The 72,089-nt window shown below is 35.7% G+C and overlaps 3 protein-coding genes and 2 long non-coding RNA genes across 7 annotated transcripts; 3 read left to right on the forward strand and 2 right to left on the reverse strand.

Annotated features, from left to right (window-relative positions):
* Window positions 1-688: 688 nt before the first annotated feature.
* On the reverse strand, window positions 689-2,854 carry LOC109189816. The gene has a single exon (XM_019340443.1). The coding sequence runs from the start codon at window positions 2,852-2,854 to the stop codon at window positions 689-691; it is 2,166 nt and encodes a 721-aa protein (XP_019195988.1).
* Window positions 2,855-25,550: 22,696 nt separating this feature from the next.
* Window positions 25,551-28,477, forward strand: LOC109189804. Of its 3 annotated transcripts, XM_019340432.1 has the most exons (9): window positions 25,551-25,781; window positions 26,180-26,273; window positions 26,393-26,462; window positions 26,579-26,669; window positions 26,759-26,809; window positions 27,146-27,254; window positions 27,526-27,557; window positions 27,652-27,709; window positions 28,276-28,477. In XM_019340432.1, exons 2-8 carry the CDS (start codon window positions 26,252-26,254, stop codon window positions 27,673-27,675), a joined length of 399 nt encoding a protein of 132 aa, XP_019195977.1. In that variant the 5' UTR covers window positions 25,551-25,781; window positions 26,180-26,251; the 3' UTR covers window positions 27,676-27,709; window positions 28,276-28,477. The 3 variants fall into 3 exon arrangements, with proteins under 3 accessions (XP_019195977.1, XP_019195975.1, XP_019195976.1); XM_019340430.1 differs by lacking the exon at window positions 27,526-27,557; XM_019340431.1 differs by lacking the exon at window positions 27,526-27,557 and having other exon boundaries at window positions 27,146-27,251.
* Window positions 28,478-30,844: 2,367 nt separating this feature from the next.
* LOC109189817 lies at window positions 30,845-32,242 on the forward strand. Its single transcript, XM_019340444.1, has one exon. The coding sequence runs from the start codon at window positions 30,845-30,847 to the stop codon at window positions 32,240-32,242; it is 1,398 nt and encodes a 465-aa protein (XP_019195989.1).
* Window positions 32,243-35,776: 3,534 nt separating this feature from the next.
* LOC109189805 lies at window positions 35,777-53,414 on the reverse strand. Its single transcript, XR_002055636.1, has 3 exons — window positions 53,403-53,414; window positions 37,715-37,717; window positions 35,777-35,868 (listed from the first exon to the last, which is right to left on the reverse strand). It is a non-coding gene; the product is annotated as an uncharacterized LOC109189805 (long non-coding RNA).
* Window positions 39,143-55,192, forward strand: LOC109189806. The gene is made up of 3 exons (XR_002055637.1): window positions 39,143-39,237; window positions 47,291-47,293; window positions 55,181-55,192. It is a non-coding gene; the product is annotated as an uncharacterized LOC109189806 (long non-coding RNA).
* The last annotated feature ends 16,897 nt before the right edge of the window (window positions 55,193-72,089 follow it).

Here is a 72,089-nt window from a genome sequence, read left to right on the forward strand (position 1 = left end):
GTTTTGCCAAAGAAGCTGGTAGCTAGAGTTATGTAATCGGGCTGTTGAGGTATGTACTACTCTATGATCTATAATTTTTTTTTAATTTAAAATAGTATTTAACTTTACTTTAAAAAAAAAAAACAATAATAATTGTTACTTATATTGAAATGAATAGTTAAAAGGAAAGTCCAAAATGACCTACAAAAAATCAACGTCGTATCATTTATTTAAAAAAAAATTAAAATTAAACGATACCACGTCAGTTTTTTTCTAAAAAATGGACGTGGTATCTTTTTTTAAAAAAATTGTACGACATCGATTTTTCCTAAAAGCTGACGTCATATCATTTAATTAAAAAAAAAAAAAAGATACAACATCAAATTTTAGGAAAAATCGATGTGGTATCATTTATATTTATAATTTTTTTAAATTAAATGATACGACAAAATTGACATTGTATCTCCTTATTAAAAAATTTAAAAATAATATTCAACGTCGTATCATTTAGTTACTACTATTGCCAGATCTACTATGCAAAATAATCGATATTGTAACTGTAAAATAATCGATGTTGAAAGCATTTATTGTGTAGTGAATATAGAACGACAATAAAGAATATCTAGCTCAAGTAAAACATGTGGATTAAGGTTTTAGTTTTCTCCAATTGTTCTCAAGCCAATCCTTGAACAACCACATGCTCATTGGACTAAACAGTTGAGAGTGTTCCATTGTGTGTTGCAGAAGTTGAAATTGTTGGGATTCGTCTCTCCATCCATCGACGCCAATCATCAATGTATAATGGATGGTCGGGACCAATGCGTGTAAGTTGGCGATATTTGAAATGCTTCAAGATATTCTCAGTTTCACCCAGAAGGATAGCTGCTTCACGAACATTTTTCTCCCTTTGCTCTATGACATTGCAACTGCACTTGGTAGCTATCAAATGCGACAAATTGGTAAGACAAGCCGCCAATATGTCTGCAATCATGCAAATTAACTTTCGAAAAACCTCTTCAGGTCGGCACTCATCATTTTCATAGCATAGCAGAATGGTATTGCTAACCCTGTACATTGAATTAGCCGCTAAGACATTTGCAGGCCAATAGAGAGGATTTTCCTCACACCAAAACTCCATGACAATCCTTTTAGCTTCAACAGAAAGAGCTTGAATAATCTCCTTTGTAGAATTTACTTGGCCAGTAGCTTTTCTCTCAAGATCAACGTCCAACCACATCTTGCGAAGCTCAACTCCCACCCACACTACATCTGCTGCACTTTTTATGCCTTTCAAGTAATGCTTCTCATCCAAGGCATCTATAAGGCGTGCATAGTGGAGGCCTTCGTCAACACTACTTACCAACCAATCAACATGCTGGCTTTCGATGTTTGGAAGTGTAATGGCGATGCTTGTTAATGTCACTATTGGAAGTGTCCAACAATTAGGAAGTTCGTCATATAATAGACTTAAAACTTGGTTACTATCAAATTCTCTCACCCCGTCAAAGGAGAAACTTTGATTGAGAAGATCGAAGAGTTTGTTTGGCTGCTTCATCTTACCCTTCTCAATATGTACATCCACCGAATCAACAATGTTTCTCAAGAATGTTGCTGGGAATTTTTCTTTTTCTTTTCCTTCAAGTAGTATAAGATAGCAGCTATAATCTATCATCTCATCTGATGATGAGCCCCTAAGGACGATACATTTTTCTAAATGATATATGATAAATAGAGATGGAAGCATGGTGTAATAAAAGACAACACAACTGAACTTGCACCACTTGACAACCACGGTCTGGAGTCTAATGCAGAGTGTCAAGATCGAAGCTTTTATGTCGTGGACAAATTTTCTAACCCTGCCTCTATTAATCCTCACAGGTATTGAACTCTGTCTCCATTCCACCAGCTTTTCAGTCCAATAGGATTCTATGATGAATTCTTTTATATTGATTTTGATCCCATTATTCTCATACTTAGAACACAAGATACGGAGCAGAATGTACCAATCTAGGTTTCCTAGAATGGGAAAATATTGAGAGAATAGAATCAATTTTACTGACCACTTATAATCAGATTCCTGATGACAGTGAGAAGTCCAATTATCAAATGCATCATCCATGAGAAGCCGTTCTAAATCATAAACAAAAGAACACAATAGACAGATGCACCCGACATAAATGAAGGTCGCCAACCTTGTCATCATAAATTGGGGGCTAGCAGAGGCTGCCATCACCCAATACTTTGTAATGCTCAATCTCATCTCTTCAACCGTGCGTTGTTGCCCTTCCAATAACTGTATATGATTATGAATAGTCTGATACTTAGATTCAGAGCGTTTCTTAATTGCTGGAACTGCTAGAGCGGAACACACAATTGTTATGAACGAGCAAACCAGCAAAACCATAATAAGTATGATTTTGGGAAATAATGAGAATTCGAGTACATGGGTACTTAGTTGGATGCATAGATTGACAAGAACAGTGGTTACCAATATGCCCAAAGCAGTGACATTGATTAGAATATCTTTATCAGTCATGGAAGCCAGTGTGGTGAAAAAATTACCCATCGCCATGGTTAAGAAAGCAGTGCTACTGATTTTTGTGAGGTTATCTCTGGGTGAGGGCATCTGGGTTGTGAGATCGCCTGTGAGCTTGGTTGCCACGGCTAATAGCGTGAGCCAAGTTGCATTGAGAGCGAAGTATTTGCTTGAGAAGTGGAAGGTCTTGCTGTGTTTGTAGAAAGATAATTGTTTGTAAATGGAGTTAAGGAGCATTGCAATGGAGCAGATGGTGGAGGCAGCTGCTGCGTAAAGGCCTACAAATGGCATCGCTTTCTGCCCTTGTATTCTCTTTGTATACATGGAACACTCACCCATTTTGATTAACGCTAGAAAGCCCACTTGCAACTAGCTTCAATATATTCTCACGTTTACCAGTGTGTGTGTATATACTTTCAAGACAGCTGCAGTCTTCAATTCCAAGAAAATTAAATATTGCAAGATTACGTAATTCTTGGGTTCTCAGCCTATCAAGAATTGACAAGCTTCTGCTGAATGAAGTTTTCCTTGGATGCCTGAACCAAAAACACAAGATCGATCAAGCTTATAGTCATGGGGGCAAATTATATCGTGCACCGCGGTGCATAATTGATTATGCACCGCGCATCAAAACGACGTCGTTTTGTTTAATGAAAAGAAGCGGCATCCGTTTCCCGCTGTTCCGTACCCTTTCGCAAAAAGTAACTCTGTTATTTAGTTTCATTTTGTATACTCTGCAGTTTCAGTTCAACACAACTATAGTTTCATTTCGATATAACTACAGTTTCATTCGATATTTATAGACTCAAATATGTGAAAATGTTACTTTATTTTATTTTATATACACTATAGTTTTATTAAAGCACAACTACATGATCATTTTAATAATTTGATATAATTACAACTTCATTGTACAATATACACTCAAATACGTGAAATGTTATTCAGTTTCATTTTATATACATTGCAGTTTCATTTTATCACAACTACAGTATCATTTTGATATAATTGCAGTTTCATTTGATAATATAAAAATAATACGTGAGGCAGTGTCGGTTTAAATATACTGTAGTGTCAGTTGGTAATTAACATACAAAAAATGCGCGTTCCGTTAACACTAACGGCGCGCCGTTTCTTTACTTAAAGAAACGGCGCCGTTTTGACCGCGGTGAACATGCACCACGGTCCACGATATAACGACCCGTCATGGGAGTTTCATCTATTGTTGTGAGGTCATTGGTGTGTATATATATATATATATATATATATATATATATATATATATATATATATATATATATATATATATATATATATATATAGAGAGAGAGAGAGAGGAGTTCACGTGCGGCAACGTTGTTAGATGCGGCGGTGCGGTCAATTGCATGCCATTAGATTTGATAAATCTAATGAATCACATTCATCAAGGCTTATCCAATATTTTCGCGCACGTTCTCACACTATGCGAACTGCAAGGCTAAAGTCATCATTGGGCACCAGAATATGGCAAGTCATAGTGTTGTGTGTTTTATGTTCGTTATTGGTGCATTAGTAACTTTACTCTGGTGTATTTGTGGATTCATGTTGGTGCCAAGTTTAGGTGCGGCCACGCCTTCTCGTGCGACTAGTGCGACCGCACTAATAGTTATACAAATATACACCGTCCATGTTAGAAAATGCACACAAAAACAACATGCACAAATTAAGTACACATCACCAGAACACACCATTAGGTATGAATAAAAGCACCACACAGTGTTGGAAATACATCATTGAGGTGGTGAGTTATATGGTGTATTTTTTGAAAAGTTAATTCTAGCAATGGTTCTCCGACTATATTGATTTTCTACAATTAGTCCCCGACTTTTAATTTGGACAATTTAGGTCCCTTGACTTTTGAATTCTTTCCAATGTTTTTTGAAAACAAATTCTTTCCACTTCTGCCAACTATTATGTGTCTTCCCTCCATTTTAAAACTGAATGCAATCCTTGGTCGCCTTTTCTAATAATCTCACTCTTTTTTGGATAAGCTGGTATGTCTCTCATATATGTATGTGTATGTATGTATGTATATCACTGCATTCTTTGAGACACTAAAGTTGCAGTTCTTTTATACACAACACACCTGTTTTTACCTCTAAGACTACAAATGGACCATGTGATCTGAAGATATATAGAAGTTAGAAACTATAAGAGAAAACAATGTATCCATCTGCGTAAGTTGCAATTTTTAAAAAACCCTGCTTCTGCCCACACATTACCACTAGACCTGCAAATATGCATGTGTAAAGGTTAAAACCAAGAGGACAATATGTTCAATATAAAGCAAATAGCATGCTATGATTTTCTAGTATACTTCTAATGCAACATAAATAAATTCTGCGAGTATGATCATAAATATTTGTACTCACCTGAAAGTAACTCAGTTTCATGTTCTTTCATCTATATGGTTTTTTTGATGAATGTTAAAATATGTAATATTCCTTTGTTGCAGGTTGTAATTCGTGATGCAATATATTATGATGTGTCTGACCCTAGCTCTGTTGCTTCACTGGTCAACTGGGCTCTAATATGCTCAGCGCTATATATACACCAATCATCCCAAAAGATTTTCTCAGCTCAAGCAATCTGGATTTGAAAACCTAAGAGGTCTAAAGATTTTTGTTGTATGTAGAAAAATTGTTCTACAAAAATATGATTAAAGGATATGAAATGCACTCCAAGAAAAGGTTCGAGTGCAACTCTCTTCTAAAGGTATCAATACTTGACAGTACATTCAGTATTGCGTTTGTTTGCTGTTCAAGTACTAAGTAATCAACAAAGGACATAAGTAGTTATTAATGTTGTTCATTTACTAAGTAACCAAAAAATGACACAGTTGTTAGGAGGAAAAAAAGTTCATTTCTGGGTTGTTTGTTAATTATAATAATCCCACAGATGCAATTTAAAAGGCTAAATAATTTTGTAACTTGCTGCTGCAATGTTGTTACTTTGTTCAGTAGGAGTTTCTTTTTTGTTATTTCTCTTAAATTCAGTTAACTTGCTGCACTAAAATGTTTTCCTCTTTCCTTTGCCTGAGTTTCTGTGATTAGAGTGAGTTTTATTGGAGGTGCTTGTGTACAGTCTGATAGTAATTTGCAATGTTAAAAAATGTACATATTTGATCTAAATTCCTAATGTTTTCTGTGGTGACTTACAGGACACTGTATTGTATGTTTCTCGAGAATTAGATTCACACTCTGTATTTATGGAACTTTCTCGCTTCATTGGTGGTAGAACCCCTGATCTCAACTTGGCCAATTTTCTTCACACGATCACAACCATGGCAGAATCAGGTTCAACTGAGGAGCATATTGAATTCTTCATTAATTTTTTTTTTTTGAAAGAATTGAATTCTTCATTATAAATAGCCAAAAAATGTGGAAACTCCTTGAAGGAGAACTTGTTTGGTCCCTTTCAAATAACACGTTTTCAATCGAAAATGAGGAGCCAGTGATGACTAGCTTTGAATCCGGAGCAACTAATGAACCAAATCCAGTCAAATTCAAGAAGAAACCAGGGATAAATTCTAATAATTGGCCACCTGCAGACCGGAAAACTGCACCTGGCTTTCATTCTTCCCGTGCATTTATTTAAATTAAAAACACAAGCAGGTGAAAGGACTACTTTACCCCTTCATTTAACTTCCACTTAACCTTCATTCGACAGAAGGACCAACCTTGGAAAGAATTTGAAAGTCAAGAGACTTAAATTGTCCAAATTAAAAGTCGGGGACCAATTATGGAAAATCAATATAGTCGGAAGACCATTACTGGAATTAATTCATTTTTTGGGTGTGTTGTGTGTTTTTTGGTGTATTTGTGTATTTCATTGTTGTGTTTTTTCCTCTAACACTATTGGTGTCTTTTGTTAACACTGTTGATGTATTCTGTCAAGCGACCGCTAAAAATGACCACTATAATTACCATAACACCTCCCACTTACCAGAACGCGCTTAAATCTTCAAATCTTCATTAATTAGCCATTGCCATTAGATTGAGAAGCTTTGACGATAGAGATAAGGCCGCACCGCCGCACCTAACAACACTGCCGCATATGAGCATTATAATAATAATAATAATAATAATAATAATAATAATAATATAATCTCATCTTAATAAGAGACAATAAAGTTAGGCCCTTAACAAGAATAAAAAAATGTCGGTATAATTATTTATTCAAATGAATAGTTGATATTATTTTTTTAAAAATATTTTAAACTAATTTTCCTAATTTACCCTTAATTATTAATACCTTTTCTCTTAAATAACCCCTTGCTCCGTAAATTTTTGTTTGCTTCCGTTAAGTCGTTAACTTCACCCTCCATATCTCTTAATTATATTATTAACCTAGGTTCTTGTTTGAGATGATTTCTCCTTTATTTCCTTCCTAAATTTGCTCGAGTATGGATGACGCTAGAAGAAAAGGTGCAAAGTTGTATGATTAAAGTTTATTAATGGGTAACCCAATAGAGTAGCTCAAGTGGCAAATGAGCTCTCTTTGTGGGGGAGAATTTTGAGATAACTCAGGTTCAATTTCTACAAGTGATGATTCCCTTTGGGCCAGTTTCTGTGCCTCTCAAAGCGAATCGGGTGGAAGACGCTGGTCACATTGTGGTTTCCACCAAAAAAAAGTTTATTAATGAGTCATATTCAATTATAATGTCTGACAAAAAAAAAATCAACTGAATTGTTGATTTTTTTTTGTTTTCACCAATAAGACTTTTTTGTTCGAATACTTTGGAGATTACAAGAAAGATCTATATTCATCCAATCATTATGCCATGGAACAGTGTTCACCATCCATGGTGAACACGGTCCCAACGGTAACGGTGCACCGTTATCTTTTTTTTTTTTTTTTTTTTTTTTTTTTTTTAATTAACTGCGCGACTTTTCTTCTTCATTTTCACATTTCGCGGTTTCACTTTTTCTTCGCGCAAGTTTCTTCAACATTCATAAATTATGAATGTGCAGGCATGGATTTATGAATGTGCAGTTATGAAATTATGAATTTTCTTTTATGAGATTATGAATTTTCTGTTATGAGATTATGAATTTTCTGGTATAAGATTATGAATTTTCTGTTATGAAATTATGAATTTTCTGTTATGAGATTATGAATTTATAGAAAATTCATAATTACATAACTGTAAATTCATAATCTCATAACAGAAAATTCTTAATTTAATAAATATTTTTCTTTTATGCGATTATGAATTTTCTGTTATGAGATTATGAATTTACAGTACATTTATAATCTCATAACAGAAAATTCATAATCTGAGCAAACGCGCCTCGTTAACAGAACGTTAACTAAATTTTTTGTTTCCGTAAAAATGGTGTCGTTTGGACCCGTGTTCACCATTCATGGTGAACACGTTTCCAGGGCATAATTTGCGATATTCATCTGGTCAGGCCGATCTGCCTCAAACAATTAGTTGTGCTGGCCTTTATAGAGTTTTAGGGCAAATTATACCATGGATCAGAGTCTATCTTGTACTGTACTAATTGTTATACCATGGACCAGGGTTTATATTGCATTGTGAACGCTGATACAAAAATTATGTACTTACAGTTAATCGTTTTTGTACATGTAAAAAAATAATTTAATACTCGTAATTGCTAACACATAATATGATAACTACATGTACAGAAACTATCAGCTGCAGGTACAAAATGGGTCAACTATAGATATATAATCTAATGGTTATTTTTGGATAATTGCTTATACATAATATGATAGCTACAGGTACAAAAACTATCAACTGCAGGTACAGAATGAGTCAAATATATATATATATATATATATATATATATATATATATATATATATATATATATATATATATATATATATATATAGAATCTGAAAGTTATTTTTGGACCAAGGTCTACAATGCAAGGTAGATCCTGGTCCATGGTATAATTTGCCGCATTGTAGACCTTGGTCCAAAAATAACCTAACGTTAATTATCAAGTCATTTGTTTAGATGTATATAAACTATTAACTGTAGTTACAGAATGTGTCAACTGAAAGTACAAAATTTTTGTATCATGATTCACACTACCCTACTATCATTTGAACCGCAACATTTGTAGTATTATAGATTTTAGCATTTTTATCTCTCTCATTATTATATGAATACTTTAACCAATTAAAGAATAGTAATTTAAAAATACACATTGAGCATTGGTTAATCTCGCAAAGCGCGTGTGGTAACTTGTACACTAATAAGAGCCAATAAAATTAGGGAGTCAATTTGACACTTTTTTCTAAAAAAATATATATTCATTATCAATAAATTAAATAAATGAAATAATTTATTAGTTATATTGTCTTTATTTTCTCGAATGCAAAGATTGTTTACATTCAAATTCATCAATTGATATTCATTACATTGTCCATTATCTTCTTTTTACACTATCTTGTAATTAAATATCAAAGTTATAATACAAAATAATGTTATATATTTATTTATCAAGTATTTTATTAATACCATGAAAAAAAAATTTAAAAAAATAATAGTTTGAAGCCAATCATATTAACTACTTGGAGGATTTGTTGACAAAGAGAGTATTTTCAAATAACCCAACAAATTGAAGCGGGAAACTATCTCGTAATATCTTTGAACTACATCATATTTAAAATGTTCAAATTTTTTACTAGTTTATATAATCTTATTCCTTAAACTATAAATTTCTTTATCCCCAATAACTCATTCAACAATAATGGTTGAACCAAATGAACCCCAAGCAGAATACCTAAATGACTGATATGCTTTTATGTTGATAATAATATGTAAATGTTAATTATATCATTATCTTACGTAGCTACATTTAAAACTCATTATTAAAACTGTCAATGTAGGGCAATTGAACATCGTAACAAACTTGATGAATTGGAAAGATGCGAGACTACAACACTGCAACAATCATTTGGCAAACCTAGAAAATGAAGAAATTTTAAAATAACCACCATTTATTCATTCATTTATCATGTATGTAAAATACTTATTGTGCATTCGTTAAATTAAATATATTAGAACTAATATAAATTTACAATTAATTTCATCTTCTAGACTCAACCTGCTTAGATTACAAGCAAAATCAATATCAACCTTCACAGCAAAAATACTTGGATATAGGATGTAGTCATTATTAAAAAAAAAGTTTATGCACAAAGTGGAAAACAATTTAACTCGAAGGTTAATATCAATTCAATAAAAAATTAAAAAAAAAAAAACACACACACACACACAGATACGCACACAAAATCAAGTACTACACTCATTCATACTAATTCTAAAAATATGAACTTGAAAATGAACATGTGCAAAATTGATGTGGAAATTATTGATGAAACTGAACACGTTGTAGCATCAATATTCGGACTACCTGCAGAGTTTTGTTTTTACTATCAAATAAACAAGTTATGAAAATAGAACAAGAAGTACTAATCATGAACCTTATACAATATAATAAATATTAATATTTTATTTAATACTTCCACATGAAGCATGTAGGGGAACAAACTACCACTGCAATATATCACTAGGCGCTTGCAAGATCAAGAGTTCATAGTACAATTAAGACCCTAATAATATACACAACAAGGAAAATTCACAGCTTCTTACACCATAATCTCATTGCATGACATTGTCATCTATGCTACCAACAATAACCCAATTACAAATAACACACTACCAACAAAAAGGAAGAGGACAAATAGTGAAGATGAAGACATGCAATGACAATGTTACTCAAAAGAGAATTAAGAATACTGATGTTATTACATTTGTGCATGCTTTTATAGCTATTCTGATTCATCTCAGTAACAAAGTTATTGAATCGTGACTATTTAATACTTGTTTTCCTTGCTTTCTCGTTAGAATATGGTTTTACACTTGTTTTGAATGTCTTACGGTGTTTGGTAGTGTTTTTTCACCATTACAGGCTAAGTGTAAAAGTAAGGGGAGAATTTCAAGTACGAAATGATCAAAAGAGGAAGAAGTCGAAGCATCAAAGCCTCGACGCGTCGAGCCTGCTTCTCGACGCGTCGAGAGTATCCAGTAGCAATAGTTCGTGCCGGATATATCACAAGCTCGACGCGTCGAGATCGCGGAATGCTGAACTTTTGGAACCTTCCTAAATTAATCACATTGGGTTGCTACTATAAAAGGATCATCTTCCATCAACCCTAGAGTTCTTCTTTTCCCAGATTTTGGTATTTGGAAGGCAATCAAGAGCAAGAACAAAGAGGACCAATTTGAAGATTTACAGTTAGCTTTGGAGTAGAGAACTGGCTAGGAAGATTCGGGAGAATTCTTTCACTCTTTCTCTTATTCCTTTTGTTATTTGTTTATCTTTAAAGATTGTATTGATTGTTATTATGGCCATGAGTGGCTAAAACCCTTAGGGATTTTTGGGTGAATTTGTTTATGAACCTATGTGTCTAGTTCGTTAATTTCTTAATATATTTTATGTTTGGTTTTATGCTTTGTGTTGCAATCTTGTTTTAACCTGTTGTTGTTGGTAATTAAAGGCCTAAATTACTTGCTTCATAGCCATGTTCATGTCATAACGAGAGTTAGGCATAAACTAGGGGCACACACGATTGCACCTAATGGTTGGACCTTGAGAAAGGGGAATTTATTAGTGGAATTTTATTCTAGATTGTTGCGCATCGAAAGATGGTAGTAATTAGGAATAATTGAATGCTGATCTTCGAACTTATCGGGTGTTTAAGCCACGAGAGTGGAAATTCACTAGGGGTAGAGATTATGAGAGTAATTCTGTTCCACTTTGCATTCCCACACAAATCTTAATTCCAAACTAAATATTACAAACGTTAATTGGCACTAGGTGATTAAACATTGTGATCCCAAAAATCCTGTTTTGCTCTATTGTTTACAAATTCTTGTTATTTATTTTATTCTGCTTGTTATTTTCTACAATTATCTAACCTTCAAGTTTCGTTCAGATAAGTTCCATATGAGTAACCTAGTACCTAGTGCTTAGTATCCCATCTCCCTGTGGTTCGACAACCCGAATACTCCGGGTATTATTTGTTTGCCCCAAATTACCGCAATCAAATTGGCGCCGCTGCCGGGGAGGTGGCGTTACGTACTGACATTAGCGAAAGTCTTACTTTAGGAGTCTAGTCTATTTTCTTTTTACTTTATTTTAATTTTCATTAACCGATAACGAGTTTCTTGTGTTGTGTTGTGTTTCTGTAATCAGCGGTCTTGGTGTTTTATGCGAACTCGTTCTTCGGGGAACAAAGGATTAGAACCTTTTAACCCGGAGATTGAAAAGCAGGCCAAGTTCTTAAGAAAACAGGTTAGGATGGCGTAGGATGGGAATCGGAACAATCTGGCTCTCAATGAAGAGGGAGTCAATCAACCACTACGCGTTGGGAGGCCCATGGCAGACTACATTGCTCCAGATGTGGGGGAACATGGAAGTATCAATGTGCCAGGGGTTGAAGCTAATAATTTCGAAATCAAACCGGCTATTATTCAGATGGCTGCTACAAACCCTTTTGGTGGGTCACCAACAGAAGACCCTAATGCTCACATTGCAAACTTTTATGAGGATGTGCAGTACCTTCAAAATTAATGGAGCCCTGAGTGATGCTATCAAGCTTCGCCTTTTTCCATTCACTGTAAGGGGTAAAGCTGACAATTGGCTTGCCTCTTATCCGGTGAACTATTTTGAAACTTGGGATCAGTTGCACAGAGAGTTTCTTAAGAGGTTTTATCCCATATCCAAAACTCAGAAAATGAGGAGATCGATTCAGAATTTTAGACAGTTGGGTGGTGAGTCTTTGGCAGAGTCATGGGAGAGATTCAAGGAGATGAAGAGACAATGCCCACATCATGGTATTCTGAGTTAGGACTTAATGATGGCTTTCTATGAAGGATTATTGGATAATTCAAAAATCCTAGTTGATGCTTCATAGGGGGGATCATTCACAGTTCTGGAGCCAGATCAAGCCGAATAACTATTGGAAAAAGGTTGCAATGAATGGAACAACTTGGTACTTAGAGAGATCTTCCCAGAAATTGGTGGGAGGTGTGAATGATGTTGATCAAATATCAGCGCTATCAGCTAAGTTTGATAATGTGGCCACTTTAGTTCAACAATTGGCTCAGATTGCTATCAAGAATCAAACTCCAAGTAATGTTTCTACATCTTCTACTCCTCCAAGACCTATAATGATGTGTGAGCTTTGTGGAGGAGATCACAATTCAGAGGAGTGTCTCAGTGTTGATTCTCAAGCCACAATGGAACAAGTTGATGTGATAGGGTATGGTAGGATACAACCAGCATTCCAACAACAAGGAACCTACAATACAAATGCACCAAGGAACCATCTTGGTTTCTCTTGGAGTAATCCAGTTGGGGCAGCTAATCCCCAACACTTGAGTAGTAAAATTCAACCACCAGGATTTCAGGGACAGCAAAATTTTAGAGGGGGTCCTCCGCAACAGTTCAGGCAAAACCAAGGATATCAAACTCCAGTAAATCAATATAAGCCTAATGTGGAAGCACCGGCCTCGTCAAATGTGGAAGTATTGTTGGAAAAATTGCTTAAAGGTCATGTAGAGATTACAAAGAGGATGGATCAGATGAGTGCTCACCAAAAGATGTTAGAAAATCAGTTAGCAAATCAAGCTTCTACATCGAGTACTAAAGTCACAGGGAAGTTGCCTGCTTCCACCGAAAATCCAAGAGAGCACATGAATGCCATCACTACTAGGAGTGGAAAACAACTACTAGATCCACCGTATCCCAACAGGAAACAAATTGCCAAGAGGAATCTAGAAGGTGAGAATGAGAAAGTGAATGAAGGTGTTGTTGCCCAAGACAAGGAAGATGAGATACAAGAAATTGAGCCCGTGAAGAAGCATACTCCAAGACAAGGAAGATGTGTGATGCAAGTGATTTTGCTGTAGGAGCCGTCCTTTGTCAAAAGAAGGGCAAGTGCCTACACCCAATTTACTATGCAAGTCGTACCCTTGATGATGCTCAGGTTAACTATGCCACAACAGAGAAGGAGATGTTGGCTGTAGTTTTTGCTATTGATAAGTTCCAGTCTTACCTGACTGGATACAAAGGTGATTGTCCATACCGATCACTCAGCATTGAGGTACTTGATGAGCAAAAAGGAATCCAAGCCAAGACTGATGAGGTGGACTCTTCTACTTCAAGAGTTTGACTTGGAAATCAGAGACAAAAAGGGGACAGAAAATCTTGTAGCTGATCATTTGTCCCAATTAGAGAACCAAAATGAAGTGGCTGAAGATGAAAAGATTCCAATCAATGATTACTTTGTGGGAGAGCAACTGATGGCCCTTCGTGCTTTTATCCCCTGCTATTCAGATTTGGTGAATTATGTAGTTTGCCAACAATTCCCACCAAATGCTTCTAGATCATTGAAGAAGAAGTTACAAACTGATGCAAAATTTTATCTTTGGGATGAACCGTTTTTGTACAAGAGGTGTGCAGATGGAATATTAAGAAGATGTTTGCCCGAAGATGAGTTAGAAAGTGTCCTAACCCATTGCCACTCATCACCTTATGGGGGGCATTTTGGACCTTCTAGAACTGCAAAAAAGGTTCTACAGTCAGGATTTTATTGGCCCAGTATATTCAAAGATGCACACTCTTTAGTAGCTCGTTGTGATAAATGTCAGAGAGTGGGCACAGTGGGAAGGAGAAACGAGATTCCTCAACAAAGCATTCTTGAAGTGGAGCTATTTGATGTTTGGGGTTTGGATTTCATGGGTCCATTCCCCAAGTCTTTTGGTAATGAATACATCCTAGTGGCAGTGGACTATGTTTCTAAATGGGTTAAAGCCATTGCTTGCCTTACTAATGATTCTAAGGTTGTCATCAATTTTATTAAGAAGAATATTTTTGCAAGGTTTGGGGTACCAAGGGCTTTGATCACTGATAATGGGACACACTTTTGCAACAAAGCGTTGGAAAAAGTCCTTGAGAAGTATGGAGTTCATCACCGACTCTCTACTCCTTACCATCCCCAAGCCAATGGTCTAGTGGAATTGTCAAACCGAGAAATCAAGTCCATTCTTGAGAAGGTGGTCAATCCGTCTCGGAAAGATTGGTCCACAAAGCTTGATGATGCATTATGGGCATATAGGAATGCTTACAAAAATCCCATTGGAACTTCACCATTAAGACTTGTTTATGGGAAACCATGTCATTTACCTGTGGAGTTGGAACACAAAACTCATTGGGCAGTCACGACGCTCAACATGGATTTGCAACTTGCAGGTGAGAAGAGGCTACTTCAATTAAATGAACTTGAAGAATTTAGGCTTGAAGCCTACGACAATTCAAAAATCTACAGGGAAAAGACCAAGAGGTGGCATGACAAGCACATTCTAAGGAAAGAATTTGTCCCAGGAGAAGATGTCCTTCTATTCAACTCAAGGATGAAATTGTTCCCAGGAAAATTGAAATCCAAATGGACAGAGCCATACAAAATTACGAAGTGATTAAGGTACATCCATCAGGTGCCGTGGTGATTCAAGAAACGCAAGAGGAATTCACAGTCAATGGGCAAAGGATGAAGCACTATTATTCAACCGAGGAAGTTAAGGCCAATGTGATACATCGCCTTAATCTCCCGACCTACATTTGACACCTGAAAAAGGAGGTACAGTCGAGCTAGCGACGTTAAACTTAGCGCTTCATGGGAGGCACCCCATGTTATCATTTAATTTCTTGCGTTTTTTTTCTTACTTAATATTTTGTTTTAGTTTTTGTTTTGCTAAATTTGAGTGGTTTTTGGTTTCAGTGTTAATTGGTGATGCAGGAGTTGTTTTCGGCTACAGAATAAGGCTAAAAATCGACCTGGGCGAAAAATTCCACATTGGAATTTTTCGACGCGTCGAGCCCAGGCCAAATCGAGGGAAACGCTTCTGGAAATTTTCGACGCGTCGAGCCATGTCGAGCCCATGGATCGACGCGTCGAGCCCAAGCAGTTTTGAAAAAAAGGCTACTGGAAATTTTCGACGCGTCGAACCCTTGGTTCGACGCGTCGAGCCGACATAGTACAGGTTATAAAAAATCGCGAACGTCCTTCTCTTTTCGCAATTTTCCAATTCTCTCTCTTGCATCTCTCTCGCCCTAAGCTTCTAAGGCCCGAATCTTCAATCTTCTTCACTCCAATCAATCCCTAAAGCTACAAGGTAACTTCAATACTCTTTTCTACTTTTAATTTCTTGATTTGGAGGTGCATTTTGCTATATTTTTGGGAAGGTTCCCTACCCACGAATTTTTCCTCAAATTTTCAAAATTTTGATTGATAGATTGCTTGGTGTTGATTGTTCTTGATTGATTGTTGCTATATATGTTGTTAATGCTTAATTATGAACCATTGCACTCAAATTTTGATTTAGTTTCCTAAGTTTTATTAGTTTGTTGTTTAAATTCTATTTAGCTTTGTTTTGTGATTTTTAATTCTTTATTTTAGTCTAGTATGACCGTAGAACTTGCTATTGATGATGGGTATCCTTGATTTGATTGTGTGGTGAACTTGTGGGATGAATTTGATATGTCAATTTTGCATAAACCTATTGTTCAATTTCATGCCCACAAGGTGTTTGATAAAATGCCTAAATGAGTTTCTTGTCTAATTTTGAATAATTTGGGAATCTTGATGCAATTATTATAGTTTAAATACGTTTGTATCCATGAATTGATTGTGTGGTGCACTTTTGGGATGATTTAGAAGTGTCAAATTTTTCATAAATATACATTGCAATTTTATGCCCACAAGGTGTTTGCTTAAATTCCTAAATGAATTTTGTGCCTATTATTGACAAGTTTGGGAACCTTAGACACAATTTTGATATCTTGCCTATGAATGATCAGTCAAATACTTGCGATTGTCATTTTATGTTGTATTTTGTATTTTGTAGGTTCTCCTCATGGCACCCAAAGCCCGCCAATCCTCCAAACGGCCAAGGGCCGAATCCTCTCAAGCCCGGGGACAACCTCAGAATATGGCACCTTATGAGCGTTTTGCTACCAATGCGGCAGCAGAACGATATCACCAGCTGATGTCTGCGAGGCCGATCCGGCAAGAAAGGGGTGCGCATATAGCGGTCCCAGTAGCATGGAATTGGGGACCCCGGTTCCTTGCTCAACCGGGGGAGGCATTTAGCACCCTAGTGCGGGAATTTTATGCTAATGTCAAGGATGGCCTCCAGAACAATATCTGCACTGTCCGGGGCATACCGGTGGACTTCTCGGAGGAAGCTATCAATGGGTACTACGGTACCACTAATTATAGGGGCGATGATTACTTTCATCGTGACATGGCCCGCGGCCGAGTGGAATATCAGGGGGGGTGTAGCCTCCCACATGGACTACAAGTACTTCAAACCAGCTGACCGGGACATATTGGACTTCATCAAGGCCAAGCTTGTCCCCAATTCTCACAAGGGGAATGTCCGAAAGGACTTGGTGCTCCTTACCTACTGCACCAGGCAGCGCGAGACCATAGATATTGGCTGTATCATTAACGGCAACATCCGTGAAGTTGCGGATGCAAAGGGACGAGTCTACCTCGGCCATTCCTACCTTATCACGAATCTTTGCCAGCTGGCTGGGGTTCCTATTGATGAGACCCAAGAGGTCTGGTTGGCTCCACATGACTTTATATCTAAGTGCTACATTGCCACCCGTTATAAGCCCGGACAACAGGTCGAGCAAGATGAGGACGATGAAGAAGAAGAAGAAGAAGATGAGGGGGATGATGAGATTGCCCCCCAGATTGAAGCACCTACACCTGCCTATCCTCATAATTGGCAGGATTTCATGCAGATCGGATGAGGTGAACTGGTTCATGGGCACATCCATCCACCAGCAGAATCAGGCTCATCTTGGCTTCCAGCCTAATTTTCCACCACTACCACCTTGGCTTCAAGATCCACAGTACATTCTGGAGTTCTATTGGGGGTACTACCCACCACCACCTCCGGATACCAATCAGTAGAAGGTCCTATGGCAATACTTCAAGTCATTTTTCCTTCACTTAATTTGTTACATTGGGGACAATGTAATTCTCTAAGTGTGAGGGGGGGAAGGATTGAAGTATTTCCCTTCTTTTCCTTTGTCTTCGCATTTTATTTTTATTTAGTCTTGTTTTCGTATTTTATGTCGCATTTTATTTTTATTTAGTCTTGTTTTCGTATTTTATGTTTACTGTTTTAGATTAGTCATTTACTTTTTCAACCAAAATTGTTATTCCTTTGGTTTTTGTAAAACTTGTGCTATTTGTGTTGCTTGTTCCCTCCACTTGAATACTCGCTTGAATGACTCATGTGCCTTGTTTCTAATGAACTGCTTGTCTTGATACTTAATTGCACTCGCTCTCTCGTGTCGGGTAGTGGTTTGTTTTGGTGGAACTTGCTGCATCTCATTATGCCATGGATGAAATCAAAGTGTAACACATTAGTAATCTATTTCCCTTGTTAATATCCTTGCCACCAACTCATAACCAGACTAATTTCTTAATCTAGTGGTTAGTGCGTGTACTAGTGAACGTTTATGTGGAATTCCGGCATTGGTTGGCTTACTAGAGCTTGTCCCATTACTCCTCAGGTTTAGGCTAATTTTTGCATGTATTGAAATGATTTAGGCCATTTTTTGTAACCCATAGCCTTTACCTATCCCTTCATATGTTTTACCCTTTGTGTCCCCCTTGTGCATTTTTTTTTTAAATAAGTGCTAAGCACTTATTCCCTCTTTGTGATTATTTTTCTTTGATTTACCCCCATTATTATATTGGCTTGGGAATGGACCGCGTGTGCCAAGCAGAGATGATTCTAGAAGCATGTGTCTTGCAGTGAGTTGGCTTGTGGTATGCAAAGTTGTGCACGAGAAAGTGGGAGTGATTTTAAGTGTTTTGACCCGTGGTTTTGCTTAGTTATTTTGCTTGAGGACAAGCAAAGTCTTAAGTGTGAGGGGGTGATGTTATCACATTTGTGCATGCTTTTATAGCTATTCTGATTCATCTCAGTAACAAAGTTATTGAATCGTGCCTATTTAATACTTGTTTTCCTTACTTTCTCATTTGAATATGGTTTTACACTTGTTTTGAATGTTTTACGGTGTTTGGTAGTGTTTTTTCACCATTACAGGCTATGTGTAAAAGCAAGGGGAGAATTTCAAGTACGAAATGATCAAAAGAGGAAGAAGTCGAAGCATCAAAGCCTCGACGCGTCGAGCCCGCTTCTCGACGCGTCGAGAGTATCCAGTAGCAATAGTTCGTGCCGGATATATCACAAGCTCGACGCGTCGAGATCGCGGAATGCTGAACTTTTGAAACCTTCCTAAATTAGTCCCATTGGGTTGCTACTATAAAAGGATCATCTTCCATCAACCCTAGAGTTCTTCTTTTCCCAGATTTTGGTATTCGGAAGGCAATCAAGAGCAAGAACAAAGAGGACCAATTTGAAGATTTACAGTTAGCTTTGGAGTAGAGAACTGGCTAGGAAGATTCGGGAGAATTCTTTCACTCTTTCTCTTATTCCTTTTGTTATTTGTTTATCTTTAAAGATTGTATTGATTGTTATTATGGCCATGAGTGGCTAAAACCCTTAGGGATTTTTGGGTGAATTTGTTTATGAACCTATGTGCCTAGTTCGTTAATTTCTTAATATATTTTATGTTTGGTTTTATGCTTTGTGTTGCAATCTTGTTTTAACATGTTGTTGTTGGTAATTAAAGGCGTAAATTACTTGCTTCATAGCCATGTTCATGTCATAACGAGAGTTAGGCATAAACTAGGGGCACACACGATTGCACCTAATGGTTGGACCTTGAGAAAGGGGAATTTATTAGGGGAATTTTATTCTAGATTGTTGCGCATCGAGAGATGGTAGTAATTAAAAATAATTGAATGCTGATCTTCAATCTTATCAGGTGTTTAAGCCACGAGAGTGGAAATTCACTAGGGGTAGAGATTATGAGAGTAATTCTGTTCCACTTTGCATTCCCACACAAATCTTAATTCCAAATTAAATATTACAAACGTTAATTGGCACTAGGTGATTAAACATTGTGATCCCAAGAATCCTGTTTTGCTCTATTGTTTACAAAATCTTGTTATTTATTTTATTCTGCTTGTTATTTTCTACAATTATCCAACCTTCAAGTTTCGTTCAGATTAGTTCCATATGAGTAACCTAGTACCTAGTGCTTAGTACCCCATCTCCCTGTGGTTCGACAACCCGAATACTCCGGGTATTATTTGTTTGCCCCAAATTACCGCAATCAAATACTTAGAAAAATTCAAACAAAAAATAGTATTTATTAAGACTATCGTTTTTAAACCAAATATTTAGACTATTGATTTTACAAAGTTGCAAACATTTATTTAGTGACAATTATAATTAATTTCCTATATTATCTTGCATTCATATACTTTGAGTTACATATTTAAATAAACAAATTCAACATTCAATTACCTATGTATGAACTTCTACTTTATAATCTTGCATTGATATACTTTCAAATATTTATTTAAATATAAACATTGGGCATTAACTCATTCGCTCAATGCGCATGTAAAACTGGTATATATATATATATATATATATATATATATATATATATATATATATATATATATATATATATATATAGTAGAAATAAAGGGAAAATTGTAAAAAATGTCCCTCTATAATATGCCAATTATCAATGTCACCCTGAATTATGAGTGGTGTAAATGTTGCCCTCAATTATAAAAACGGTGCACATATAGCCCCTCCGATCCTGTAACGGACATGTGGTTCCCCGTTATTGTATGACACCGTTAAGTCGGAGTAAATATGTAATTTAGTTGTTTTTTTCCTCCCTCGATTTAAAGTATCAGCGATGGACAGCGGTGGGGAACCACAGGTCCGTTACAGGAAGGGCTATATGTGCGCCATTTTGATAATTGAGGGGCAACATTTACACCACTCATAATTCAGGGGTGACATTGATAATTGACATATTATAGAGGGGCATATTTTACAATTTTCCCTTAATAAATTAGTAACTACAACAAAAAAAAAATACATATACATTTCTTTAATTTAGAATTCAATATCTACAATGCCTTTATTTAAAAAAAAATTATTCATTATTCAAAAAATTCGATATCTACAATGCATTTTCTCCCTTATAATTATTTGTTATATGTTAAACTTAATACTTTTTTTTATTTAAATATGATTAATAAAATTATTTATAATATTCTAGAAATATAAATAATTTATGTAAAAATATTAATTAGTTTGGTTGCTGTAATATGTAAAAGTAATTTATATACTGGTCTTTTGAGAAATTAATTTAAATTTTTTTAGTTGTATGAAGTAAAAATAAAAAATAAAAAAAATTATACACTATGCGATGAAAAGGGATATAATTTGCATATGTTTTATTTTTAAAATAATTATTGCGCCGACTTAAAAAAGTGGAGCGAGTTATATATGCTAAAGAGCAAATTTCACTTTTAGTTTTCGACTATTGTGACATTATAACATTTAGTACTATTCTTTAAATTTTGTCATATTACATCCCTGACTTTGAGCAACTTCCACTTTTAGTCCTCGACTATTGTGACATTGCCACATTTAGTCCGATTCTTTTAATTTTTCCATATTACATCATTGACTTTAACCAACTTCCACTTTTAGTCATCGACTATTGTGGCATTGTCATATATATTTAGTTATATTCTTTTAATTTGTCCATATCATTTTCATTTGATTGCCACCATTAGTCTTCCACTAATTTACTGTTAGAATTGACAAATAACAAGGGAAAAAGTCCTTACACATATCGTAATTCATATTTTGAACATATTTAAAATACTGTAAATATCAAAGGATGTAATATCGTAACTCATGCATGAAAATATGAGTTACGTTATGTGTAAGAATGTTTTCCTTTTTTATATGTCAATTAAAGTATATGAATGTGTTTCAATATTATAACTCATATTTCGAACATATTTCTATGAGTTACGATATTACATCCTTTGATATTTATGATATTTCTAACGTGTTCGAATTATGAATTACGATATTGAAAAACAATGATATCCTTAAATTGACATATAACAAAGGAAAAAATTCTTACACATCGTAATTCATATTTTTGTGAGTTAAGATATTACATCTTTTGATATTTATGGTATTTCTAATGTATTCGAAATATGAGTTACGATATGTATATGGATTTTTTTCCTTTATTATTTGTCAATTTTAACGGTAAAGACAAATGGTGACGATCAAATGAAAATGTAATATGACAAAATTAAAAGAATAGGATTAAATGTGACAATGCAACAATAGTTAAGGACTAAAAGTGAAAGTTACTCAAAGTCATAGATGTAATATGACAAAATTAAAAGAATAGGACTAAATGTGATAATGCCACAATAGTCCTAAAAGTGGAATTTGCTCATATGCTAAACTTTTTCTTTAGTTGAATATTGTAGTTGGATATAACTATCATAAGATACAGAGATTTGATATTATATTTCCAAAATTTAAAGATTTGAATATAACTTTTTCAATTTAACAATAAGCCATATTCTACTTATATATATATTTGCCTTCAAACTAATAATGTATCATTATTGTGTAGTGTTTGCTAATGATTATCCACTAAAAATTAGAGTATTCTTAATTTTGATCTGAGCTCCAACTGAACACAACATTTAGTTGTTGGGCATGATATTTGGAGGCTTGGAGCAACACTCGTGGCCATAACTAGTCTCTTTGATTTACGAAAAAGGTTATATGTCTGAATAATGTTCACTCTAGGTGAAGTTTGCCTTATGACCTTAACCAATAAAAGATCACAATGAAGTAAACTATCCTAGTTTGTTCATGGATAGTCAGCTGAATTAAATTTGAAATCTTGTGGTTACCAAGTCAATTGTTTGAGCAACTTGACTAAAGTTGCCCAACCTAATTCGGAAATAAATGACCAAATAGTCTTTACAAATGAAACTTAACCACTAGTCTTGAAATTTTTCTTGACAAGGTACACATACCTCTAAGAGGACCTGATTAAAACCAAAGTATGTTCAATTAACAAATAAAAAGGTACATTAAAAAAAAAAAAGGTTATAGACATCCTTCGTTGTTTTCATCAGTATAATCAACAATATACTGTAATGACACTATAAACAATTAACAAGCCCATTTCCAGGAAATTATGTAATGAATAAAAGAAGTGGATCGATGGAACTTTTCTTTATTTATTTATAGACATCCTTCATTGTTTTCATCGCACAAATGCTGTTTCTTTAACGTTGTTGGCATCACTGCATATATATATATACCATGAAGCTTCCAATGAATTTCAACTACCAATACCAATTCTCTGTAGGTCTGCCTTAATATATGTGCCTGCATATTCCATCTAATTAAACCACCTAATAGCATCACCAACCGTATACAAACAATGTCAAGTTTTTTGGACAAATAGAAGAGAGAAGGATGAGGATAATAGGAAGAAAACAAAAAAAAAAAAAAAAAAACAGAGAAAACAAGAAAAAAAAAAAAAAAATTTGGAGTGCAACGGGCCCACTATACACTCACGGCTGGAAATCAGCGATTTTCCGACCACTTTTCCGACCACCTCAAAATATGGTCAAAAAAGTGAATTTTTTCTTTTTCCGTCAAATGCTAGGGTCGTCGGAAAGTGGTCGGAAATTTCCGACCACTTTCCAAGAGTGGTAGGAAATTCCGACCACGTTTAAATAGTGGTCGGAAATATTTTCGGTAGTTTAAATTTTTACAACTATTTCCGACCACCTAGTTAAGGTGGTCGGAAATTCGTTTTTTTTTTTTTTAAAAAAATTTTGGTTGTGGTTTTGATGACCACATGATTTTTATTTTTTTATTATTGATTATTTCACTCATATTTTTTTTTCGATTTTAACCGACCATGATGCAGAGAGTTTACTAGTAGATACCTTCTCACCATTCTTGCTATGAAATATAAGGCTTTGCTACCCTTTCCATGTAGATACATAAAATAATTTTCTAACTTCAACTCTTTAAAACATTTATTCTTGTTAGGACTGTACAATTATAGTTATATTGAATTTCATAATCCTACATAATGTATTATATATCATCGTGTATTGTACTGTGTTTTATTTTTATTACATAATACAAACATTCATATTGTATCAGCAGTCTAGATTTTCTCATGGCGTCCATTCCAGATTGCTTTATCGTTGTTTCATCTGAGCGAACCATCTCTAACGCTGCTACGGTGTCTCCTATGCCAGTGGTCATGATTGCCCTTTGAAAAAATGTTAAGGCGATAAGCACATATGATCTATAGACATATAGTCTTCAACATCTTCAATAAAGGAATATTATTGAATGTCGTTTTAAGAGATTTTGTCCAGTGTGACAGTTCCGTTATACATTTTTAGAGATTCTATTCAATTTCAAAGTTCCAATTTTCATTTGGATCGTGACTCGTTAGAGCATATTCTTTAACATTATTTTAAGGGAAAATTACGAGTTTGGTCCCTGAGTTATAATAGTAGTGACGACTCAGTCCCTGAGTTATGATTGTATCAATTTTTAGTCCCTCAGTTATGAGCGAAGTGGCGCATTTGGTCCCCGACCGTTAAAACTGACAGAAAAATTTAAAAAATATTTAAAATTTTAGGGGTAAAGTAAGAAATTCACATTTTATTCACTTTCTTATATTGAAACCGCTTTTGCAACATTATTTTCAACTTTCTAACATTTTATTTCAAGGTTCTTCAATTTGAAAAGCAATTCAATAATCTTCGTATGACTTGTTAGTAACATGAGTCTCGTATAAGAAACTTTTGACTTAGTACAAATCATGCACCGTAAGAAGGAAAATCACACACCTTAAGAAGGAAAACCTCGCACCTTCACTTACATTTTGCCCCAAAGTTTTGCCTTCCTCCACTCCTTCACTCATATTTTGCCCCAAATTTGTGCCTTCCTCCCATTCGGCCTTCCTCCTTTACTCCTCCAACACCACATCAACGCAGGACAAGACGACGATGCATTCCATCGTCTTTACCGATAGTCGCATTCCAACCGACCGACACCTGTGTCTTCAGTAAGCAATGTTTTTTTTCTTTGGTTGTTTTGATCTGTAGACCTAATTTAATAGTGAAGGGCTAATTTGTCTCCTCGTGATTATTTCGGCAGCACGTAGCAGGAAGAAGCTTGCCAGCATGGTTTACGGTTCACTGGTTCGTACCCTAAACCCTAAATCCCTATTGTACCTTGGGCTTTATAGATACTATTTTGGGCCTAGCGTCCCAAGTAATAAAGCTACTATTTTCTTACCCCCGTTCTGTACCTATATACCCGATACTATTGTGGACCTAGTGTCCGAGGTAATAAAGCTACTATTTTCTTACCCCCGTTCTGTACCTATATACCCGGTACTATTTTGGACCTAGCGCCCCGAGTAATAAAGCTACTATTTTCTTAACCCCATTCTGTACCAATATATCCGATTTATGGTGAACCCTGATAAACCATCAATATACTTATTTAATTTGAAAAAAAATGAAGATTTATTATAAAATAAACCTAAAATTTTCGTTAGTTCGCGTATTATATTTGATATATATGTTATTATGTAAAAGAAATAAAAGTAAAAATAATTTTGACTTTAAATATATATTAGATTATATTATATGTTTTTTTTTTTAAAACCAGATATGTTATTCTTTTTTTTCTGAATGGAGATATGTTTTTTTTTTTTTTTTTTGAAAGGGTGTTATTCTTTAAAAGAATTAAAAGTCAAAATAATTAAACTTTTAGACTTTCAAAACTTACACACTTAGGCAAAAAATTTCATTTCCCTCTCAAAAAAAAAAATCCTCCCTCTCAAATAAAATACATCCCGCTCACAATATACGCATACACTTCTCGCCTTCTGCTGAACAAGAAAACAAAACATCGCAGCTCGCCTTCTGGCATCCGGTTCCGACGTTGCCGCCGTCTCACCTTCGAAGTCGTCGCCCTCGCCGTCAGTCCACCATCCGCCACCGTCTCCGTCGCTCCACCATCCGCCGCCGTCTCCGTCGCTCCAACCTCCGCCGCCGTCGCCTCTTCCCTCCTCTATTGCCGTCGTGCCTCTTCCCGGCCTCCTTTGCCGCCGTTAAGCTCCTACAGGTTAGTTCTCAATTTTTTTAACCCTAATCCCTAATTTTTTAATTGTATTGTTGAATTTTCCATATTTGAAGGCTATGAATGTTCTTAAACCCTAGGTTAGTTGTGGATTATTAGGTTAGTTTATGAGAGAGGAGCTAGGTATTTCTGGTTTACATTTCCTCTTCATCTATTGATTTACCGGAATGGAACCTACTGTATACTGCGTATATTATGTATGCCTTCTTCACAAGTATATTCTTCATGCTTGCTAAGTCAGTGTATACGGTGTATATTATGTATATTGTGTATACTGTGTATATTATTGTATATTACCAGTGTTTAGGATGGGATTGTGTATGCCATATTCCTTGCTGTGTGTGCTTAGATGTCCATTCACTAGTATATTGTGTATATTTCAGAGATGATGGCTTGGATTGAAAAAAGAACAGAACTTGACATCGCTCTGCTTGAGGATATTTCTCAGTTAAAAGATGACGTGTCCAACTGTTAAAAGTTTGCCCATCAGCTATCGTTTGGTGTTGATATTTTTGTTAATGATTCATTTTCTCAAGTGCATAAAGTTCTTGCTTCAATTGTTGGTATTGATTGCTTCTGTTCTGCCTGCATTGCAGGGTTCCATTTTCAGCTAGGCCTATCTCAACTAGAAAAGATCATCAGGACCGATAAAAAGCCCTATGTTGTGTATTCTTCTTCAGAGCTCTTCTCTCCAGAATCAATTTTTTTAATATTCTGTATTTCTTTCAAATGAGGTAGGATTTTTGTTTATGTGATTTAGTAACACATAAATTTTAATGCAGATTGGTGGTGGCAATCTCACAGACAAAGCTCCTTGCAAGTTTTAATGCAGATTGGTGCATAAATTATAGTAACCCTCATAAGGGTCATGAGGTTTGTGATTGATGACATAAGCTTTTAGCTATTCCTTTTTCAATTGTTGCAGTCTGGTTTACATTTCCTCTTCATCTATTGATTTACAGTTTGGGTATTTCTCTTTTGGTGGAAGTACAGTAATTTGTGTCTTCGAAAAGGTAAGTGCACTAACATCTGATTGAGTTGAAGACTTGTAGTTTCAGTCTTAGATTTGCATCCCGTGGCTGTCTTGAAAATGTGCAACCAGTGCTTTTATTCTTTGTGTATTATTATCTTGTTGATGCATTTGATTTCATCATTGGAAATTACTGTCATTGAGTGACATTCCCTCCCTGGCACAATGAATTTTTCAATCAACAGTCACATTATAAGTATCATTCTACTTCATTAAAAATGGTTGAAGTGCCCATATGCTTCTATATAGGCAATTAGGCATTCATTTTGGATGCAAAAGCATGACTAAAACTGATCACAGGATCTGGTTGGAACTACAGGTTTATCTTGATCCTGTTCGGGTTGTTGCGCTTGGTAGGAAAATAGAAGATCTCCTTACTAATCCAGGAAATGATGAATGGTTATCATTATCTGCAGAACTCTGTGGTAGTATGTTTCTTCTTTTTATTTATTTTATAAATTTTATAAATTTCCTGCAAATTGTAATACACTAATACCCCTAATTGGTTTGTGTGCACATTACGTCTATTGAGTCTATCTAGGTAAGGGCTAAAGGAAGATCATTATTAGTGAACTCCCCTTGTAATCAAAAGTAAAGGTTATGAACAAAAAGATCTTTAAATCTCTCAATAGGCAGCATCTTTAAAGCAATGTTAATTCATGTAATGAACTATAACATTGGCAATTTGTGGCTGTGTAGGGACGCATATCTCAATACATCTAAATTTGAAAGTATATCTGAACTCTCTTTCTCATGTTTGATCCTATTATTGTTATGTTAGTTAATGTGCTTATGATTTTTGGGATGTATTTAAACATGATTTAGGATATGTGGAAGGCAATCCAGTGACGGACCAATATCCAGACCACAATAATAGAGTCAGGTATGCTCATCGATGACTTACATAAGTTTATCCAAACTAGTTCGATGATTTTTAACATGGCATTTCATTTATTCCAGTTACTTGTGAATTTGTGCCTTAGGAAAAAATAAGCTGCTCCAAATTCTCTTAATATTTTCAACTATTGACCTTTTGTAGGTTGACTTCTTTCGCTAAAATAATAATGTCTTTTGGTTAATCTTTCTCCCAAATTGAACTGAAGACAACTCTAGCTGATTTTCGATTCCCTATAGCAAACCAGACTAGGCATTGTTTCACACGTTTTGTTGTATGTTGAGTTTCACAAGAAAATCTCCATGGCTTTATGTTGGTGTACTGCTTTTTATTTTGTGCTGCTTGTTATTTTGTACTGCTTGCATATGCTCCTAGGATTTTTACCACCCATATTAATACACCTTTGTTAGTTTCATTTGAACTATGAACATTTCAACAATTAGACCTGTTTAGGTGATAAGATTTTTTCAAACAGGACCTTGTGATGTAAACATGAGTATAGTCTTTATGCCGCAGTGCTAGGTCTGACTTGTTTTTCTATTTGTATACTTCAGCTGTGTGGCAGCTAAAGGCGGGAAAGTTGGTCACTGTGAGAAATAAGTTAGTAGGTACTAACAGCAACTAAGTGAGTAAGGGAGTTCAGATATACTTTCAAATGATGTACACTTTGTTGTTTATACATTTAGAAATTATTAGGAGACTATATAGGAATGTTAGATTTTGATTGTATATTGATGAATGAATTCTCTTCAAGCATATGAAATGTGTATTTTATGTTTGTTAGCATATTCAGCATATATATATATATATATATATATATATATATATATATATATATATATATATATTTCACTACAGAGAATCTCTCTGTAGTGAAATATATATATATTTTTTATTTGGGTACATTTCCGACTTAAATGTTCTTTGCATTAAGTTTTCCGACCACCATCAACCCCGGGCAGCCCAACTTTTCCATGCGACGAACTTTTTCGATGCCACTATATATGTGGACGGTATTTCCGACCACTGCATCGGGTGGTCGGAAGTACCGACGAGGGTTTTTCCGACTCCCACTTTTGATCGGAAAGTTGGTCGGAACATGGGTTTTCGACCGGATTTTGGCGATTTCCGACCACTTTTCGATGGTCGGAAAATTGCCGATTTCCAGCAGTGACTGTTGCAATCATTATTGCATGTACCATGGTCACCATAAATAAAAAATACATTTTTAATATATTAAGGGTACATTATTTATGTACATAAAGTACATTTTTTGAAAATATATTTTTAATATACTAAGGGTACATTATTTTATATAATGTACCTTCAGCACACAAATAATGTACCTTTAATATATTAAAAATTACATGGTATTCGTGGTCCACACAATAATTTGCTACACTGTTGCTGCATACACTAACCATCTCTCTCTTTTCTTTCCATCCCGATCCCACAAAAAACTCTCCTACAAATTCACTTTCTTCTCTTTCCAACCTTCTCTCCCTTCCACCCAAAGAAAAAATTCCTCTAGTGTTTGGGAGGTAGTTCAAATAAGCCAAGTTGAAAGCCATTGAAGAACAACCAATTAAGTATAACACAAAATATATAGCAAATCAATTAACAAATATCGGTAAAAGTAGGGGTTTGGATCAAGCCACTCTTACTTAAATGCTATAGAATTTTCCTAAGATAGAAATCATGTGATGAATTAACAAGGATCAAGGAAGATGCTACTAAGGGGGAGTTTGGTTCAGGTCATCTTAGATTACCTAGGTAATCTGAGTCTGATAATGTTATATTACCTTGTTTGGTTCAAGTTATGAGCCAATGGATTACCAGGTTATTACCAGGTTAATGTCATTATCATGGCCAAATGGGCCAATGGACTTTTAATTAGTATTAATTAGATCCCTTTCTCATAGCAATATAATTTAATTGGTGCATTTTACCAAATATATAATGTTTACATATACATCTTCGATCTTCCAACCTCCTTTGGTTCAGGTCATCTTAGATTACCTAGGTAATCTGAGTCTGATAATGTTATATTACCTTGTTTGGTTCAAGTTATGAGCCAATGGATTACCAGGTTATTACCAGGTTAATGTCATTATCATGGCCAAATGGGCCAATGGACTTCTAATTAGTATTAATTAGATCCCTTTCTCATAGCAATTTAATTTAATTGGTGCATTTTACCAAATATATAATGTTTACATATACATCTTCGATCTTCCAACCTCCTTTTCTCAAAGCATGATGATGAAGGACACAAACTAGTGCTAAGGGCAATTTTGTAATTTCCGACTTTTCCCTCCTCTGGCAGTTATAACTGTTTTTTGTTTTCCCATCTATATGTACTGTTCTTTCTGGTTCTCTCTGCATAGCAATGATAATAATAATTCTCCTTCTCTTTACTTCCCTTTCCATTACAATCTCATGAACACACACATCATCAAACCCTAGCTCAGCTCACTGATTCCTACATAGTATCAGAGCTTCCATTCAGCTACGCAGCCGCTGTAACTATGGATCGCAATGCTGCCGGAGGAAACCCTACTGGAAGTGCAGCAGGAGCAACAACTCCGATCAGTCAGATCTAAGCCAATCAGAGTCCAGTTTACAGAGTAGATGAGCTGGACGATCCTATGTATCTTCACGCGACTGAGAATCCAAACACCATACTCGTTTCACCTCCCCTTACTGAGAGCAATTATGCAACCTGGAGTAGATCCATGAAGATAGCTCTTGGAGTGAAGAACAAATTTGGCTTTGTCACTGGTACGATTACTTGTCCAGCACAATCAGATGCCAGATACGGGACTTGGAAGAGGTGCAATGATATTGTTTGCGCCTGGATCATGCGTTCACTCAGTCCCTCCATTGCTGAAAGCGTTTTGTATTTTGAGATAGCAGAAGACATTTGGAATGCTTTGAGGAAAAGATACTCTCAGGCAGATCCACACAAAAATCGCTGAGATTCAGAATGAAATTTACAGAAGTGTGCAAGGTAATCTGTCAATTAATGAGTATTTTACTAAATGCAATGCTCTTTGGGAACAATTGAAAGCTGTTAGACCATTGCCTGTCTGTGAGTGCACACCTAGATGCAATTGCACACTTATGAGCAAAGTTAAAAAGGATAGGGAGGATGATCAAGTGATTAGGTTTCTAGATGGCTTAAATGATGAATATGAAACCATAAAATCTGGTGCACTTGTTATGGATCCCCTGCCTAGTATGGAGAAAGCTCTGAATATGACTTTGAAACTGGAAAGAAAACTCAATGGTTCCAGTAGCTACAAGACTTCTGAAATTGTTCAATCCAATGCTGTTCAGAACCAAGTTGGGGATGACCAGAATGTTGTGGCAATGACTAGCTCAAATAATAAGAAGAAGTTTAATGGTTATGGAGGGAAGAATGTGCCAAAGTGTACATATTGTGGAATGAATGGTCATACCATAGATAAATGCTTTAAGAAACATGGATACCCCCCTGGATGGATACCTGGTTATAAATCTAAGTATAAACAGAACCAAAGCAGTCAGGACAGTCAACATGGCTTCAATCCCTCTGTGAATCAAGTTGCAGATGTGGGGCTGTCTGCTGACCAGTTTCAGAAGCTGGTATCTCTCCTGCAAAACCAGAATCAAGGAAGCCAAGTTAACCAAGCTTCCACCAATGCTGCCATCACCATGAGCAAGACTGGTATGAGGCAAGAGTTCACCAATTCATCTAATGACACAAAAGAAGGCAGGTTTATTCCTAACTTTCACATAAATGCTGTTTTAAGCTGTGCAAAAATGTGGATTCTGGATTCAGGAGCAACTGATCACATCACTTGTTCCTTGGATTATATTGATAATTATCACAAAGTCTTTGGTATTTTTGTTAAGATGCCAAATGGAGATTCTGTGCAAGTGACACATATAGGGGAAATAAGACTGTTTCCCAATCTTCTGTTGAAAAATGTCTTGTGCATACCCTCTTTTGCTTTTAACATAATTTCTGCTAGCAAATTGACAAAACAAAATGGATGTACTCTTGTCATGAATGCTGATTTGTGTGATATTCAGGGGCTACATGGGATAATGGATGGTTTTGCTAGGGCAAAGGATGGACTCTACCTTCTAAGTCATCCTCCTGCTAAAAGAAGACAGTGTGTTGACATTGATAAATACTGTAATAGCTTATCCTTGCAAATGTGGCATAATAGATTAGGGCATTACCCTATAGACAAGATTCATAGTCTGAGTGGAATAAAGCAGATTCAGTTTCATAAGCCTGTTGATTTTGTATGTGACACATGTCATTTTGCCAAACAAAAGAGATCAGTTTTTCCTATTAGTAATACAAGAGCTGAAAAGTGTTTTGATTTGATGCATTTAGATGTTTGGGGCCCTTTTGCTGTTGCTTCACTAAAAAGGGAACACTATTTCCTCACCATAGTTGATGATTACAGCAGGTTTACTTGGATACACTTGATGAAAACCAAGTCTGAAGTTAAGCAATTATTTTAGAATTTCTATCATTTTGTTGACACTCAATTTTCAACTAAGATTAAGGCAGTCAGGTCTGACAATGGAACTGAGTTTTTCATGACATCCTTCTTTAATGACAAATGGATTGTCCATCAAAAGTCTTGTGCTTATACACCTCAGCAAAATGGTATTGCAGAGAGAAAACATCAGCATATATTGAATGTTGCAAGGGCTCTTAGGTTTCAGTCTGGGGTTCCCTTACAATCATGGAGCCATTGTGTTCTACATGCTTCCTACCTCATCAACAGGCTCCCCACACAAGTAAACAAGGGGAAGTCACCATTTGAGTTTCTGTACAATAAAATTGTGGATTATAATCATTTATGGGCTTTTGGTTGTCTATGTTTTGGTGCTACTGTTCCTAAGGGAAGAAATAAGATGATGCCAAGAGCAAGGAAATGCATCCTCTTGGGTTTCCCAGCAAATATGAAAGGGTATATATTGTTTGATATCACTGATGAGTGTACCTTTGTTTCCAGGGATGTTATATTCTATGAAGAAGTCTACCCTCTTAAACAAAGCATTTCAGAGAATTCTCACAGTGATGAGATCCATCCTTCTTTACCTGTGATCCCTATTGATGCAGATGTATCTCCAGAGGGACACAGAGTGGATCACAGTCATAATGGTATTTTCCATCCCATGGAAAGTGAGCAGCATATCATCCACAATGCCAATGAGTCTAGCTCTGAGTCCAGAAGCCATACAGATTTCATAAGCACCACCAACACACCTGAAGAAGATCCCTCATCAGTACATGTTGATCCCATTGTCACTAATAATGAAGAAATTGCAGTGGCCTATCCCAACCAGCAGGAACTCAGAAGGTCTGGAAGGGTGAGAAATATTCCTACAAAGCTACAGGATTATTATTGTCAGTCTATAATTCAGACTGGCATAGACAATAAGACTTCTCCACATTCTTTAGACAATGTCATATCCATAACTGCCAGAGGAGGAAAAAAGGGGAAATTACAAAATTGCCCTTGGCACTAGTTTGTGTCCTTCATCACATGACATTCTTCCTCCAACAAATCAAATGGGATCTCAATTGCATCCCATATATCCAACAATGAATCATCTACATGAAAATAATAATTAATTAAAAACGAAAAACAGGTAAGCAAAACAAATCTTCTACCGTACCCCAGGTTGAGTATGGATTGGTATCAATTCCCAAAACATCAAAGTCTCTATTTACTCTTATTGTTACTCTATTGTGCTTTGTATGGGTATATTACTGTGATGTGATGATAGAATATTTTATCTCAAGAATTAAAGTTTACACAGATTGAGGTTAAAGGTCTTTCTAAAAGTTGAAGTATAGTCTCAAATTAAAGTTTGGGTTGTGATACATGAAAAGAAACATGCAGTACAATGATATGATATGCAATCGTTATGATCTAGTCAATATAATTCTAATTCGATTAATTGATTGATCCTTGATGGATTTATGAATATATTAAGCAAATTAGAGGTACTTTGATCTACCAAGATTATATGGTCTAATGGTATCCGAGTTGGATTTTTATTTAGAAGGTTGTGAGTTCGAGCCTCAGTGGAGGCATTATTGGTTCTTTGTGTTTCAGTAAGTTGAGAAAGTATATGAACAGAAAAGATGTACTTTGATCTTCTATGCCCATAAATAATAGAGTTAATTTCATTTATGGCCATAAATTTATATGTTACAGTCAACTTTTATTTTATTTCTTTTTCTTATCAGAACATCCGAATTTGGTTCTAGTACTAAAAAAAAAAAAAAAAAAAAGTGAACTGTCATCACCTATAAATCTAGGACCAAAAATAGAATTAATTCTTACTAATATTTTACTATAATGTGACCCATTGATATTAATTATCATTTTGAGCTAATTTTCCTTTATTAGTATTTTTTCTTGCGATTAATTATCCCTTTGAGCTGATTGTGTCACTTATGTAATTGTTGATTTTGCTTAGGTGATTTGGATAAGAAAATGATGTTTTGGGAAGGTCAATACACTTTATGATCAAGGTTTGAAGTCCCCATATGGCACTAGGATGTGATTCTACAAATAGAGGCAATGTACTTAAAGGAATGTAACAAAAGCACAAGCCAGCACTACAACATATAACATTCCTTACATTATAAATTGATTGACTCTAAATGAAAATTATATTTTAATCAACTATACATTATTTAACATCAATCTTACATAATAAAATTAAACCACACAAATAAATCAAGTTTAAATTTGAAGAAACAGGTAACTAAGAAACCACACATAAGCATTACACATATATAAATCAAGCCTGCATTTGAAGAACCACATGTTCATTGGACTCTACAGAAGATGCTTCATTGCTTCTTGTAGAAGATGATGAAACTGTTGCTGCTTGTTGCTCCACCCATCCACGCCATTCATCAATGCATAAGGGTTGACTAGGACCAACTCCTGAAAGTTTATGATCATCAAAAAATTTTAGAATATCTTCTGTTTCTCCGAAAATGATAGTTGCATCTCGAACACTTTCTAACCTTTCCTCAATTGCACTGCTTATGCACTTAGTATATATCATATGCGGCAAATTGGTAAGACAAGCCGCCAATATGTCTGCAATCATGCAAATTAACTTCCTAAACAACTCTTCAGCTTGGCACTCACCATCTTCATAGTATAGCAGAATGGTTCGAGTAATTCTGTACATTGAATTTGCAGCTAAAACATTCGCAGGCCAATAGAGTGGATTTTCCACTATCATTATGTTCTCTTTAGAGCTAAACTCCATAACAATCCTTTCAGATACATCAGTAAGATCTTGAATAATATCCTTGACCGAACTTATTTCTCCAGTTTTTCTTTTAAGATCCATGTCTAACCACTTCCTATGAAGCTCAACTCCCACCCACGCAACATCTACTGCATTTTTAATACTTTTCAACTCACATTTCCCATCCAAGACATCTATGAGGCTTGCATAGCGGAGGCCTTCATTAGCACTGTTTACCAACCAAACAACATTTCGATTTGCGATGTTTGGAATTGCAATGGCGATGCTTGTTAGTGTCACTACCGGAAGTGTCCAACAATTAGGAGGTTCACCAAACAATAGGTTTGAAACTCAATTGCTATCAAATTCTACCACATCAGCAAAAGAGAAACTTTGATTGAGAAGATTAAATAGGTTGTGTGGCCGTTGCTTCTTACCCATCTCAACAAGTTCATCCACCCTATTAATAATCCCTCTCAATAAATTTTTTTGAGAATTGCTTTTCTCCTTCAAGTAGTATTACAAAGCAATTGAGATCTACCTCTGAAACTTTCTTTTTGCAGAACAATTTGCCTAATTAATGATTAATTAATTTGCCTAAAGGATTAACTAAAAGTACTAATGGAAGCACCAAGTAAAAAAGAGATAACACTAAAAAACTTACACCACATTACATTCATAGTCTGAATTAGTATGCAAAAAGTCAAGATCAAAGATTTTATGTTGTAAATAAGTTTGTTGAGTATGCTCTTAAACTTTATAGGTATTGATCGTTGCCTCCACTCAACCAATTTCTCAGTCCAATAGGACTCAATTGTGACTTCTTCTCTGCTAATTTTGATCCCATTATTCTCATACTTGTAACCAACCACACTAATCATGAAGATTGTAGCTATGAGCACACTTGGTAAGGTGACATAATATTGTGAAAGTAAAATCAAGCTGATCGACCACTTATATTCAGATTGATTTCGTCGACACTTCGAATGAAATATGCTCAAAGCCGTGAGGTTAGTTACAATATCTGCGTTATTCATAGAACCCAGAGAGGTGAAAAAGTTGCCCATCGCCACAGTTAAGAAAACCGTGTTGGTAACTTTTGCCTGATTATCTCGGTAAGACAACTTGGGAGTTGTGAGATCGGTTGCCAGCTTGGTAGCCACCGCTAATAATGTCAACCAAGTTGCATTGAGAGGGAAGAAGTTGCCGGAGAAGCGAACATTAAACATGGGAAACCAGTTAATGAAGGTCAAACATGAGTTTAAGAACATTGCAAAGGAACAGGCCAGAGACGCAGCTGCTACATAAACGCCTATAATTGGCATCGGAGAATCATTATGTCCCATATTTGTGCTACATAAAGGACTATCTGCCAGTTGGTAGTTGTAACTCATTTTGATTAAACTAAGCTTTCAACTCCGGCCTGTAGTTTAACTACCATAGATGGAATATGAGGCAAAGGTATATATATATTATATATTATATGTATGAAGGCCAGGCAGACAACCAGTGCATTGGCATATTTTCGACGAACATTCATTCATATACGTAGAAGCCAAGGTGGCAAGGCTGGCTTCTTGGACGGAGAGGCCGGATTGCCGGCTTCTCCTTTGAGGTGAAGCCGGCAATCTGTTTTTTTTTTTTTTTTTTTTTTTTTTTTTTTTAATAATTAATATCATTATTATTTAAATTTAGTTTTAAATACGCTAATTGCACAATTTTAATAAGTAATTAACTAAATTGCATAAAAAGTGAAAGAAATGAATTGTCTATTTGGAGCTTTTCTTGTCTTAAGCGGCTGCTACTAACGCCTCCACTGAGGCTCGAACTTACAACCTTCCAAATGGAAGTCCAACCCGGATACCATTAGACCACATAGTCCTGGTATATTTGAATGACTTATTTGATCATTTTTTTCTTTAAATGAATGAGAGAAAGTTTTTAAGTTATACAATTCAAACACCTCTTACAACAATTGTATATATACTAATGCAAACTTACTCGTGCAAACTCGATCACTTCTTTCTCCAATGTGAGACAAAGGCTTCGTCAAAGCCTTCCCAATTTCATTTTTTTCAATTCAAATGGTCGTTCTTCTTTTAGAATAAATTTCTCATTCATGTATTATCCGTTTGGAGTATATTATATATTGAATTAAAGCTCTTACTTAAGAAAACTCGAGTCCACTTAGACCCGACTCAAATTGAAAAAGTGAACCTCACTCAAAACCATTCCTGAAAATAATCATTTCACATGCCAAAAGTAACTACTTTTCCAGCATAGCGATACATTGTAAGAAAATATAATAGAAAAGTATAGAACTATTTTCTAAGAATACTTTACACGGCATTGGCTCATATTAAGAATAAAAAAGTTAGAAATGAAAAAATAAAAGTTAAATTAGATGATTATATATATTGGAGTTACGAGTGTTTGGTAAACTTGTTAAGTAAGCTGCTAAATATAAAATGACAATAAAGAATATCTACCTCAAGTGTAAAACATGTGGATTAAGGTTCTAATTTTCTCCAATTGCTCTCAAGCCAGCACTTGAGCAACCATATGTTCAATGGATTGAATAGTAGAGAGATCTCCATTGCGTGACACAAAAGTTGAAATAGTTGGGATTCGTCTCTCCCTCCATCCATTGGCGCCAATCATTAATGTACAATGGATAGTCGAGACCAATGTTGGTAAGTTGACACTCTTTGAAATGATTTAGGATATTCTCAGTTTCACCCAAAAAGATATAGCTGATTCACAAACATTTTTCTCCCTTTGCTCTATAGCATTGTAACTGCACTTGGTAGCTATCAGATGCGGAAAATTGGTAAGACAAGCCGCTAATATGTTTGCAATCATGAAAATTAACTTTAGAAAAATCTCTTCAGGTTGGCACTCATCATTTTCATTGCATAGCAGAATGGTATGGCTAACCTTGTACATTGGATTAGCCGTTAAGACATTTACAAGCCAATAGAGAGGATTTTCATCTAAAATTCTATTTTCCTCACGGAGGAAATTATCAAAATGGTCCCTCGATTAAGTTGATTTCACCATTTTGGTCCTAGTCATTTTAACTTGTCTAATTAAATCCTTCGGATTATCAATTTTTTTATACCCAAAATGTCCTCCAGCGACTTCAATCGCAATTTTCAGGGATAAAATTGGAAGTTCACTCCAGTGGCGTCGGGTAGTTGGTTTTCTTGCGTATATAAATCTAATTTGTACAGAACAAATTAAAGTCGTTCCTTCATCCTCTCCAACACTGCTAATATGCTACTGCATATTCTTCTCCAATTTGGCGCAAAATGATCTTCTTTTGAAAATCCAACATGGGTGAGAATGTATTGGGAATGCTAAAGTTCAAATGTAAGTTTTTTTACCTTGTTAGAAAAAAAAAAAAAAAAAAAAAAAAAAAACATGTTAATTCTCTTACCTATATTTGGGACATAGCAACAAATGTGTAGATTTGACATGAATGAGACAAAAATGTGTTGATTCAAAACCCTAGACAAAAATTGGTTACTCCGTATAGTTTTAATTGATAAATTTACGGTCAAAATTTTTTCTAATTTGATAAACTAATTATGAACGTTCAAAATTTCGATTATTCGATGAATTGATTTTAAATGGGTTATGAGAGCTAAATTGGTGGTGAGCATTCTTATTGAAAAAAAAACACACGAAATCAATAATCGATATCGAATGGATCGATTTTTTTTTTTCGATCAATTATCGTTACTCCGTATTAATTTTAATTGATAAATTTACGGTCAAAAATAAATAAATAAAAATACCAAAAAAAAATTGTTAAAAATAAATAAATAAATAAATAAGCCTTCGTCCAACGAAGAAAGCTTCTGTCTCAATTAGTTTTATATGTGATGTATTTGAAATTTTAATTAATATATATTCAATATTAGTCTTGTTTCAATCGTTACAATGAAATATTGAAAATGGTATAATTTATATTTAATAATATAAATTTTAAATATAATTATTTAAAAAAAAAATTACATATAATTGAGGAGAGAGAATAATGTATTCTTAATACCTTCTTCTCTCTCTTTTACGCAGCTTTTCTACTTTTTTTTTTTTTTGGTAGAGAAGGTAATCTGATTTGTACTTTACATATTTTAGTCCACCATTTTCTTTCTACCTATTTTTGTCTCTTCCTTGTCAAATCTGCACAAAAAAAGTCAACAACCCCTTATATTTGGAATGTTAATTTTGTAAATTTGTTGTACAAGGTAGTGTTAGTGTTGGATGTGGATTCATTAAATGGTTTGATCCTCCAATGTGCTATTATTCCAGGACTATTGAGGAGAATAAATCGAAGTGAAGAAGAAATTGAGACTTTGACAAGGAAGATAAGAGCAGTTTGCTATCCTGGCATTAAGAGTGGCAAATCAAGTGTTAATTTGAAGTTTACAGTTATAGTAGTGATCATTTGGACAATAATATTAGTGTTGGTGATGTGTTATTTTTATTGTTCTTTTTCAAGTTGTGAAGGTAGGGGAAATGGAGTTAAAATGCTGCCTTGATAATGTGCAATTGGTGATCATGGTGTAGTCATGTTTTCGTGTTGTATGGTTTTTGAAGTTTGAATGAAATGGATGGTTATCCTGGTTTATCAATTGCGCAGTACAAAAAAAAAATAAATAAATAAATAAAAAAAAAATAAAAAAAATAAAAAAAATAAAATATATATATATATATATATATATATATATATATATATATATATATATATATATATATATATATATATATATATATACACTACAGTTTGATAACAATATTCTGCCTAAACAAAAATCAAAATGGACAAAAGAAGTGCATATCAAACTGTAATCTAAGTGTTGGGCGTCGGCCGGGTTGGCCAAGTGCAGCCCCTACTCGATTTGAGACGTGGCGTTATGGCTTACCATGGAGGGATGTGGTTAAATAGTTAATTTATACTTAGTTATCCACAATTGGTAGGATATGACAACCAGATAGCCAAAGAACTCTGTGGTTAAGCGTGTTTGACTTACAGCAGTCACATGATAGGTGTTCCACTGGCACTGGGAAGTAAGCATAGTAGATCCATCAATTGGTCGATGGTGAGGTGAAAGCCAAGTCTAGTCCCGTATGGTATGCGGGTCGGGTCAAGTCCAATACCGGGAGGGGATGATAGATGAAAGCCGAGTCTAGTCCCGTATAGTATGCGGGTCGGGTCAAGTCCAATACCGGGAGGGGATGATAGACGCGGAGGCTAAGTTCCGAGTCAAGCATAATGCACAACTGGGGTTGGTTATCAAAGGTTGCGGCAGGTGCTGGGAGGGGAATTGTTGGGCGTCGGCCGGGTTGGCCGAGTTTAGTCCTTGCTCGATTCAAGACGTGACTCTGATAGGGGAATTGTTGGGCGTCGGCCGGGTTAGCCGAGTTTAGTCCTTGCTCGATTCAAGACGTGACGCTGTGACTTACCATGGAGGGATGTAGTTAAATGGTTAATTAATGTCCACCTACTTATCACCAATTGGTTTTAAGTAGGATATGACAACCAGATAGTAAAAAAAAAGAAACTTTGTGGTTAAGCAGAAAGTAAACATAGTGCAACGCTGAAATCAATCACTGAGTCATTGTTTCACATTCAAAATGACAAAACAGAATACAATTCCACAGTGAATTTTATGAAATTATTCTAACTCTATTGGCTCATTAGAGTTTCCATGAAACTTGGACTTGAACATAGATCTAGTCATATGCTTCTTGATTACTTGAGATCTAGCATATATTAGCCCCAATGATTTCTTCTTCCCTTTCCCCTTTTCAATTGTTGCAGCAGTATCCAATTCAGGCACATCATTTGATGCCTCCAGCACTTCATGTCTTCATTTCCAAAGAATTTTTATTTAAATTTTTTTGGGCTAAAGTGCCATCCCGCACCATGAACTATATCGAATTATTCATGCCGCACCCTGAACTTTCATAAGGTTCATTTAGATTCACAAACTATTAATTTTTTTCCATCTAGCACTCCCTTAGCCTCCCATAAAAAACTGATAAATATTAAGACAAAATCATTGGTGTGTATATTGCATTACTATTGGTAACAACTTAATTGGAGGAATTAATTAAGAAAAAATCGTTGTGGAGGAATTATTATTATTATTATTATTATTATTATTATTATTATTATTATTATTATTATTATTATTATTATTATTATTATTATTATTATTATTATTATTATTATTATTATTATTATTATTATTATTATTATTATTATTATTATTATTATTACTATTTAAATTTGGATATTACACAAATGTACTTAAGTTTGGGGGGGGGGGGGGGGGATTTTACTTTTAGATATATATATATATATATATATATATATATATATATATATATATATATATATATATATATAGATGTAGATGTAGATATAGATATATAGATTAAACCATTTTATAACCTTTTATTAGGCCGTCCACAAAAAAAAAAAACTACATATTATTGAAATTATTGTGCTATAATAATATTAAGAAATAAGATATTAAAGAATTAATTGTAATTAATCAAATAATGATCCAGACTTCAGATTAGTGTATACATAAAATAGTATTACGCCATTTCACATCTTTTAATAGTCTATTTTTATATGTGGTAATTAAGTCAATAATTAGACAAACTACTATAAATATATTACTAATTAAGTCATTTTATTACCTTTTATTAGGTTATCCACAAAATCAAAAAAATCTACATATCAATATACGAAATTATTATAATATAATAATTTTAAGAAATAAGATATTAAAGAATAAATTGTAATTAATCAAATAATTATCCAGACTTCATATTAGTGTATGCAGAAAATATTAATACACCATTTCACACCTTTTAATAAGCTGGTTTTATATATAATAGTTAAGTCAATAATTAGACGGCAAATTATTATACATATATTACTAATTAAGTCATTTTCTCACCTTTTATTAAGTTGTCCGCGAAATCAAAAATCTATATATTAATATCCGAAATGATTGTACTATAATAATATTAGGAAATAAGATATTAAAGAATTAATTTTAATTAATCAAATAATATAATTATCTAAACTTTATATTAGTGTATACAAAAAATATTGTTACGTCATTAGGCTCTGCAATTACCTTGTTTTGTTTTCCTGTTTTCGCACTACTTTTGCAACAAAATAGTAAGCAGCCTTCCTTTGAATTACATGCTAAAGCTTAAGCTACACAAAATACGCCTAGTAATGTTATTTTGTCACAGTTAGGAACTTATAATGCATGTTGTGAAATTGATCAGAACAAAGACATGAATTGATCTACGTGCATACATTTAACATTTCTCATGAATATCGAATGTTATTACCTACATACAAAGAATCATCTTAAACCAAGAAATTGAAAATTAAACTTCTACAACTTTAATATATCGTCATTAATCTCCCATCCAAGCCTAGATTCTGGTGCTTTCTTAGGACTCTCATAGCATCTGAGTGATTATAAAAAATCACTTCTGCAATGCCCTGCCACAATTACACGTACATATTCATTACAAACCAATTGAACAACTTAGCTTCAAATAACTGTTGGTCTGCAAATCGTATCATACTTGAGTGTGGACGAATTCAAAGAACCAATATATGTAAACACACAACCAAATTATCTGTGTATGAATAAATTTGAAATAAGAATTGAAAAAATACACGAGAGAGAACTTACGAAGATATCGTTGTTCGAAACTCTATCTCCCAAGTTGAATACATAACGCTTTGTCCAACGTTATTGCACAGTTTCTCTCTTGTGTGTGGATTGGGAACGATGACGGCGATCCGTCATTCTTGAAAAAAAAAACTTAGAGAGAGATTCAGTAGTGCACTGGAGGAAGCAAGTCCTATCATTTTATAGCAATAAAAAGTGACCATACATAAAATTAATACTCAGTATAAATTGATTATTATTGGAAAGAATATTTTTATTATTATGTTACTATAAATTGATTATTATTGGAAAGAATATTTTTATTATTACGTTACTATAAATTGATAACCAATTAATACATTTACAATATCATACATAATATTCATTTACAATATCATACATAATATTCATTTATTCTATGTTATTATTCTTAGGTTAATATTCATATGTTTATTTGTTTTATTCTATGTTAGTAATAAGTTATTAATATTTAGTAGGCGTAAATATTACGGTAATATTATTTGTTGAACATATTTATTTTGTTATAGATATAGATAGATGTAGATTTATAGGTGGAAAATACTAATTCAAATGGAAATTATAATAATTTATTTAAAAATATATTAAGTAAAGTAAGTAAGGTAATAAAATCATTATTATTATATGTATTAAATTAAATATTAAATACTAATTGTATATAATAGATGATATTACAAAAATGATATTAATATTAAGTTGTTTTTTATTTTTTTATTTGTTTTTGTTTTTTAAGGCAAGCTCTTGGTGCTTAAAAATGTGCATAAACACCTTTAGCTCCCCTGTGGTTAATGAAAGTATGAAACCTTGTCTAACCATTTTGATAGAACTATTTAGCATGAATATTTGCATCATTGCATGAATATCGTCCATGCAACCTACGAAAGATTGCCACTGCATGAGGAAGAGCCGCCGCCCGGCAAATGAGCCACCGTCGAAAGTGGAAACCGCCGCAACAAATGGTTTGCCTACATATATATCCACGTACCATCTTCTTCCTCCCTCCCTTTACATAACTTACCTCTCAACTTGTTCTCCAATGGCCATATGCCCCATGAGGCCATGAAGTCTTCTGGTCTCCTCCGTCGTGCACGCCACCGTCAAATTATTAAGCAAGAACGAGAAAAAAAATCAAGCGTAATCGCCCAACGAAAGTTTGTTCTTGATGAAGAAACCAGTCTAAAATGATTTATTTAGGGATATAGGGTCCACTACAACACAAAAGAAAATACACATCAGCTAATAACCGGTGCCACGTCATCATGGTAACTAGGTAACCTGCAAAAAGTTCTAGGCGAAAAAAAATTAATGGTTTGTGAACCTAAATGGACCTTATGAAAGTTGAGGGTGCGCATGAATAATCCGATATAGTTCAGGGTGCGGATGACACTTTAGCCTTTTTTTTTTTTGCTTTTGGAGGGAGTCCATAGCTAAGTTTGACTCCATGATGAGTAACATGTACTCCTATTTGTTCTCTAGGAGTGGCAATACCACCTGTAATATCAACAAAAAAATATGATGAACTGCCACTGGTATATATACCATATGACCAGAATATAGCCACTACTATAGGGAGAGAAAAAATAAAAGAGATAAAATGATATAGCAAATACCAGAATCCACTGTTTAAAGAGATAAAATGTGTTGGTCCCGATAGAATGAGATGAGAGTCTAGAGGGGGGGGGGGGGGTGAATAGACTCTTTTCGTTAGAAGCCCTAAACGTCACCTTTCGGTGTCTTGGCGCAGCGGATAAGATAGATTTGTTTTATATACTTTGCACGAGTTTGCGTAATTAGACAAACTTTCGGTAACGATAATAAAGGAATGATATGAGAGCAAAAAGAAAAGCGTAAGTAAAGAGATAGAGAGGACACGAGATTTTATAGTGGTTCAGCCAATGTTGCCTACTCCACTCTTCTTCCACAATTGTTGGAAGGATTGCACTATCACTCTTAGTACAAATACACAAAGACTTCCTTGATCACTAAGCCGGACAGCCTTCGTAGGTTTTTCAACTCCTCGAGTTTACTCCGCCTCTATCAACTTCTTCTCCTGAGTTGAGGTTGGTAGAAAATGATTTCTTGAATTCTCCAACAATGAGGTCTTGACTCTGAGATATGATTGCTTCGAACAAATGTCAAGACTTCCTTGAGGTGTAAGACAAAAGATTCTTCAAGTAACTTAGCACCTCAAAGCTGGTTCACAAAAGCTTTTAGTAAATTGTAGACTTTTCAAGAGCTTTTGTAAGTGAGTAAGTTGAGTGATAATTAACCAGCACCTTCTTAGTTGATGAAGGTGAGTTTATATAGGTGATGAAAATCCATCCGTTGGAGGGAGATGAAATTTTCGAACCTTTTAACCATTGGACAAGGACCGGGGAGCTTCATGCATTAAATGCTCTATTAATGAGGTTGTACCATGTAGCCGTTGAGGGTATGGAAAGCATTGGGGTTTTGTCCTTTAGCTCCAAGATACGGTACATCTTCATTTAATGCTTCTTGAAAAGTGTGTCCCATAAGATGAAGTCCTTATTGTCCTAGGATGTTGTCAAATCAGACAGGTGAAACATTCTTCTCGTTGTTGAAGAGAAGTAATGCTTGATAAAGATCGTCTTTCACAAACACTGTCCTTTCGTGCTTGTTGACAACTCCTGCTTGATTCTCGTTGTTGTTCTTCATGTCTTCTTTCGCCTTGGAGACCCTAACATCTAGTCATAACTCATTTTCGTGTGTTTGTCTAGCTTAACACGAATTACAGAGGAGTTATGGCAACTTTCGTCTAGGACGAAAGCAGCGATTAAAAAGGCTAATGGTTAGGTGTTTACTTTTCTACATTACATTGGTATCATCAAAATCCTAATACAATGTTCCTAACAATTTCCCCCTTTTTGATGATGCCAAAACCTATACTCTTCTTATAAGGCTGATGAAAGTTCCATAAGGATTTTTTCTATTATAAAAACAGCCATACTTGAGAGTTTACAAGTCTTTTTCTAGATTAAAGCGTTAATAAGCGAGACAAGGACAGGTGACTCAAACAAGTGACACGAGATGTATGACAATGAGAATTTCATATATAAAGATGTAATCATTACAAAAACTTTATAAATAGAAACATAACGAAAGTTAACTTACATTTCTAAAAGCTTTGATTTCTGTTGTTCAGCTTCCTTGAGTTCTTGGTCATTCTTTTCCTTTTGTTGCTTTAGCATCCTGTTGAAGTAAATTTTCTCATTGATTTTTGCTCTGAAAACTTTAATAGGATTAGTCCTGACAAGCTCTTCATGTTCTCCTTTGATGTTCAGACCAGTGTAATTGTTGTAGGCTTCCCGAATGTTGCTTCCTTCAACAATACCATACTTCCACCACGAGATCAGTTCAAACGAATTCATGCCTTCTTGGTAGCTCTTTCCTGATTCCTTGTGCACTTTGAAAGCTGCATTATGCATGACATTTTGTGGGGAGTCTTTGGTTACATTAGAGAGGTCTTCAATGAGGTTCCTGATCCTTTCTTTTTCCATTGCTTCATCTTCTCTTCTCTTTCTTTCTTCATCGTGCTTCCTCCACAGTTCTTTGTTTGCTCTTTTGATTCTCTCATTTTGAGTGCTCATGTGATTTTGTCTTGTATAATTGTCTTTTGTTTTCAACCAAATGGGATTATTGCAACCCTCGAATCGTTTGCCACTGCCTTCTTCATATGGGACAAAGTCCACAAAGTTTCCTATGCCATCCATAGTTACTTTGTTGTCTCTCATAAGTTTCTGCCTTAATTTCATCTGTTCTCTCTTTGGCAGTCCTGTGAAGATGTATTTGGCTTCAGAACCAAATGATTGTCGAGGCTTGATTTGTTTGGAGGATTGGTATCGACCATGATATCTTGACTTTGAGGAGTGGTAACCACGAGATTTGGAAGGTGGATGAGATGGATTCGTGTTCCTTTGGTCATAGTCTCTTGGTGTCCGAGAGGGAGAGTGTCGTGCTTCACGAGCTTGATCTTTCGTGCTATCTCTTGGCTGGTCATCATCCTTATCTTTGTCATCATTTCTCTTTTCCCCCTTTTTGGCATCATCAGCACAGGTGGTAGAAGGAATGGAGGAGACCTTGTTGATTGCAAGCAAGATATCCTGAGCATACCCGAGAATTTGAAGTGCATATTCGCCCAGTTGGTACGAATTGTCCTGATATGTGTCAATCTTTGTACAGGCCAAATCCACACGCTCTTTGAGTCCAAAATGAGAGTGTTTGATTTCGTGTTGTTGTCGCGCAACTTTGTTCAGAGAAGCTTCGAGATCATAAAGTTTCTTTGTCATTCGCTCAAGGAGCTTGTGATCTGATTGGCTTTGTTGCTACGGTTGAGACTGTGCTGGAGGTGGAGGTCGAGGTTTAGATTGTGCTGCTATTAGAAAATCAACCTTCTTGCATAGATCATCCATAACTTTCGTGTCCTTTTCTCGTAAAGCAAGATATTGCCTATGGATGGTCTCGGCTGAATGAACAGTTCCTCGCATGAGGTTCATGATAGTCCGTGGGGACTCTGCAGGGGATTCTTCCTCAATGTTTGTTGGTGATGTGTCCATGTGATCATCTTGAGGTGGTGCTTCCCGTTTTCCACCACTAGCAAAGCTAAGAAGAATTGGTGAAGCTTCCAGTTTGCCTTCACGCATACTTTCATTTCCTTGCTTGATTGGAGTCTCGTCTATGGGTTGGATATGCGGGACAATGGCACGAGACAGATCTTCGAGATCGGAAGTTGAAACTTCTTCCGAGTCATCACTGTCAGATGGTATACTTCTTAAGGGAGATCTTTGAGGGTAGGTGTCATAGTCAGGACCGATCAAGATTGTATGACTATCTTCGGGGTCGGTTTCTTGAGCACCTTCATTACCCAAATGATCAGCAATATCATCATCGTCATCATCATCATTGTTCTCATCATCAGCATCGTCATCATCATCATTATTATCATCTTCATCTTCATCCTCATCTTCATCACTCTCGTCTTCTTCAATCTCTCGTCCAAGCTCTCATCTTTCGTGCCACTGACATTACAATTTGGATCATTTTGGTGTTCTTTCTCTAAAGTGGTCTTGATCTTTGAAAGCAACATGGCATATCGAAGTTGCTTCATTTCTTCTTCATAAACTGGATCCAAGGGTGGCTTGTTGAGCTCGATGCAGATTGGAGCTTTATCTCTCCCGAGAGTGCGTCATCTTGTAAGAGAGAACGCGATTGATTTCTTCAATCCGAAGAGCTTTTGAAACATCCTCAGTGCCAATCCATGCAAGTGCAAAGTCTTCTTCATCCTGCATTGCTTCAAAAGTTTCAAGAAAGGTTCGTAGAGGAGCAGTGCGCCACTTTTGCCACTGCAGAACTCGTGTGTAATCCCTTTCAATGGATTCTCTAAGCGATTGATCTAGTGAACGGCGGGAAGCCTTTACTTCAGGAGCTGGAGCTGAAGGTTTTGGTATATCCGGAGAAGCTACTTGCACAACGGCTGCCTCGTCTACCAACACAGGTTCTTGTGTCAGAATTACCTGCTCTGTATTGGTAGGTTCTTGTGGCAAACAAGGCAAAGATATTAGAGCATCAGTCGCCTCTTTAGTCTTTTCTGGTGACCCAGGTTCTTGTGGAAGACTTAAGCGACTGGCCTCCATGTCTACATTAGCAGGTTCTTGTGTCAGCTCTCGAAGGAGTTGATCTGCTAAAGTAGGTTCTTGTGGATGGTGGTCTTGAGTAGAACCGAGAACAGACTTGGGTTCTTGATCGTCAGGAATTTCTTCAGGAAGAACATCTTTCGGTTGAGCTTCCCCATCAGAAAGTGCTTCATTCGTGATTATTTCCCCTTGTGGGGATGCATCTTTCGTGTCTTCTTCTTTCGGTGTAGAAGATTCCTTCGGAAAAGATTTCGCCTTGACGGGAGACCGAAAGTGACTCTTTTTGATAATTCTGGAGAGAATCAAATTATCTTCTTCTTCGGATGAGTCTTTGACAACGATTGTTTCTGGTAGAGGGGAGGATGGAATAGGATCTTTCTTCTCTTGTGGAGATTTTGAAGGGATTGGAACAGCTGAAGTTTCTTCTGCCTTTTTCGCCTTACTCCGAGAGGAGTGCTTTTCTCGTTTTTGTCGTTTCGGCTTGGGTTGATCATCTTCTGAAACCCTAGGTGTTCTTGATTTCCTCTTGGCTTTGACTTGCTCAATAGGGATTCCCAACTCCAGCTCCTTCTGCTTGTCATACCCCGACGATTTTTGTTTCATGTGACATGCTTTCAGTCCAAGCCGAATTCCTGGGTGCAGAACGACTCCTTTCGTTGCCAGAAGATGGCTTATCACAAAACCATATCCTAACTTCTTCGCAATGTCTCCTGGACTTTTTCGATAAAAGGTGATGGTGTGAACAATATTGTTGAATATGATCTTCGACCAATCGACTTTAAAACCATTCAAGAAAGCATGCAACATTTTCAACTTCTCCTTCGTCACATCATCAGTGCCTGAGGTCTTGTGATCGACAAGTTTATTGAAGATATCAACAGTGAACTCATAATCTAGCCGGAACCATTTCTTCTTCAACGGCCATGAGATTTCTGCCTTGGATGGTGCGTGATTGTTCTTGATGGATTCGTAGAACTCCTCCGGGTCAAGATGATAATAGATAATGTCTGTCTTGTAAGACTCATCTCTTTGTGGAAACCCGTATGTTGATCGAACGTCCTCCGAGGTAAGGACCACATGATGATTATTGACTCTGGAAGTGATAGTCAAATAATCAGAAGATATTGAAGCATTCATATAAAACTGGGTTACATCAACCGGGTGCCAAACAGTATAGAGGTGTGTGATGAAGCTATATAATCCTGTTTCTGTGAGGAGATGTATGATGTTTTCACCAAATTTTCTATCCAGGATGTACTCAAGGAATCCATGTGCGTCCCACATATTTCCCCCTACGATGAAGGGTACTCTGGATTCAATGAATCTCAGGTCCTCAGTGGGAAAGCTTGGGACTTCCAAGTTGGAAGGAGTTTCTGGTTCGGGATTAGATGGTGATGCTTGAGGGTGTTCTGCCATGGTTGAGGATTCGAGAGAAACAGAGGGTTAGAATGAGATTGAGAAAGGTAGGGTAAAAAGATCAAAAAGGTTTAAGAGGGGTTTTATAGAACTCCGGGTATCCGGGTATGGGTGATCCATTTTTAGAGGAGAAGGGTTTAAAATTCAAAACACTCCCGGTTTTTCTTCTCCAAAAGGTAACTGATCATCATGGGGGAGTGATAAGATCGTGTGCAGATCAAAAACGATCATTCCCTCATTTAATGAGGTGAGAGAAAATCACTCGAGTGCTTATTGGTGCATTAAATGCACGTCACATCATGTATCAGACAGAGTGGGGGAGTAGACCACTTTTCTCGGCCACATGATCCCACTAGGATTCATCTGAACGGTTGGAAATAAAAGCTAAAAGTATTAAGCATGTTTAGTCATGATTCCAAACCCGAAAGAAGATAAAGTTTTCATAACTTCGGACTTGTGAGACAAATAAAGTCAAACATGTCCTTTTTACAACAACAGAAATGCCTCTCCCGAGAGAATTATTACACAGAACAATACGCAATATAAACAATTACAATCTCTCGTGCATTTGAATGCAGACTTCCCTTCTACACATTGCAACCCTTCTTCTTTCGTTCGTACTCAAGGTATTCCCTCTTTCGGATCTCATGAGCAAAGACTTCAGCAATGAGAGTCTCATGATCTGCTCCCAAGGTTTCTCTAGAGAGACCTCGTCTCTCCATGTCATTTAGTTCAGCCATTACCTTGGCCTTAGCAAAAGAGTACAGTGCACGATACTTCTCTTCGTGCTTTAGAAGAGGGGTAAGTTCAATAAGAGTGTAGAACTCTGAAATTTCAGGTTCTTTCTCAGATGATGAACCTTTCTCAACCGAGTTCCCGAGATTGCGGTGAGACATTTTTCCAGTCTCAGATAAGCTCTTGGATGAGAGTGTCTTTTCTTTCCCTTTATCCATGAGTTGAAGAAAGAGATGAGTGAGTTCATAGTAGATTGAGAGAGTCCATTAAATAGATAGACCAAACTTCTCAAAAGATGTGTCCAACTGTCTTAACCACGGCACTGTTTAGGGAATAAATTCTTTTTCAAGAATTTTGTCCTTGATTCGAGATTATTAGATAGGTGATAGATTAGGCATATAACGTCTCGATCAAAGGAAACCAGAGCCAGTTAAGTTTTATTCATCATAGACCCGAGAGAAGAAAGTACATAGGATAAGATACAACAGACAAAAGATCAAATTTTCTTCCTCTCGTTTTTCTTGACTCCAGATGGTTCACCTTTGCCCTTTTTCAAATCTCCCAGCATTTGCTTGAACCATTTCCCGTTTCGTGGGTAGTTTGAGCCAGAAGAGGATTCAGGTTCTTCCTCCTGATCATATTTCTCCATTAAGTCTTCTTGTGCCAGAAAGGCCATATAGTCTGGATCTGGAATCTTGGTAAGATCTTTCGAAGTCTTCTCTTCACTTTCAACAATGAAACCCGCCATATCATCATACTTAAGAGACGAGTCGGAGTCAGAAGGAATTTCCACCGGTGCTTGTGGACTGTTACCAGGGTAGAGGTCACCCTGTTCCTCCCTGAGACGTCTGGCACTTTCTTTCAGCTTATGGGAATCACCTCTGATGAAAGGTTTCTTTGGAGCCATGGTAAAGAAAAGAAGGATGAGTATAATGTGAAGAATTCACCTCCTTTTATAGCAAGAAATCCACATAGCTCATGTGTCTGTTACACATTAATTTCAACGTTACATTTAATGCTCATAACTGTAGTCAATGAGTCATTAATTCCAAGCAAGACTTTGACTGTTAACTTGTTTCTTTATGAAACTCCAACTTCAATGATCCTTTTTTTAAAAATTGTAACACATAAAATTATGGCTCTTTTGATTGGAAAACGTATGAGTGATGAGCTTTCCTGTGATTTGGACAAGTAACATATAAAGTTAGGCATAGATAAGATAAGCAGTCATTCTAAGTACGAAAGGATAGCATTTTTATTAGATCACGAGGATTCCAGGTCACGAGAGTACAACATACAAAGGCTTAGAGAAAACGATAAGGCACGTGAAGTTCCAGACGAGTCATCTCTTCGGTCACATCAGTCAGATTTGCCATCTTTGCATATTCATCCAACTCCTCAAGTGAGAGAGTGGGTTCGGGTGACTGAGTTAAGGGCCGAGAGTGAACCATAGTGATATCTTCAGAAGATTGTTCACTAGGTTGAGGAACTTCATAAGATGTTTGCTCATTAGAACTTTTCATCATCAGAATTCTCTCTTTAGCAAGCCGAGTGGCTTGTTCCATGCAGTAAGCCTTCTTAGCCCTGGACTCGCTGACCAATTTGTCATGAGTTTCCTTATCCTTTGGTGCTGTGTTGGGCATGGAGTAGGTTACGATGACCCTTTCCCCATCTTCTTCAAGCCTTAAGATGGTAGCATTCGGAAGCTTGTTGCTTCTTGCATATGATGTTTTAGACGATTGGCCCTTTTTTCAACTTCGTCGCTCTTTTCCTTCCCCTTATCCATTCCTGCAATCTTTATCATTCTCTAAGATCTTGTGAATGAGTAAAGCTCATAAAATAGAAGAATAATATATAGGCAAAAGATAACGAGCGAATCTTAACAAAATCTTTTAGATACTGACATCATATTTGCATGATAGAGTCATAAACTAAAAAGATCATGAACAAGATAACATCACAATTTGTCACCGTGGCCTAATAAAGTTATTCAAGCTTTCTTTTTCTTGCTGCTTGCGGTGGACTTGAGAGGAGATGCTATCTTGGTGGGGGTGCCTGAGGGTGAGTAGTCAAAACTATCGCTTAGTTCCAGCACACTGTTTTCTTTGATATATCCAATGGGGTTGCCAACAGAGTGGAAGGATTCTCGTGACTCATTATCGGACGTGTCACGGAGGAGGTTTCGTATGTGTTGAGCGTGTTCAAGGAACTGATTAAGCTGTTGCTCAGTTGCTAGTGGCTCACTGAGAACTTCACTCTTTCCTTCTCGTGCCTCCGTAAAGGTTCTTTCGCTTCCCGTACTCATTCCTGCACATGCAAAAACAAACACTAGAATTTTCGTTAGATGAGAAATTTATTCTCATAGTGTACTTCATTTATAAAGATCCTTGCGTGTGAGGATGAATCAAATCTTTTGATTTTCGAGAGCAAGAATCTTTGCAGATCTGATTCTCTTAGCTTTATGTCATTTCAATCATTCCGAGTTCATGCCTTAAAGAAGAGAATCTTGCTTCACTTAAGGGTTTCGTGAGTATATCTGCAAGTTGATCATCAGTATTAACATACTCAAGAGATATGTCCTTTTTCTCGACATGATCATGAACGAAGTGATACTTGATGTCAATATGCTTGGTCCGAGAGTGCAGCACGGGATTATTCGTAATGGCGATAGCACTCGTGTTATCGCATTTTATGCTCACTTCTCGTGGATTTATGCCATAATCTCTCAATTGGTGTCTCATCCATAAGATTTGAGCACAGCAGCTTCCAGCTGCTATGTATTCGGCTTCAGCCGTATTTGTGGCAATAGAGTTTTGCTTTTTACTAAACCAAGACACAATTCGTCCTCCTAGGAACTGACAGGTTCCTGAGGTACTTTTTCGATCAATCCGACATCCAGCGAAATCAGCGTCTGAGTATCCCACTAGATCAAATGATCCATCTTTTGGATACCAGAGACCGACACTTTGCATTCCCTTAAGATATCTTAATATCTTTTTAGTTGCGCTTAGGTGACTTTCTTTCGGCTTAGCTTGAAATCGTGCACATACACCAACAGCAAACGAAATGTCAGGTCTGCTTGCTGTCAGGTATAGGAGAGAACCAATAATACCTCGAAAGTTTGTTTGATCAACATCCTTTCCTTCATTATCAATGTCCATTCTGAGGGATGTGCTCATTGGAATTTTAACCAAACTTTTTCTATCAATGCCAAATTTTTGGATTAAATCCTTGGTATATTTGGCTTGATTTATGAATATTCCATCTGGGCATTGTTTGACTTGCAAACCCAGAAAATAGTTCAGTTCACCCATCATACTCATCTCAAATTTGCCTTTCATAAGATTGGAGAACTTTTCACACAAGATTGGATTCGTGCTTCCGAAGATAATGTCATCAACGTAGACTTGTACCAAAAGAATATGGTCATTATCTTTTATACGAAAGAGTGTTTTATCAACCACTCCTTTCGTGAAGCCGCAATTGATAAGAAAGTATGAGAGAGTATCATACCAGGCTCGTGGAGCTTGCTTTAAGCCATAAAGAGCCTTTTTGAGATGATATACCTTTTCAAGCTCATTATTGATTGCAAAGCCAGGTGGTTGTTCAACATACACCTCTTCTTCAAGAAGTCCATTTAGGAAAGCGCTCTTGACATCCATTTGATAGACTTTGAAGTTCTTATAGGCTGCAAAGGCTAAAAATATGCGAATGGCTTCCAATCTAGCTACAGGAGCGAAGGTTTCATCAAAATCAATACCTTCTTCTTGGCAATACCCCTTAGCAATAAGACGAGCTTTGTTCCTAACAATGAGCCCATCTTCACTCATTTTGTTTCTAAACACCCATTTAGTTCCAATGACATTCTGATGAGATGGTCTCGGGACAAGTTCCCACACCTTATTTCGTTCAAATTGATGGAGCTCTTCTTGCATGGCTATTACCCAGTCTGGGTCTTTTAGAGCTTCTTCTATGGTTTTTGGTTCCATTTGTGACAGGAAAACATGCCATCATACTTTCGTGCAAAGAGGCTCTTGTTCTTACACCTTCTTGAATATTTCCAATAACCTGATCTGATGGATGATCTTTTAACCATCGAAGGTCTGGTTCAAAAACATCTTGTTGATTTTGAGCGTCCATTTCAGGAATATAAGGTAGATCAATGTAAATCATTGGTTCAGATGTTGTGATAGATGAAGGATCATTCTGTTGAATTCCAACCTTTTCTTGAGACACAGGTTCGAGTTCATGAACCTTTAGTTGATATTTCGTGTAGGACGAGAGTTTGTCTTCTTCATCTGAGGTATTTTCGTCAACAAGTTGCTGAGGATTTGATTTGATTTTGACTCCTGATGAGTTCATCTCAGATTGTTCATCAAACTTGACATGAATGGATTCCTCAATTACCATTGTTCGCTTGTTTAGAACTCTGAATGCTTTGCTTACAGAGGAGTATCCCATGAATAACCCTTCATCAGTTCTTTCGTCAAATGCTCTTAGATGATTCTTTCCGTTGTTATGTATGAAGCACCTGCAACCAAAGACATGAAAATAACCGATACTAGGTGTTTTACCTTTCCATAACTCATATGGTGTCTTGTTGTGAGATTTGTTGATCAAGGATCTATTTTGTGTATAGCATGCCATGTTTATGGCTTCAGCCCAAAATCTCTTAGGTAGTCCTGAGTGAGAGATCATCGTTCGTGCAGCTTCTTTCAAGGTTCTGTTTCTTCTTTCGGCTACTCCGTTTTGCTGAGGAGTTCGTGCTGCCGAAAGTTGGTGGAAAATTCCATTTTGCGCACAAAATTCCTTTATGACTTTGTTGATAAATTCCGTTCCCTGATCTGATCTTATTCGTATTATTTTGAGCTCCTTTTCTGTTTGAAGTTGTCTCAAAAGATTTGGAAGAGCTATTTCTGTTTGAAGTTGTCTCAAAAGATTTGGAAGAGCTATTTCTGTTTCATTCTTCTTTTTCAAGAAAAGCACCCATGTATATCTTGTGTAGTCATCTACTATAACAAGAGTATACTTTCTTCCACTCAAACTTGCTGGATCAACTGGTCCAAAGAGGTCCATATGTAGAGGCTTAGAGATCGAGAGTTTGCATCTACATCTTTTGACTTGAAGGATGACTTGAATTGTTTTCCTTTTTGACATGCCTCACATATTTTATCTTTCGTGTAAGATGCTTCGAGTAGCCCTCTTACGAGATTTCTCTTGGCAAGCTTGTTTATCGTCTTCAAGTTCAGATGACTTAGTTTGTTGTGCCATTCTTGATTGAGATCTGCATTACTTTTGGCTACAAGGCAAACATTAGCATTAGAAGAATTTAAAGATAATACATACATATTCTTCTTTCGTTGTCCCGTTAAAGCTGTCTTGTTATCTTTCGTGTTCACGATTTTGCATTCGTCTTTGAGAAATTCTACTTTGTATCCTTTGTCACAAAATTGACTTGTGCTTAGGAGATTGAACTTCAGTCCTTCAACATAAGAGACATCTTGAATTGTTATTCCCTTGTTGATGATGTCCCCTTTTCCACGAGTTTTGCCGCTATTTTCACCTCCAAAGATAACTTTGGGTCCATCAAATTCCTTAAAGTTGCTTAACATTGTTTTGTCACCAGTCATATGTCTTGAGCATCCACTATCAATATACCATATGACCTGTTTTTCCTGCATCAAAGATTATGTGTTTTTAGGTACCCATTTAGTTTCTGGTCCTTGGGGGTTAGCAGTCAACTTTGGAACCCATATCAACCTAGAGTATCCACGACTCATCCTCGGTCCTCTATATCCATTAGATGTGCGATAATCATAATGGATGCTGGCAAAGACTTTAGCATTATATTTCTTACGTTGATCTTCCTGAGGAAGATTTTCATAATGCTTGAGATGATTGGTTTGTTTACGCAGATGAACCATTTCAAATACTGCACTTGGGAGAGGTTCTGGGTAATCAAACCAATCTTCTTCTGATGGCCCAGTCCATCCATTGCCATACCCATATCTTTTGAAGGATCTTTCGGGTTGTCTGATTTGTCCGCTTCTTGAGATTCCTTGTGCAGGATTCTTTCGTGTGAATTTCGGACGATATTGCCTCTGGTTACCATTCGTCTTTTTATTGGATTGAGTGTTCCAGTTAGGCTGACCCTTTTTATGGCGTAGATTCTGTTTATTGCCATTTGGTCCATTCCTTTTGACATAGATTTGTCTAGGATTGCCATTACTAGATTTCTTCTTTCCAGATTCCACAATTCGTTGTACAGCCATACCTTTCGGTTGGCTTGTTGATTGTGGTGTTTCGACATTGTTAACTACCATCATAGGCTCAGACACCTGGGTGGGTCCTTGAACAAATGCGGCCTCGATGCTTTCGTGTGAATATGCATTCACGGATTTGTTCAATTCGACTTGTGAAGAGGAGCTGGGGTTAAAACCAATTCCAGTTCTTTCCCCGGGCAGTCTGGATTCATTCATCATTCTATCCATTAGGTTGGATGAATTATTGAATTTATCCAAAACTTCAAGCAGTTCTTGCTCTCTCTTCTCTTTTGCTGTGCACAGCTCCTTTAGAGCGAGAACATCTTTCTCAAGCTGCTCCTTAGCAATGACTAGCACATTGTTCTCAATACGAACTTGCTTTAGTTCATTATAGCTAAGCATGAGCCGAGAGTTCTCCTCCTTGAGTTTGGAGTAAGTGCTATTTATCACATTGAACCTCCTTATCATTTCGGTGACAGATTCATTGGAGGTAAGACTTCTCACAGAACTCGACTCAACTGAATAACAAGAGGATGAATGAGAATTTACCTTGTCTTCATCTGCCATGAGACATAGTTCGTCTGACTCTTGACTGAATAGGCACAGCAGTCCTTTCTCCTCATCAGTGCTTTCGTCTTCTGAGCTAGAGCTTGAGGAGCTACTTTCGGTTACGACTGTGTCAGAAGTTTCGTTCACTACCATTGCCTTCCTTCTTCCTTCCTTTCTGGAGTTTGATGATTCAGGTTTGTCGCTTCTTTTATATCTTTCTCCAGTCTCTTTTGAGGGACTTGTGGTAGCATTGTTATCTTGATGTTTGCTTACTATGGGATGTGGACAGTTCGCCTTGAAGTATCCTGGCTTTCGGCAATTATAGCACAATAGCTGAGAGTCCATGGTTTCAGATTTTGAGTTTTGAGGGAAGTTCTCGTGCTTCTTTCGGTGGCTCGAACGTTGTGGGTCTTGAAAGTTGTTCTTTCTCATGAATCTTTTCATTTTCCTGACAAATAGTGCATATTGTTCATCAGATAAAAAATCACAAGAGTTAGGTTTCGACCTGTTGGATGTTGATGCTGATTGATTTGCCACGAGAGCAATGTTTCTTGTTTCTGAATCTTCGGCATCTTTTGGTTCATGTTCAAACTCATAAGCTTTGAGATCGCTGAAAATTTTGGCAGTGCTTGTTGTTTTCATGTCTCGACTGTCCCTTATTGCAATAACCTTCATTTCCCATGATTTAGGTAGACCATGAAGGATCTTCATATTCATTTCCTTCTCAGTAAGTTCTTGTCCAAGATCTGATAAATCGCCCATCAGTCTGGTGAATCTGAGTTCCATATCCATGATTGATTCATTTGGCAGCATTTTGAAATCTTCAAATTTTTTCATAGCCATTGTCAGCTTGTTGTCCTTTTCTTGCTCGTCTCCTTCTCCCAGACTCATTAGGACATTCCACACTTCCATAGCATTCTTGCATTTTCGGACTCTAGGAAACAGGGAATCATCCAGAGACTTGTAGAGAATATTTCTTGCTACATTGTCCAGATTCGCTCTTGTTCTTTCTTCTGAGGAGTACTGGTCTTTTGGCTTTAGTATCATTTGTGGAGCTCCTGCTCCCTGTGCGGCTACTTGAGCATTTGCCATCATGATTGTGATTGGTCCGGTTGTTATGACGTCCCACATTTCATCATGAATGGAGCATAGAAGAGCCTGCATTCTTAACTTCCAGTCATCAAATTTAGCAAGACTAAATGCAAGTTGTTTGGAGCGATGAACATGTTCCTTTTCCATTTTTTTTTTTTAAAAACGTGCAAAGAAAATATGCAAGATTTTCAAGAGATTTTTGAATAGGGATCTACCAAGCAGTAAATGCAAAGCCTTTACCGATCAAGGTATAGGCTCTGATACCACTTGTTGGTCCCGATAGAATGAGATGAGAGTCTAGAGGGGGGGGGGTGAATAGACTCTCTTTTCGTTAGAAGCCCTAAACGTCACCTTTCGGTGTCTTGGCGCAGCGGATAAGATAGATTTGTTTTAGATACTTTGCACGAGTTTGCGTAATTAGACAAACTTTCGGTAACGATAATAAAGGAATGATATGAATGCACAAAAGAAAAGCGTAAGTAAAGAGTTAGAGGGGACACGAGATTTTATAGTGGTTCAGCCAATGTTGCTTACTCCACTCTTCTTCCACAACTGTTGGAAGGATTGCACTATCACTCTTAGTACAAGTACACAAAGACTTCCTTGATCACTAAGCCGGACAGCCTTCGTAGGTTTTTCAACTCCTCGAGTTTACTCCGCCTCTATCAACTTCTTCTCCTGAGTTGCGGTTGTTAGAAAATGATTTCTTGAATTCTCCAACGATGAGGTCTTGACTCTGAGATATGATTGCTTCAAACAGATGTCAAGACTTCCTTGAGGTGTAAGGCAAATGATTCTTCAAGTAACTTAGCACCTCAAAACTGGTTCACAAAAGCTTTTAGTAAATTGTAGACTTTTCAAGAGCTTTTGTAAGTGAGTAAGTTGAGTGATAATGAACCAGCACCTTCTTAGCTGATGAAGGTGGGTTTTTATAGGTGATGAAAATTCATCCGTTGGAGGGAGATGAAATTTTCAAACCCTTTAACCATTGGACAAGGACCGGGGAGCTTCATGCATTAAATGCTTCATTAATGAGGTTGTACCATGTAGCCGTTGAAGATATGGGAAGCATTAGGATTTGTCCTTTAGCTCCAGAAGATGGTACATCTTCATTTAATGCTTTTGAAAAGTGTGTCCCATAAGATGAAGTCCTTATTGTCCTAGGATGTTGTCAAATCAGACAGGTGGAACATTCTTCTCGTTGTTGAAGAGAAGTAATGCTTGATAAAGATCGTCTTTAACAAAAACTGTCCTTTCGTGCTTGTTGACAACTCCTGCTTGACTTTCGTTGTTGTTCTTCATGTCTCATGTCTTCTTTCGCCTTGGAGACCCTAACATCTAGTCATAACTTATTTTCGTGTGTTTGTCTAGCTTAACACGAATTACAGAGGAGTTATGGCAACTCTCGTCTAGGACGAAAGCAGCGATTAAAAAGAACTAATGGTTAGGGGTCTACTTTCCTACATTACATTGGTATCATCAAAATCCTAATACAATGATCCTAACATTTACTATTAAAAAATTTTGGCCACTTTTCGTCTACAATTTGACTAAGTGGATCAAAATTGATAAAAATTGAATAGGTGGGATACTAATTGTAAGTTTTGAAAGTCATTGATTGAAATTAAAAGACCTCAATACTCATAGGACCAAAAGTATCATTAACTCCAACTTTTACATAAGCTTAAGCTTATTCTATTGGCTTTCGTATAAGGAAATATATGAAGGTCTATATTGTTTCAGACTAGTAAAAAAAAACATAGGAGACTGACTTTTCGCTACCCTTCTTAAAATAAAAGGCTAGTGTATTCTTTAAAAAAAATCAAAGTAACAATTTCGTAAATAATTGATTAAGAATTCTCATCCCTTGTTTATTAAAATGGACACAGTTTGAAAAAAAAACACTTTTTTTTTCCACGATCATTCCTCGTAGAAACAATCGTGAAAAGTACGTATTAAGATATTGGGACAAAGGTCAAATATACCCTTAAACTATTTGTAACACCCCACTTTTCATAAACTTAATTACAGTTCTAAAACCAAGATCAAGATAAACTAAGCAGCGGATAAATAACTTAAATAATAAACTAGTGGGAATGTCACCGCCACAACCACCTCTCCACGGTGATTGCACAGGCTGAAGATGGAACTAAATCATTAATTCAAACTTACATTTAAATTGCTTAATTTAAAAGGTCATAAGGGAGAAAAAAAGCCCGGTGTCTATCACCAAACATAATCATCATAAGTCTACAATCCATCAAATGAACATCATCATAATAATAAGAGTTTAGACTACTAGATCTACTAAGCTAGTCTAACTCGATCATCTCTCAAACACTGGGCCCACCTGAAAGGGGTTTTGCAAAACAACACATAGACAAGTAGGAAAACACCCGTTAGCACGAAGCTAAGTATAACCACAATCAACCCTGTAAAGTACTACAGTATATACTTTGGAAAAACATTTGTTCATAAGTTCTAATCAAACAATCTCACCACTTAGACAATTTTAAGATACATCACTGACTTTCTATATGCTTGCAACCTATAATAACAACATGCATGCTTCAAATATACATAACTCATCAACTTGAATATTCCACCACCTATAATAACAACATGCATTGTTTTTACTCGAAACGGGTTGCGGAAAGTTAGCATTTTATTCCACCTTCATTGCATAGGTCTTGTTTGATTTGTCTCTTGTAAATAGAGGAGTGTGCAATTTGTTATGCCGGTCTCTGGACCAGTTTGTTGTCAAATTTTTGGAACCACAATCCACATAAATAATTTTCAAAAAATAACTAACATGGTTGGCGTGGTGGTTCAGCACCTCGTCCCTTAAGCATGAGGTTGAGGGTTCAATCCCCACTGATGTGAATGGACTAAATTAGTAGTGATGGTGATTAGTCTTCTGGCTTTCGGTTGGAGGGATACCCCTTTTGGGCAACCAAAAAAAATTTTCAAAAAATATTTTTGGAGGTTTATTTGAGGTGGTGCAAAAATTTGAATAAGAATATCATTTTCTATTCTCATCTTCTCGGACAATCAAGTTCCCTTCCTCTAAGGGAAATACATTTTCTGAGTTTACTTTTATGACATAATTGATGAATCGGATAAAAATACATAAATCACATTAAAAATAATTGTCTTGTAAGTTGTGATATTCTTTTGTGACGTGCTATTATTTTAAAAGACACGTGAATAATATTAGCCTAGAATGTTTGAAAACATATAGGGAGTTAGCAATTTAATATTTTGGGCACGTTTCAATATCAAAAACTATATATCATAAATATTTCTTATTCAAATGGACTTTGTAGTATTTATTAACATACTTTTTTAATTATGAAAATAGTAGACAATTAGTATTTATACATATTTACAGATATATACTCATATACTTATTATTATAATTAAACTTTTTACTATATCTCGTCTCCTACCTTTTTCTTTTAAAACAAAATTATCATATTCGCAATGGCCCATTTTTAATTTTTTAATTTTTTTTAAAACTTCAATTTATTAACCCAAAAATTAATATGTACAAAGTCAAAGAAAGTAGGCATCAAATCTAAGAGAAACCAATCCAAAACCAACACGTTTCTAAGTAAGTAGAAATTAAATGTCCAATAATACAAAGATGAATAGAAGAAAGAGTGACTGGAACTAGCAGCTCTAGCTAAAGCATGAGCGAGCTTATTCGCTGATCGATTGACATACTGAATAGACACTGATTCAAATTTCACTCTTTGTAAAAGTTATCTATTGACTTCCTTGATTTAAGCTAATAAGCTATGAGCAACCCTAAGTTGGTTTGCTAGTTTAGCTCATTGTGGTCTTTTGGTGTTTAAGGTCACAAGGTAGATTTCACCTAGAGCACAATACACGTTCGAATAGCGGTGGTAAACTTTCATGTAAATATAATAATAATAAAATCAGGACTATGTGGTCTAATGGTACCTGGGTTGGACTTCCATTTGGAAGATTATGAGTACGAGCCTCAGTGGAGGTGTTATTGGTTTTTTGTGTTTCAGTAGGTTGAGAAAGTATATGAACAAATACTACAATGTAATAGAGCCAGTAGCTATCAAAAAAAATGTTTACTTTTCTTTGTCTGAATTTATTTATACAAAATATATAGCAGAGATGTGATTTTATCATGTGGATAAGTGGAATCCTTTTTTTTTTTTTACTCTTATACTCATATTGTTGATGTTGACACTTTTTTGAGGATTCAAATGATTAATATAGCTTATCATTATATTATTTGTCATATTAAGAGTAAAAGTGATGGTGAAGTAGTAGATATTAATAGTACATGTTGACATGTAGTAGGACTCTTTGCAATTCACCAATTATTTTCTTTGCATCCCTGCAATTTTAACTCACCACCATGGCACCATGATAATTGTTGTAATGTTGTTTGTTTGTGCCCGTTGGCCATTAGCTCTAACCGATGAACTTTGCATGAAGAAAGAGATAGAAAAAAGTGAAAAAGGGGAATGATTTCATTCATCAACATCACTTACATTGTACATGAGAATATATATATATATATAAGATAATCGTAACGGTAAACATAATGAGGACATAAATATGTCTGTTACATAATAATGCCCACTAAGTATATATATTTATAACACTCCCCCTTGGACATTATTTAGCCACGACCTTGCCTCGTTAAAAACTTGTTAGGAAAACCCGGTGGGAAAAACCTAGACAAGAAAAGAGTACAATAGAAAATATATTCATGCCTCATTAAAAACTTCACTAGGAAAACCACGTGGGAAAAATCTAGTTGAAGAAAAGAGTACATGATATATGTAAAAACATATATTGTATTTGGTTGCCTCATTAAAAACCTTAACTTAAGAAAACCCAGTGGGAAAAACTTAGTTAAGGGAAAAAGAGTAGAACCATAAGTCTTCAGGGCACAAACCGCATAATCTTCAGGATTTTGGGGTTTGTCCATTTAAGCAATTATTTTGCAACTTTTCCTCATTGTCATTACTATATCATACACATGCCTCGTTAAAAACCACACTAGAAAACCCAATGGGAGAAAACTAGTGAGGAAAAGAGTACATGATATTTATGTATTTATGCGTTGCAAATACTATGCAATTGTTAGTCTTTTATGACTTAATCTTCAGGATTTTACGTTCAATCTTCTGGATTGAATCAAGTAAATGTACTTCCCGTCTCCCCCTGAAGATAACAATCTTCAAGTTCTACATATATTTCAAAATTTAAAGAGATGGATTGGACAAATCTTCTGGATTGTCTCTAGAATAGTGTACAATAATCTTTTGGCTCTTCTAGAGCTCATATAACATTTGTGCAACACAAGTGTTATTGTCCTCATTTTGATCATTTAGGGAAATTCACTGTATAACCAGTTTGGACTTGGCATTACGGGGATCAAACAAAATAGCCAATACCCAAGTAGCCTATTAAAACCGTATCACAGTTTCTTACATAAATATCATGTCTTTGTATCTTGAAGATACCGGAGGATATGTTAATCATTATTCAAGTACTTCATTGTAGGAGGAGCACTAGATTTTGCTAGCAACTTCATTGAAAATATCATGCATGTTGGGATTATGGAACTTCTGGTTCTAAAATGGTGCTCCAACGATAATGAAGTAAAGGACTTCGAGTCCAAATGGTTCCTTATCTGCTTCAAGAGATTATTAGGCAACCTTTAGTTTGATAAAAACATGACACTTATGTATATAGACATGTGAAAAGCATTTTTAGATATAGGCTGACTAGTGTATAAAAATTCTTCAAGGAAAAACTCGGTCTTCAAGTCGAGATAATACTTATAGCTTTCACAAGCTTTTTATTTCAAAAAAAATCGATCTCAGTCTTTAAACATGAACTGACATCATCAATCTCTTTATATATTTCATTGATTTTACACCATCAATATTGACTGAGATAATAAATAAGTCAATTATCAACTCTTTATTGAGCACATAATGGTACATATTATTCCTTCTACATGAAGATAATAACTCCATTCGCAACTCTTTAAAGAGTAAATAATGGCACTTATGAATACTAAATAAATCCTCATTCGGAAATTATAAATCCATCAGGAATTTTTCATAGATATTTTGTAGGTATACATTTGCTAACTTGTCATTGGAGCAAATCTTCTGGACAAATATTTTATCACTCTTCTGGAGTTCATATCATGAAACCTATATACGTTCATTTGTCCAAGTATGATGACTTCATGCCAAAAAGCATCAATATGAATATTTGTACCTTGACTTGCTATTCCTGATCTCATCTCATAACTTAACAGTCGCTATAACCAAGCGAGAGCATAGTAGAGTAATGATGAGATGAAAATGTACAAAGTACATCTATAAGAACAAGTATTATTCTTTAGGCTTAAGATGCTTTAAAGCTTAAATTGATTTATAATATATCAATCCAAGTCATGACATTTAACAGAATGCCAATATTCAAATGACTTCTTGAAAGACATATTTTATACCCTAAGGATATTAATGGATATTATTTAACATCATTTCCTTTTCTTTCTAGGAGAGTCACCAAATCACTCTTTACAAAAATAATACGCGAATTGGGAATTATCTGTCTCAAAGAAAAGGTATTTTAAAAAAATGATATTTTGAAGCAGCGGACTTCTGGCCCTGAATTATCCTTTTAGGTTAAAATGGTCCTTTATCTACTTCGGGAGATTATTTGGACATAGGTTAATTAGTATATGAAATTCCTTTTAAGGAAATGCTCGATCTACAGGTCGAGATAATACTTGATTTTTTTATCTCCTTTATTTTACAATAAGCCCCTTAATAAGTGCCTAATGGTATATATTCATTTCTATAATTTCCTTATTTCAGGAGGAAATCACTCAATCAATTGCTTCACTATTTTAAGTTTGAGTAAAGCAATTGTACTTCAACAACAAACGTGTTGTGATATTTACTCTCTTTCATTTTTGTGAATTATAAATCCATCAAGGATTTTCAGATAAACATTGGTGTCTAAATGACCCATAGTTTCTAGGTCATGACTTTAATAAGCTGCATATCTAGAATTATTCTGCCAATCATGTAGCGGAACTTTTAATAATATTTATCATGGGAGAGTATACTTGATTATGGGTTTCTGCGTGAACCCTTAGGCTACATACTCGCTTTATATCTCACCACCTTGTCATTCTTGTTTTTCCTTTATATAAACACCATTTGTAACCTACAGGGTTAATACTTCAATGGTGTATAAAAGGATTAGCAAGTTGAGCTATATATGCCCTTAATTGCTCTCTTTATACGTTAATCAATCTAGGCGCTTCTGGCACCTAGCTCTGGATCCAGATTGTCATATAATATGAGCAATTTTGAAGGCAACTGTGTTGTCGACAACTTATAATATTTTCAAGAATTTCTCCCATATATATATAAAAGTAATTTTCAAAGTTAACCAGATTATAGCCATTTCCCAAGGATATTTATATCTGGTTGTTCCGCAACCCAGTATTATGATTATTTGGTGCACCAATAATTTTACTGGGTTTTTCTCGTCGTCTGGACGATCGTCTTAAAGAAATAACTTTTTAATATTTCAAGAGCACTAAGATTTTCAAGAGTGACATAAATTATTTACTAGATCTAGTTGATTCTTTATTTTTCTATCCCAATGAATCTCCCGCACTTCTGGCGTCAAGGAGTATTGATACTTTGATAGATATCAATGGTCCAATTTTGGGGAATATGTATGGGACCTAGTCACTCTTTTTATGAAATAGATTATTTGACAGATTTCTTTATGAACTTCTGGTTCAATCTAATTGGTACGTGGATTTAATTTTTTTGAAGATCATTTCATGAAATTTCTCGGCATTCTAATTTCAATTTTGATCATATCTCCCCCTAATGCTGTGAACCGATCTTCATGCAGTCAGCGTATCCATCGCGTCTCTTTCAGGGGCTTTAAATATTGGAGACAACAAATGGAAGTTTAGATGGATACACTATGGTGATTATGTAATAGACTGGATTGCATACATAAGAATAGAAACGCAGATTTGGGAAATGTTTGTTTGAAAACCACGTATTAGATGTAAGGGGGAATAAGGATATGCAGTGTGCCGAAATTTTTAGCATAAATATTGCATTTCCCCACCAAGTATCCGGCACATTGAAATTTTGAAAATAATGGTTTAGTGATAAGCCATAACTTTATTAATTAGCTAAACCATTTGGGTATGAGCATAAGGTACTTGATACTCCGCCTTAATGCTTAATGTCATATAATAATCGTCGAAAAATGGACGAAGTTTATAGGATAATCCATAAAATAGGCATTATCCATAAGGTACTAGATCATATCCGTCTTTTTAGATCATAAAGAACGAGTAACATATGTCTACTCATCAGATGAATGATATTTGATCAAAGTAGGGAATGATAAGGTATTTTAATTTATGAACATTTCTGGTTTTGGCATAACAAATATTTGACTAAGTGTAACTTATTTTAAAAGTGAAGCTCTACTGGAGCCCACAAAGAAAACCCTTATCAAAAGGAAAGATAATGATCAATCATTGAGCTCATGTTTCAGTAGATCAACATCATTACCAACAAGAGTGTTTGCTTCAGGCAATGCAACATGGTTGGATTCAACCTTGTGTTTCTCATTATCGTAGTTTTACCATCTGTTGGTAATTTTCAACAAAATGCTTCGGGGTGTGGCATGTACTTGATCAGTGCCCTGTACACCCGCACTTAAAGCATACTTGCTGCTGGACCAGAGTTCTAATTGTATGAAAAAAGGTTGTCCTCGACGAGTTGGATCATTTTTGCCTTTTATTCTGGTTTCGGGAGTTATTGTTCTTGCCACCTTGGCCTTACCTCTTCCTCGTCTTCTTCCTCAGCCCCTCTTAGTGTTGCACAATTAGGTGACGTCGTGTGCTTCGGGCACCGGTGTAGAACCAACTGGTCATGCACTATAGATTTGCGTCAACATATGGTTATGCTTCTACACTCATGGGAGGAGGGTGGTGTGGAAAAGAAGACAAGGGCTCTCCAATCAAATTCGTGCCAGAAAAAAAATTCTGCTTACACAACTTTAGTTGGGCCACAATTTTCCGTATAGTTGATTTAGAATCAAGAATTTGATTTAATGTTTTGAAAGATCAAGGTAAGGCAGTCTAATTGAGATTTTAAAAAGGACCAATGAATATGTGCTAGTCAAATTTATCCTTCGGGGATTTCTATAAGGCATAGCGGTCCTTTTTCAGAAAGGTATTCATTTTTCAGATGGTGGCGAGGAGAAAAAAATAAGGAAAAAAAATTAGGGCTTTTAGCTTTCAAAGCCTCATCACTCGTGAACTTCTGAATAATTGCTCTTGTTGAAACCAAGCTCGATGAATTCCCACTTGATGATAACATCCATGATCTAGAATTTAAAGCAAGTTCTAACGCTTTAAATAAACCAAATAAGCCCAATTTATTTAAAGGGCCGAATTGGGTCAGGCAAGGCTCCATTAAAATGATCCATCATTTTCTTATCAAAATGGAGCCCAAGATCAATAGTAGACCCTTTTGATTTTATTAAGCCCAGGTCTGGCCAATTGGGCTAGACCCGACCCAATTGTATAATCCAACAAATGATCTTCATCTCTATAACCTAGCAGCCAAGCATACAGCAGCCATAGACAAGGCCGGAGAGAGAGACGCGGAGGGGGAGAGAGAGACCGCCGGCCGGAGCCATCACCACCGCACATCATCGTCACCCAGCACCGTCATCCCTCCGCCGGAGCTCCACACTGCGACCCTCTGCCGGAGCGCCGCGCCTCCGCCTTCTGCCGTAACGATTGCGAGCCGACTTCTGCTGGACGATTGCACAAAGCCGCCATCGCCAACGCCATATGCAACCGGCGGAGAGAAATGCCGACGCCGCCGCATCCGTCCACCGAAACGCGGATCAGAGAGAAAAATAATAGTAATAATGGTGGCAGATCGGTAAAAAAAACAGAGTCCATCACCGCTGATGGTAGGTCGTCTCGGAAGAAAGGTTTGAAAGAAAATCAGTTTCTACAATTTATAAAGGGAGCCGACGGTGGTAACAGAGGAACGCCGCGGAAGGCGGTGCCTGAAGAGAACATGTTGCCGTGTAGCTTGAAGGAGCTTTATAAAGGCTCCAAAAGGAGATGAAGATTTCAAGGATTGTTCTTCGATGATGCTGGGTACGTAAAACAAGCACTATACACACACTCCCATCGGATATAATTTCTTTTCGAAAAAAACAGACATATATTTCGAAAAAAAAATGTAGCAATTCCAGCACACTAGATGCTTCTATATGGTCTCCACTAATGGTGCTAAACAAGATATTTCCTACCGTAAATGCCTGGAGAACTTCATCAAGAACAAGTTTCTAGAGAAAGATGATGCTTTCACCAAGAAGTACCATGCAAAAAAAAAAGGTATTTGCTCAGAAAAAAAGTCGATCAGTTTTTGGAAAAAACATGTATTAATGTATGGATTGGCATATAGATTAGTATCTCATGTATTTACACCAGTTGTGATATACTAATTCAAACCATGCTGGTCAAAGATTATATATATACATCATAGAAAGCAGGAGAAAAAATAAGCGGGTATAACCACATAGGCATACGATATTCATATGAATATACATGATTACCATTCACCGGAGTTGAGCTTGCTGATAACGTGTTGTAATGTTGTTTGTTTGTGCCCGCCATTAGCTCTAACCGATGAACTTTGCATGAAAAAAGAGATAGACAAAAGTGAAAAAGGGGAATGACTTCATTCATCAACATCACTTACATTGTACATGAGAATATATATATAAGATAATCGTAACGGTAAACATAATGAGGACATAAATATGTCCTACATAATAATGAACACTAAGTATATATATTTATAACAGTAATAATATTTTTATTAATTAAAAAAAAAATCAAATTGAAGTTAAAAGTTTGGCATTTTTCTCGCTGCTAAGATACTGCATTTGCCAATTTTGCAATGCTTACAAAATTAGTAAATATTGTAAAACACATCACCCAAGAGAAAAAGAGAGAAAAAAAAAAAAAAAAAAAAAGAAGAGAGAATGAAAAAAAGAAAGCAATCCTAGTCAAGTTGGTTTGACTGTTAGTCAACTATACAAAGCTTAAGTTGATTTATCTCATTCTATGACATTTTATCGTTTATGATTACAATGTGAAGTTTACTCAGTACACACCTCTAGGCAGTTGCTATAATCCCTCATCACCAAAAAAGAAAACAAAAAAAAAATAAATAAATAAAAATAAATTGTGCAGGCATGCCGATGGTTTTAGTAGATGTATATGATGAGTGCAAATTGTAATGGCGCTCTCGACGGTTTGTTGTCGAAAATGAGAGGATTAAAATGAGAGGATCTCAAAAGAATACATTTGTGTGTTGTCAAATTTTTGGAACCAAAATCCACGTAAATAACTGATGGAATAATATAATATGCATGCCATATTATTATTATTATTATTATTATTATTATTATTATTATTTTTTATTACTAGTAATTCACCCGCCCGATGCACGGGAAAAAATTATGTTATTATAAATATAAATATAAATATAAATATAAAATAGAAAAATTAAAATATTTTAAATTGTTTAATATAATAATATTTTTGAGCTTCCATTGGTCAAGTATTTATTATTTTTATAGAATACAAAATTACAATTAAAATTAAAAATTTGTATGCTTAATATAATCTCTAATTATGTGCATATTCAAATAAACTTATAGAGAGAATTTACATAATTATATTGATTTGTTTTTAATTGTATTTCATCTATATTATAATTTTCATAATACGAATAATAACTAAGATAATTACATTTGGAAAGCAAATTTTAAATTTTGTATGAGTAAATTTAAACTCTAATTGAACACATTTTTTATATGATTATATAATATATAGCTATTTTATTTTTCAAAAGTACATTTTTTATATGATTATATAATATATAGCTATTTTATTTTTCAAATGTTGTGTTTTTTTTTTTTAATAATAAAGGATGTTGTGGCATTAATTGTACCATTAATTATTTCCCAAACCATATAGCTTTATTATAGTTAAGATTATTATTATTATTATTATTATTATTATTATTATTATTATTATTATTAATGATATTAGTCAAAGGAGGAAGAAGTCATGGCAAGAAAATAGGAAAGGCTACGGGAAGTTACAACTGCACAAATAGCATTATATAAAGGCTCCGGGCTATAGACGAAGGAATCCACGCCAGTTTCAAATAAGAACCTCTCTCCTAAATAACCTCTTCTACCTCTTCTATTTCATGGCCAGGGGCATCTATGTACATGTACTACACCTACAACTTAGTGGATTTCGGCTTGGCTTAGCCCAAAAAGGCTCGTGGTTTTCACCATATTGGTTTCCACGTTAAATATCTTTGTGTCCTGTCTATTTATTTATTGATTCCCTGCAATCACCACTTTACATTATTCATATTTTCTTAGGGAGATTGTTGATTCATATAAATACATACCCTGAGTCATATTCCTGGATCAATTTTCTCCATCAATGGCTCTCTTGTTGAGAGCGGCTGTACAAGCTTAAGCGTGCTCTCTCTCCTATTTATCCTTAGCTGATTAAACACTCAAGTTTAATTTGTTCTCTATTCATATCTCACAACAATCTCTATAATATTCATAGTTATATTGTTCATCTTTTCTCATGCATAAGCAAACCTCATCATTCCATCTGATACATTATCTACAATATCCATGCAAATAATACAATTATGAAGAAACACCTTGTCCTACCATCTCTCTCTGTTTCTTTCAAATCTTGAACCTTGAAGCAAAAGTGGATAGTGTGAATGCAGCAGCAACCAAAGCTTCGCCGGACGAGCTTGTGGAGAAGTTTCGCGAAGTGGGTTCCGAGTCAGAGAACAGACAAAGGAGGCAAGGTGGGGCGGCGAATTCGATTTTCCAGTTCGGACTCTGCAGTTGTGTGTGTCTGTATCAGGCATCCTGGGGAGTCGAGGCTTGCGTCTTGGAAGTCGACTGCTGTCTTTGGTGTGGTGCTGACTGCGCATGGAAGGGTCACCGGCCGGCCACGCATGGGGAAGACGACAACAACCTGTTCTGGTTTCTTTGCGTGAAATTGTTCTGGTTCTACGTGATAAGGTGTCTCCCCCCGCTTCCCAAATATTGAAGATAAGTATTATTATTATAATTGTTATTATTATTATTATTATTATTATTATTATTATTATTATTATTATTATTATTTACGTTGTGAAGGTGACCAGGCCAACTGCCAATTCAATTTATTCAAAAACTGCTATTGTCACTTATATAATGTAATATGGTAAGCTCCGTGCTACCAATTATATTGTGAGGCAAGACCTGCGCTGCCACCTAAATTTTACGGTAAGCTCTGCGCTACCTTCTAAATTACAAGGTAAGCTCCGCGCTACCCCTTACAACAACAGTTACAGCGAATAAATTTGGTGTTGGTCACAATAAATTAAAAGGAAGATAGAGAATTTCCGAACCTATCTTCTATTTTAAT

The sequence above is a fragment of the Ipomoea nil genome, unplaced genomic scaffold (assembly GCF_001879475.1).
Source record: "Ipomoea nil cultivar Tokyo-kokei standard unplaced genomic scaffold, Asagao_1.1 scaffold1564, whole genome shotgun sequence".
In the NCBI taxonomy this organism is placed as follows: domain Eukaryota; kingdom Viridiplantae; phylum Streptophyta; class Magnoliopsida; order Solanales; family Convolvulaceae; genus Ipomoea; species Ipomoea nil.

Coding starts and splice junctions, on each gene's coding strand:
- LOC109189816 (XM_019340443.1), bottom strand. CDS start 2,854: ATGGGTGAGTGTTCCATGTATACAAAGAGAATACAAGGGCAGAAAGCG.
- LOC109189817 (XM_019340444.1), top strand. CDS start 30,845: ATGAGCAAAGTTAAAAAGGATAGGGAGGATGATCAAGTGATTAGGTTT.
- LOC109189804 (XM_019340430.1), top strand. CDS start 26,252: ATGACGTGTCCAACTGTTAAAA. Junction 26,463..26,578: donor GATAAAAAGCCCTATGTTGT/GTATTCTTCTTC, acceptor ATTTTAATGCAG/ATTGGTGGTGGCAATCTCAC. Junction 27,255..27,651: donor ATCTGCAGAACTCTGTGGTA/GTATGTTTCTTC, acceptor AACATGATTTAG/GATATGTGGAAGGCAATCCA.